Source organism: Sus scrofa, chromosome 15 (assembly GCF_000003025.6).
Source record: "Sus scrofa isolate TJ Tabasco breed Duroc chromosome 15, Sscrofa11.1, whole genome shotgun sequence".
Taxonomy (NCBI): Eukaryota; Metazoa; Chordata; class Mammalia; order Artiodactyla; family Suidae; genus Sus; species Sus scrofa.
Genome location: NC_010457.5, coordinates 138,218,787 through 138,288,784, shown reverse-complemented (window position 1 = coordinate 138,288,784; position 69,998 = coordinate 138,218,787). Strand labels below are relative to the sequence as shown.

Genomic DNA, 69,998 nt, shown 5'->3' with positions numbered 1-69,998 from the left:
GTTGTTTCCCCTGTGCTACAGCGGGAACTCCGGCCTCCTCTTCTTGATCCCGTGCAACGGCTCTTCTGCTGTCCGGTTCCATCATTTTGCCATTTCGAGAATGTTACGTGACTAGGACGACTTGGCTCGTGGTCTTTGGGAATTCGCTATTTTCCCGCTCCATCGCTCTCTGGAGGTGCATCCAGGCTGTTGTGTGTCTCAGGAGTTCATTCCTATTACTGCTGAGTGGTGTTCCCTGGTGTGGGTGCACCCTAGCTTGCATCGACTCACCTGTTGAAGAATTGCAGATTGCTGCCAGTTTGGGGCGATTGTAAATTAATCTGCTATAGACATCTGTGTATAGGTTTTTGTGCGAGCCTAAGTTTTCATTTTCTGGGACAAATGCCTGGGAGTGACATTGCTGGGTCATAGAGTAGCTGCATGTTTAGTGTTTGAAGAAACTTCCGAAGTCCTTTCCCAGAGCAGCTGTGTCATGTTACATGCCCACCAACCACACATAAATAATTGAATTTCTCCACATCCTCACCAGTGTTGGGTGTTATCCCTTATTCTTTTTCAGACATTTTGACAGATGTATCATTATGCCCCGTTTTGGTGTGAATTTGCATTTCTATGCTGGCCAATGAGGCGGAGCATGTTTCCTGTGCATATTTACACTCCGTGTGCCCTCTTTGGAGAAATGTCTGTCGATATCTTTTGCCCATTTCCTAATGGAATTGTTCAATGTTTTTTCTTACTCAATATTTGGAAGTTCTTTTCATATTCTAGATACTAGTCCTTTGTCAGGTATGTGCTTTGTAAATTTTTTTCCCCTGTATTATTTTGTTTAACATAAATGGATGTTGAATACTATCAGAACGTTTTCATACATCAAATGATTTAACAGTTTCATTTTTCTCCGTAGCCTTTTAATATGATGGATTTTATGGGTTAATTTCCAAATCTGGAATCAGCTCTCACGCCCAGAATAGGTCCTCCTTGGTCATGTTGTATAGTTATTTTTATGTGTTGGGGAACTTTTTTGCCAGGATTTTGCTGAGGATTTCTGTGTCTGTATTTATGACAGAGACTACTCTCTCGTTTTGCGTTTTTGGTACTTTCTTTGTCTGGTTTTGGTGTCAGGATGATGCTCACTTCATAGAAATGGATCAGGAAGTCTTCCTCTTCTGTTTTCTGAGGGAGATTGTGTAAAATTCGTGTTAATCCTTTTTAAACATTTAGTAGAATTTTTCAGTGAAACCACCGAGGCCCAGAGAGTTCTTTTTTGTTTATTTGTCTTGTTTTTTTTTTTTTAAATTGTGAAGTAATTTCCTTAATACTCATAGGTTATTCAAATGATCCACTTCCTATTAGGTGAGTTCTGCTATTTTTTTTTTTTCTGAGGAATTGATCCATTTCTTCTAATTTGACAAATGGGGAATATTTGCTTACTATCCTTTCAAGGTCTAAAGAATCTACAGTGACATCTTTTGTTTCATTATTCATCATTTTTGTCTTTTCTTTGTCAGTATTGCTAGAGGTTTGCCAACTGTATCAATTATTTCAGAGTACTATCCCTTATTTTATGATTTTCTCTATTGCTGTGTTTTCAATATTATTGATTTCTGTTCTTTATCAATTTCTTCCATTTGTTATGAATTCTTTTGTTCTTTTTATGGGTTCTTCAGATGGGAGCCCAGATGCTGATTTGAGACTTTTTCTCTTCCCTAATGTAAACACCCAGTGCTATAAATTTTCCTCTCAGCACAGCTTTAGCTTTAACTCTGCATTTTAAGGGGTTTTCTGTTTGTTCTCTCTGTTTTCCCCTTCCTCTCTTGTCTTTTTTCCTGTCTTCTTGTGGGTTACATTTTTCTAGAATTCCATTTCCATTTCTGGGGCAGCAATTGTCCTCTGGGGGTCTCAGATCCATATGGAGAGGGTCTTTCATTCAACCCCCATCTAGAGAGGTTTCTGAATCATGAAAATAGACAAGGCCACAGCCCAGGTTTGCCTGAGTCTTCAAATACCCTCAGGCCACTAGCAGCTGACATGCTCTATTTGTCTCCCTGGATCCCATTTTCTTCTGTATTTTATGCTGTTGATTTCTTATTATTTTGTTAGTTCCTCATTGCTTTTAAGGAGATTTCAAAATGTTTTTTTCCCCCAGCATATTTGTTTTCAGGAGGAATTTGTTGTGTGTAACTTACTGTGTCGTGTTCCCAGAAGTAGACGTTCAAACTGCCTTTTAAAGAACCTCTGGATTGAGTTGTCTTGGTTGCCAGCAAGAGAGATTCATGTCTGTCATCTCAAGAAAAGAGGTGTCTTCTCTTGGCTTCCCCTTCAAAGTAGAGTCTGAGACAAGACTTCAGTACAGGTGGCTTCTTGTGTAAAGTTTCCAGGGAGCAAGGGACTGGGGATTGGGGAATGGAGCCAGAGAGGAGGAAAGCTGGTCCACGGGGTGCTGCTGAGCAGGTCACACTGTGGTTGATGGGGCTCCACTCTGCGGGGGGCCCTCTGAGCAGAATTGTCTTCCTGAGCCCACGAAGGGGACGGTTTCTCCTCCAGCTCCTGCCCTTTGGGTGGAGAGTTGCCCTGGGTGTGTGACCAGCACTTGAGCGCACGGAACAGAATGGACCAGAGGCTTGGGCAGACAGAAATACCCGAGGGCCCGTGAAGTCGTCAGGACCTGGTGACATGCAGCTCATTCCTCAGAAGGGTCGGGAGGAGGTGGCAGGGGCCCTAAGGGAGGTCAGCACGCAGTTGTGACCCCAGAACGTGTGGTCTGGACTTGAGGGCATCGAGGATCAGGCGGCCCTTCTCCCGGGGCAGTGTGGTTATCTCTGCTCTCTGCCAGCTCTCTCTTCTCCAGAAGAGTTCGGCCCCTCTCTCTCTACCGCGTGTTTGGGGGCCCAGTGTCGCTGCGTCTCCATCCCTGCCATCCCTCCAGGTGCACGTGCTTGTGGCTTCAGCTCCCACCGCCGTGAGCCTGGTCCCTCTGTTTTCCATGTCCCAGGAGGACTCTGCCTGGTCCTGCCCATCTTTTGCTTGAGGCCACCCATACCCCTTGCTCTTGGCCGCCTCGCAGTTGGCAGCTGCTGGTCCAACATCCGTCCTGCTCTGCAAGTTGGAGGGTGGGGGTGGGGGGATGAGGGGTGGAAAGAACGGGGGAGGGGGAGTGGTGGGGGAGGGGCGGCTGCTCAGAGACCCCTCTGTTTACACAGAAGAGCGGTGGATAAGAAGACACTCACAACACAAGAGAGAGAGGGACGTGGAAAGGAAGACAGGACGCTTCTGTTTTGTTTCTTATTAGTCCTTACGACTCTCCAAATGGACAGTGGGAGGAACTGGGCCTGGGGGGGGTCACTGGGATCATCCGAGGAACAAAATGCACAATTTTCCAGCTTGATGAGCTTTTTTTTTTAAATCTGTGAATTGTTGGGTCAATTCCCAACATCATAAAGAGCCAGGTTTTGTTAATCTTGGCATCCAAACGATGTGTTTTCAAAATCTCAACTCAAATAAAGGAGTAACAAGACTAAAGAAGTAACATACTGTTTTATGGAAAGTCTGTTAAGAAACAAATGAGAAAAAACGCTCTGTGCAGAGGACATATTTAACCCCCCATGGCTGAGAGGGGCGCGCTTTCCCCAGACCTGGACGTGAGAAGACGCGCTGCTCAGGGCGACGCCCGGCCCGAGGCTGGCTGGGCTCACTGCGTGGGGACCGTGCAGTCCCCAGCTCGGGAGGACGATGGTGGCAGTGGGACTGTCACCCCAGATCCAGGAGCGCTGGAGCACGGGATTCGGGGACTTGGCCCCAGAGGGTGTTTACTTCCAGGGTGTCAGTCGGGCCCCAGGTTGCACGCCTGAGCCCGGGTGTGGTCAATGGGGAACCCAGAACCTGGACTCAGCTGCTGACACTCGTCCTTCCCGTCTGTGCTCGGAGAAAGTGGGGCATCAATCAGCCCCCGAGGGAGGGCACCGCGCAGGGCAGCCCTTCCCAGGAGCCTCGCTCCCGTGTGCTCGCAGTTGTGGCGCCTGAGGGTTACCCTCGGTTTCCAGGACCGCTTCCTCACGGCTGGGCCAGTTCGGAAAACAGGTTATATCTGCTGTTGTTTGTTGTGTTGCCTTTTGTCCAAGCAGAGGACCGTTTCCTGGTTCTTTCACCTTCTGAGGATGGGATCCGTCTGCACGTGGGCCTTTGCTGGCCTGGCAGGTGTGAGGGGACCCTCTCACGCACCTGGATTCCCAGGCGTGAGGGCACCTGGGCGGGTGTGAGGGGACCTGGGCAGATGCGAGGGGCCCCTCTCCCTCACCTGAATTCCAGGTCTTCACACCTTGCAGCCATTCGGGTTCCCCATTACGCAGGCTACTCTCTGGATGTGGGTTACTATGACACCAATGTGTCAAAAAGGCTTCTTTTTTTCCCCTCATAAAATTCTGCAAGCATTACAGTTGTTAGCAAATGGTGATCTAACTTCATTTAGGTGGAAGTTTTGAGCACTCTGTTAGGACTTTTGGCATCGTAAGCTGACAGGGATGTGAACAGCTCAAATGGATGTAAACAAAATGGACCATATGCTGGTCACCTCAGGGGAGAGAACATGGTTCAGAGGCCTTCAGGAGAGGTTTGATCCAGCATTCAGGCATCCTGGTCCCCTCTCATAGCTGGCAGCTCCACAGAGGGGCACCCTACCCTAGAAAAGAGCTGTCGTCCCCAGCATGAGTCCCGAGGTCCCCTGAGCCACCTCCTGGGTCCTTAGTCATTTTCCTCAAGCCCCTAGTTGGTGGGGAAGGCATTGTGTTGGGCGGGGGGGGGGGAGGGGATGGGATGAGGGCACTTGCTGAAGGGCTCCCCTTAGAAGCCTGAGGCTCAAAACCCCATGGGGCAGAGTGGCTCAGAGGAGCCCACATCCTGCTGGCATCTGCTCTGAGAGCCGCCCCAGCACCTGCTCTAATCACCAGCACTCAGGCCAGGTGAGACAAGAGTCACAGCACTCTTCTCCCGGCGCCCGTTCCTGGGACCTGAGACTAACGCCGGGACCTGACCCTCCCTGGGCACAGCACAGTTTCTGGCGACATTCTTCTGTGGTTCCTTGACCTTGACCAGGGCGCCCCCAGGAGAGCCCTGGAGCATCAGACATCCCTCTGGCAAAGCATCTACTTCTAGCCCCTTCGCTTTTCTTTGCTCACCTGCATGTCTGACTAAGCCGAGGGCCTCGGCCTCTGCTGGCACCTGACACTAGTCACTCTGCACAGTCTGCTGGCCTCTTCCTGGATAAGGGACAGAGAGGGTGGGAGGAGGGGCGGGTGTGGGACAGAGGTGCCTGCTGGCCCTTCCTCTCCGGCTAAAAATACACTCTCAGTGGGTTCGAGGTCCGAGGACTGGGCACGGTGGCTTAGCTAAGCTTCTGCTAACACTGTGCCCCTTCCCTGCTTTGAAACAGAAACTACAGCTCACTTGGGACTGGGTGTGTGCAGAGAGAACCTTTCCCTCGACCTCTTCTACCGAACAGGTGGAAGGGCCTGTGCGAACGGAGGCTGGGCTCCCCTGCATAGTCCCTGTGCCCTGAGATCAACCATCTGGGTGAAAAACAAACCAGAGAAACAAAGGTAACGGCCAGCCTGGTGTTCCCGGAGGGCGGTGTCACGTGTCTATTCATGCCAGGAGGTCCCCTGACCGCCAGGTGATGTACCTGGGAGTGCAGGCCGGTCCCAGGGCGCTTCTGCAGAGGGTCCTGCTGAGAACCTACTGGTTCTGAGTCAGATCACCAGATGCTTCATTCAGATGACCTTGCTGGTTGTCACAAATGCCCATGAGAAAGGTTTGCTCCCCGTGTGGGGTTTTGTCCCCATTTTGCAGCTGAGGAAGCTGAGACCCCAAGTAAGTTGCCAGCAGTGACTCTGCTCTGCTTGTTCTGGGAACACAGTGACACGCTGCAAACCGCATCTGTGGAACCACCAAGCGGAGACAGAGAAAACAGAACCCAAACCGTCCGTGTGTCTGGAACGATCGGGCCAGACAGGTCAGGGCTGGGCGTGCAGAGTCTGAGGCTCCCAGGGAGGTCCCATCCAGGGCAGGGTGGCAGGGAGGCCCCCCCGGGGGAGTTTGTGTCGCTTGCTCTCCTCCTCCCCTCTGAGCAGCCCTGGAGCACCAGGGCTAAGACAGTGACGCTCTGCAGCTCCCGGTCGGCCACCCCCTGCCCTGGGCCTGGCTGTTGCACCTGATGGATACACAAGCATCCAGCATCCTGCCCTGGGCCAGCGCATCCACCTGCCTGGCAGCAGCCCCCAACCTGGAGTGGCCGCTCAAGACTCCGGCCACTTCTCCCTCCACCTGCGGCCTTTCCAGCAGGGGTGGGGGGCTGCTCGGCGATGCTGAGAAAAGACCCCAATCCCTGGACGAAGCACATACATTGATGCTGCCAGGGGCAGGAGGCAGGGGCAGTGTGCAGCCGGGCAACGTGCCCAGGCTCCAGAGCCCAGCACGGAGCTCAGGACAGGCCCCCGTCCACCCAGGTGTAGACACTGTCCCCCGGGCCACACTAAGTGTCACTCTGGCTGGAGGCTGCGCCCCCCGCCACCGCCCCTAGAGCTCAGGTGAAAAGGGGGCCAGAAGTTGTGTTTGCGGGGACGGGGTGCGGTGTCGGCCACCCCCTCCTCGGGAACACCTGTTGGCGATTTTTCCCTCTCTGAGGAGGTTCCCAGCCCAGGCCCCTCTTGCACCCCACTCGGAGCCTCTCTGTGAACGCTGTCTGGAGACCTCTGGCCTAGAGTCTTGGACTTAGAAGAGCTGGCCCACGACACAGGAAGCAAGGCGCATCCAGCAGCCAGGCCAGAGAGGAGGCTCGTGATGCTGGCAGCTCACCCCTTCCTGCAAAACTCAGGAGTCGGCATTCCTGGAGCTGCTGCGGGCAGAGAAAACCATCAGCCACGAGTGCGGCTCGAACACACGGAGGAGCGAGTTACTGTGAGAGGGCACGTGTTTCCCGTCAAAATCTGAAACAGTGGAGATGTCAGCCTCTCCAGTCTCTACCTTCTTCCTCCTCTGGGATGGCATCTTGGGATTTCACCAAGTTAATCTTTTTTTCCCCCTGTTTTAGGGCCGCACCTGCAGCATATGGAGGTTCCCAAGCTAAGGAACCAGAGCTCAGGTGCCGGCCTACACCACAGCCACAGCCATGCTAGATCCGAGCCACATCTGCCACCCCACCTACACCACAGCTCATGGCAACGCCGGATCCTTAACCCACAGAGCGAGCCCAGGAATCGAACCTGAGTCCTCATGGATATCAGTCAGGTTTGGTACCTCAGCAAGCTGATCTTTAAATGCCCCTCGATTTTGTTATTGCCCAAGAAGATGGACCCAAATGCCACATTCCAGCTAGAAACATTTTCACGTGTACAAATACCTGAAGACGGTTTCAGGTCTGAGGAAGCAGGGACGGCGGTTGAAGCCGGCGCCTGCCCCCTGGATGGCACAACGTGCCGGCCTTTGGGGAACATGGTGTTTCTGTGGCTCCCATGATGGCGCTCCCGTCCAACCTTGACTTTGAAGCCCTGCGTTTAGGGAATTTAAATGGACCCGAAGGCCCCAGGAAATTGCTTGGAAACCTGAGTCTCCCCCAGGAGCTCTGAGCCCGGCAGGGATGGATGGAACTGCTCAGGCCACGGGCCGCCCCAGGAAGGGAGCCCCCAGACAGTGGGGATGCGGCAAAAATTGTGACGCTGGAAAACCTGCAGGGTGGGCACGGCGGGGGCAGGGCGGCCGCATCTGCCCCCGTGGTGCCTTTTTAAGCAGAAGCTCAGCTTGTGAAGGATTTAGGCCCACATTCGGGGTGGTTTTGCTCTAAGCTGGATGTTTTGCTTCCAGGGGAGAGAGGACCAAGGAGCAGGTGGCTCATGGGGCTGGACAACCTCTGAAGGGCAGTGGAGACTCACAGAGAGAGGGTGTCTCCTTCAGGCCTTAATTCCGGGATCAGTCCAGCACCCTGGTGGCTCAGCATCATCAGGTCTCCATGGAAGACAGCTGTCTGTGGGCTGATGTGCTCAAAGCAAGGGTGCAAAGGCGTCGCCCCCACACCCCCAGGCAGGGGAGGGGCGGGGCAGCCCTTCTTGTGTCCACACACGCTTCCCTCTTGGGTCAGTGCCACCAGCAGGAAGACCAGGAAATGACACCTCTGTCCCCGACATCACCAGACCCCTTCGTCCTCTGCACCTCCTCCTCCCTCCCCACATCCTGAGATGCCCGCCCGGGGCTGTGATGGGCGGGAACCTGCCGCACCCCCACCAGGCACCCGCAATCTGGGCAGGAAGGCAGCCACGTGAGCTCCTTTGAGTTCTGTTTCCATTTCTCTCATTTCATTCTCAACAAAAGTGAGCACAGGCGCAGGGAGCTTGGCAGCTTTGACCAGGCCTGGGACCGTAGGGGACCCCACACGGGCAGCTCCATCCGCAGAAACGCACTGTCTCCGCGCCAGAGGCTGCGCGCCCGAGCTCAGGGTGGGCAGTGTGGTCCCTCCGAGGCCCCGCAGAGCGTCGGGCCCTGCCTCTCTCTTTGGCTCGCGGAAGGCGGGCCCCTGTTCGCTCCCAGTCGCTCTCTGTCCCTGTCGGCGTCCTCTCCTCTAAGGACACCCATCCTGTCGGCTGAAGCCCAGCCTAAGGACCCCACTTGAACTCGACGGCCTCCCTAAGACCCGCTTCATATAGGTCCACCGTCCAGGGTCCTGGAGGTTAGAGCTCCAGCACGGGAGTCCAGGGACACCACTGAACTCCGGACAAAGTGGGGTGTGGAGGGAGGAATGGGGGTGGGTGGGAGGGGCAGTGTGGCTGAGACTCACCACACAGCAGCTCCCCCTGCACCCTCACAGGGCACCAGGACCGGAGCAGCGTGCCGTTCACCTGCGGCTCACCCGATGCTGGTGGCCACCGGGGGAGGCACTGCTGTACCCCAAGAAAGATGGGGAGCAGAAATTGACCCTCTACTACCGTGAGTGCTTGTCTTCTTCTTTTTGTCATTTTAGAGCCACACCTGTCGCACATGGAGGTTCCCAGGCTAGGGGTTGAATCGGAGCTACAGCTGCTGGCCTACACCACAGCCATAGCAATGCCAGATCCGAGCTGCATCTGTGACCTACGCCACAGCTCATGGTAACACAGGATCCTTAACCCACTGAGCGAGACCAGGGATTGAACCTGTGTCCTCATGGATCCTAGTCAGGTTCATTCCCGCTGAGTCATGATGGGAGCTCCTTTTTGTCTTTTATGTTAAGTCTCTGTCCTTGGACGTTTCTTACCACTTCTTTGTCTTTTCATTGGTTGTTTCCCTGAAAAGTCTTCCCGGGGTCCAGCCTGGCATGTCCTTTCCTCTGTGCCCCAGAGTCTCCAGCAGACGCCCATCACATCCCCGTGGGACCCCCAGGACGTCGCCCACGTGACCTCCATCCCATCCCATGTGTGTCCCTACAGCTTAGCACCTGCCCGTGCCTCCAGGACTGGCAGATGGGCATTACCCCCTAATAAGAAACCAGCCAATTCTGAAATAACCCAACGCTTCCCTGGGGGCCTGAGCAACTTACGGGGGGGCAGGCATGCTCTTGCTGTGGGGCACCTGTCTCAACACCTCTGTCCCAGCCACTTCCAGCACCCGCAGCACCTACCCCACACTCTGGTTCCCCGGAGGTCCCATTCTTCCCTCCCCGCGGGGGCCCCATCCTCCTTTCCATCTGCACCCATGTCTCTCCAGCTGCCCTCCAGTCTCCACCAGGAAGCCCTGGCAGTCAGGCCGCAGAGGCCGAGTCCCCTCGGGCTGGGAGAGGAGCTGAGAACGCCCAGGGCCCTGCCCCTCACGTCTCTACATCTCAGGGGGGTCCCGGGGGGGTCCCAGTGGGGGTCCCAGGTGCGGCAGAGAGGGAGCAACACCCTTCTAAGCTTGGCCCGCAGTGGACGTGGAGTCAAGACAAGCCGAGATCCTTCGAGAACCCAAGTCAGGCCTCCCACCTCCCCACCAGGCCTGGAAGGAAAGGGGCAGGTGGCAGTTCTGGTTCTTGGGGGCCACGGTCCCGGGCGGAGGCATGTCAGCAGAGGGGATGTTTAAGCCAATGGACCAGGAGCAGAGCGTCAGCAGCTAAAACCCGAATGGGAGGCGTGGGCAGCCTCTAAGGTAAAGGCAGAGAATACCAAGGTGAGTGCCATCTGGGATGTGAATCCTTGGCCGCGTTACTTCTGGAAGGGGGTTCTCAACTATTCCTGAGGACACACACCTCCGGTTGGGGAGGCGTTGGTCCTGTGGGCTCCCATCCTTAGCGGTGGGAGGCCGGGAGGCCTTGACGCCCGCATCCAGCTGTTTTAAATGGAACCTAGAAGCGTCCGTGTTTCGGTTGGTGCCTTTTCTGTGGGGCGAGTTCAGGTCACCCCTGGAATCGTCGTCTTGGCTTGTCCAGCCCGGAGACCCCGCGGGACGGGGCCGGAGCCTTTTGGAAAATGCTCCTGGTGATTTATGTATTGTTACCCCTTTCCGTATTTCCAGGTAATCGTTTTGGAGGCCGGGTACGACGTCTACTAAGGAAAATCCTCCTGATTGGGTAGAGGGAGGGAGACAGGTATGAGAACGCGAAGACGGCACAGCACGGAGAGAGCTGATAAAAACCCGCTGAGCGGGGTCTGGCTACTCCCATCAGCAGGCCTGGGTCCTGGGGAAGTGGGGCCCTCTGAGGGTGCTGGTGTCTGGACGGGGAAGGGACCCAGAGGCAAAGAGGGGGGCCTCCAGGTCCCAAGATACGACCTTGGACTTGGGCCTATGGTCCCCTGACTCCCCGAGTTGTGGCCGTGTGTCCTCACCTGCTTGGGCAGCCCTAGTTCCTTGTCCCCCGCTGCGGTCAGCCCTGGCCAAACCCTCTGCTTTGGGCTCAGGGTGGGGGTGCTGCCAGGGCCTGGTCGCCCACAGCAGAGACCCAGGGGCTGGTCACTCTGCACACAGATAAGGTGTCAGCTCCAGCGGGGCGGTGGGGGGGGAGCATGGATTTTGCAATCCAGACACAAGAGGGAGGCTCTGTAAGGCACCCGGTCTGCTAGTTCTACGTGATGTGATTTGGGGATTTTGCAATCACTTCATGGAGAGGGGCCGTGACCTCTGCAGTCTTCATGGCCCTCGAAGTCCTCCGTAGGACCCCGAAGGACAGCGCAGGATAGGGCGGGACACTCATTGCCAGGACCCCAGCTGCCAGCGCTGCCTTCCCAAAGTCTCAGCCTGGAGTTGAGGGTGTGTGTGTGTGTGTGTGTGTGTGTGTGTGCACGTGTGCAGTGGACACAGGGGCTTGTGTTGCAGGAACCAGGCTCCCAAACAGGATGCCTCCAGGTGGTGTCAGCCCCCAGGGAAGCTGGTGCTGTGTCCAGGTCACTTCTAGGAGCCAACCAGGCAGTGGAAGCTGAGGATGGCCTGGCATTTCTGCAGCTCCTGGCTTTCTGGTGAGCCCGAGAACAGGACCAAGAGTGGGGAAAGAGGGTGCACAGGCCCCCACAGCCCTGCCTGGGACCCCCACTCTTCAGAACCCTTTCTGGGAGCTGGCGGGGGGAGGGGGTCCGTACGGCTCTCATCCATGGACAGCCCCATCCAGCAGGCCCTCGTATCAGCTGTCCCTCAGGAGACCTGTTGGCTAAAGGGGTGACCTGGCGACTCAGAGGTCCCCAGCTGGAAGCCCTTAACCCTGGGAGCCACCTCCACCCCCACAGATGCCGCTGACACAGTAAGGAGGCTGGCAGGTGAGGAGTGGGACGTCTTGTCCCCATGGAGCTGAGGCTGCACCGCCTCTCTGCCCGCCTGGACCACCCCCAGCCAGCTTCTCCTTTTGGCTTCAGAGCGTGGTCTTTCTGGAATTTAGGCTCCCGAGCTCCGTGCTTACCTGCACGTACGTACAGGTGCTGCATCCTTAACCTGGCCCAGCTGCAGACACGGGGCTACAAGGGCTGGACAGGTGCCTGTGGAGCTTCTGTTGCTGGGGGCACCGGATGTATTCAGAACAGACTATGAGCCACTTGGGGAAGCGTGAAGGAGGGCAGGAAGGTCACATCTGGGGTGAGGAAGGGATTCCGCCCGGGAAGGCTCTGAGGACCAGGGACAGGGCAGCAGGGACAGGACACAGGCTGTCCGCGCTGTGACCTGAAGCACAGCAAATGGCCTGGAGAACTCGCCTCTAGCAGCTGAGGCTGTGCACGGGGAGGCCGGTTGAGAAGACGGGCACACAGAGGGGCCGAGGCCAACCTCACCCGCTCCTCCAGGCCTGGTTCCATGGGCAACTCCACCGCATCGGAGCTGGTGCTTTCTAGAAAGTTCTACAATCACGTACGGCATAAAAGGTCCCACTTCTTATCTTCTCCCCTTCAGGGTGAAATGGTAGTTATTTTTGCAACTTTCTCAGGCCATTTCTCGAGCTGCAAAGGAGAGAAAAGAAGAGGCCGAGCCAGGGCTGCAGGGACGTCTTTATTGTTCCTGGGCGGGGAGCAGGACACACAGCCGCACTGCAGTCACTGAGCTTGTTAAAAACATCTCAATAAATAAGACAAATAAGCAACATATACACTGAAATGGGAAAATTTTTTTTTAAAAAAAAGGGGGGGTTAGCTGAGCAAATCACGGAGAAAGAAAAAGAGCAGAGCTGTGCGAAGGGCTCCAGGCTTACTAGAAACGACCATGCAGAGGCTGGAGGGCGGGAAGGGAATACGAGGTTCTTTGTCCAAGAGCCTTGGTCCAGTTTAAACAGAACGGAACAGGAATGCATTTCTGTTTTATTTTGAAAACTATACATTAAGAAGGCACTTAGAGGAAAATACAAATCCCAAATCCAAACCCTCGTAAATGTGTTCCTGAATGTACCGATTTTCAGAAAGAATAAATCCCCTCCCCCGGAAAGAATAAAAAAAATAAGACCCAGGCCTGGGGCTGTGGACACACCCCAGCAGTGGAGACGATGGCAAAAGACATGTCACCGGCAAGAAGGACCGCGAGTGCGCGCCGCTGCCTCTGGGGGCGTCTCTGAGGGGTGGGGGGCCGAGGTCCGGGCTCTGCCGCTGTCCCCTTGTCTAACGCTTCCTGGAGCACGGGACGGGCGGTGTCCTGGAGGCCCTCTGGGTTTCAGAAGTTACAGACGCGGATGCCGATGTGCCCCAGTTCCACTTGCGCTCAGCCCCGCGGGACAGCCTGGAAGACAAGGCAGAGGGAGGCTGAGAAGCCGCTGCGGACCTTGGGGTCCTGGGGAGCACGCGGCTGCTCTGCACAGGGGGCCCCTGGATGGGGTGGAACAGGTGCAAGCCCCTCTGACCCCGGCCTCCTCCCCCCCCGCCCCGGCAGAAGCTGGACAGGGGACTGCGAGTCGGGGCCACAGGGCACTTGCACCCCGCTGCCCCCAGGAGCCCAGACCAGGCCGGGAGCTCCTACCTGCCTCCCCACCTCCACCCTCTCCTGCCACTCAGATCCCGAGGGCTGGATCCCCTGCCTCCTGTGCAGCAGAGGCCTGATGCCGTGGTGCCCCACAGGCTGGTGCTGGCCTCATGGGTGAGCCACCCCCAGCAGGGCGCCTGTGGAGAAGAGCCGTCCCACCAGGCCCAACACCGGGAGGGGAAGGGGTGTCAGGTGAGGTGACTGCTGGGGCTTCGGGGACCGCGCAGGGGCAGGAGTCGAGGACGCAGAGAGACGGGAGGCCATTGGGGGAGGAGCCTGTCAAGGGAGGGGTGACTTTCTAAACTCGTGCTTTGGATGTAATTATAGAGTCACAGAAAGTTGCAAAAAAAAAAAAAAAAAGGACATGGAGGCCCCACATGGTCTCCCCTGGCCTCCCCGTCTGGTGTCATCTTGCACAAGCTTCCTGCAGCATCGCAGCCAGAGGTGGACCTCAGGACAGTCTGGGGCTTATGCACATGTCCCTCGTGGGTGTGTGGGTGTGTGTGTGTGTGTGTGTGTGTGTGCACACGGTGCCAGGCGGTTCCATCACGTGCGGACCCTGGCACCCCCCGCTGCCCTCAAGATACACAGCTGTGGTCTCGCCATCCCCAGGAAGCCCCTGGAGCTCACGCCACTGATCCGTATAGCGTATGCGGCTCCATCACAGTGGAGCCGAGGGGCCAGGCTTGCCCTCCAGCTGCCAGCCCATGGTCCCTGGACCGCCATCCCCCCACCTCCCACAGGACCCCACCAGTAAGGCACCAGGAACCAATTCAAAAGACAAAGGCCACACGCCACCAGAAAGCCCTGCCTCCCCACAGAGAAGGTCTGGTCTGGTCGGGGGAGTGAAGCGCTGTCCAAAGGGAGGAGGAGGGTGGTGTCACAGTGGGTGGGAGTCGGGGGCTCATGCTGGCGGGGTCTGGCGGAGGGTCAGGGGGCGGTGGCTGGACCTCGTGGGCTGCTGTCCTCGCCCACAAGCTTGCTGGAGAGGAAGCTCTGGGCCAGGGTGTCTGATCATCAGACTTCAGAGTGAGTGCCATGGCTGCTGTAAGTGGGCACAGGGACAGTGGGGTTGGAGGTGGCAGGGGGCTATCACTGGGCACCAGCTCCTGGCCCAGGACCCCTGCATGTGCTGACAGGCCCCACATGTGGGTGCTGGAGGTACAGGGGGTGAGAACGGTGGGCCCCCCCCACCTCACTCTGAGGTGGCAGCTCCTGACTTGGGCAGCTGCTGGCCTGTCGCCTGCTGCTCTTGGGCTACGGGCTGCTTGCTGCCTGCCCAGTCCCGCAGGGCCCAGTCGAATGGCATGCCCAGCCTGTAGCCAACCCCAAACTTACAGTACCATCCCTCCCAGGGGAGCTGAACTTCCCCGGGGGCTTTTCAGATTGGCCTGGGAGCCCTTGGGTCCCACTTCCCTGGGGTCTGAGTGTCTGACTGAGGACCTGAAGCACACAGCACTTGTGTCCATGTCTGGAGAACAAACGCCAATAGCCAGACGACCTTCAAAACCCACGGGAGGCCAGTCCATCCCTGAGAGCCCTCTGTGCGTGGGGAGGCCACGCTGGCATGGGGGGGATGGGAAGAGAACATGCCCTCCCCCTCCAGAAACACAGGGTTGCTGGCGGTGGCGGGGAGAGGGTGGCTGGAAAGGCGCTGCTGGCTATGGACCTGAGTGCTGCAATGACAGGAGGCCTGTCAGCATCTGCAACAGGGGCTGGGGGTGGGGCTTGGGGAGAGAGGTGGGAAGCAGGAATGGCTCCATCAAGGAGGAGGCTTTGAGACGGGTCTGAGAAGAATGTCCGCCTGGGGGAGAGAGTCAAGGAGAGGCACCCAAGTCCTGGGAACACAGGAGGGCTTTTGATACAGGGATGGGCCATGTCCGGGGGGCGGGGGATGGCAGTGAGAGAGAAACCTGGTCCCACTCAGCAGTGGGCAGCAGAGGCAGGAGTCTCGTCCTCCCAAGGGCCGCCCCTGCCCCCCACCACAGAACTCTGAGCTGGAGCCCAGCTCTTCAGGGAACTCTAGAAACTTTACTGAATCAAGACAGAGCTCTGAAAAGGTAAAGACACATTTCCCCTAAAACTCCAGTGCATGGAAACACACACACACGTCTTTTTTTTTTTTTTTTTTCCTTTAAGTTCAGAGCACTCCAAATATGTAAGCCTTTTTAAGTGGTCCTGGGCAGAAAGTCAAAGGCTGCTCTCTCCGAGAATGTGGTTGTAATTAGATAATTAATAAGGGGGGCAGCTAAAGAAAGCTAAATGGAAGCCTTCCTCAGTGGAGGAAATAATTACAACAGTTTTTGATATACGAGCTGCCCCAGCGCTCCAAGGGGAAAAGCAGCGTACCATCCATGGAAAAGCCAGAAGTGACAGGGCCCGCCCCCGGCAGCACGGGCTCCAGGGTTTGCTCCGCAGGCCCGGGGACCCGGGGCTCAGGCGGGAGTGAGCAGCAGATTCATTCGTCTTCTTGACCAAGCGTCTCCTTGATGTCACCCCCGGCCCCCTCCATGTCACCCCGACCCCAGCCGTGACTGCTGACGTGGGCGGCGCTCTGCGCGGCAGATGGGAAACATCTGGGGCCCTGGCCCGCCTCTCGCGTGTGGGATCCACCTGAGCTGTGTGTCTCGTGCACAGGTCACTCTCTGCATTGGCCGGCCGGCTAAGGAGGGGGTGGCAGCTGGACGGAGGGTGGCCGTCCTGCTCTCTGCCGCACACCAGACCATCGGGCTGAACCAGCAAAGGGTCTTACTCAACTCCGCGTCCCGAGAACCTAACTCACGGAGGGAAACCTCAACCAGAGACCTTCAGAAAGTGGGGCAGGGCTGAGCTTGAGGGGGAAGGTTCATTCTGAGGCCTCCCATCGAGTCACTGAGTCACCCACCCGGCCATCCCCCCATCTCCCCTCCCCTCCGTCCCTTTCATCCATCCATCATCCGTATCCAGCCCCCTCTTCTTCCTTCTACGCTTCCTTCCTCTCTCCTTCCATCCACCCGCCAGCCAGCCACCTCCCATTCACCCCTCCCTCCTCCCTCCCTCCATTCCCTTCACCCCACTGTTCATCCACCCCATCCATTGTCCACAAGCACCCTCCACCCTTCCTTCCTTCTTTCCTCCCTCTCCCTCCTTTCTTTCCCTCCTTCCTTCCCTCCCCTCTTTCTTCCCACCCACCCACCGATCTTTCCAATGTGCATCAAGCATCGTTCGTGTGGCAGGAAGGCTTCCAGTGTTAAACGCCCAGAGATGAATCAGGGAGGACAAACGTGTCTGCAAACCGCCAGAGCGCGGGGTAAACAGCGACAGCTTTTCAGAGAAAGTGCCGCTCACATTCTGCAGCCAGAAGGGAAGCGACAAAGAACCCTGGACGTGGTTGAGCTGTCCCTCCAAAATGGAGGGAGGCTGGGAGACAGTGGGGGGACGAGCAGAGAGGCGAACACCTGAGATGTGGAGACTAGAGGGCAGAGGGGGCACCAGGAGGCCAGGAACTGCCCACAGAAGCCCAGGGCCTGGCCAGGGTCCACAGCACAGGGCAGACATCCAGCTCCCATTGCCCCTTCAGCATGCACAGAGGAGGCATCTTCGCTTCCAAGGGGCCCTGGCCTGGCCCAGGTCCCTGCCAGGGGCTCTCCCTTGCTGCTACCTGTTGCTTCTCTCCGCCCACTCACTGTGCCTCAAACAAAGACCCCCACTCCTGGGCCGCCGGGCCTGCTGGGGTGGGGGCACGTGCCAGCTGGAGAGGAACCGCAACAGCCCAGCGGTAGAGAAGCTGACAGCTGCCACCCTGGGGCCTCGCCCATTCTTTACTGGCCAGCCCCTCCCTCTTAGGCACTTGTCCAGAACTGTTCTCCAACTGGGGCCTCTGTCCCCTCGCCAAGCCTGGACACGGCCTTCTGACAGTTTAAGCACAGCTCACAGAGGCGGTTGGGGGAGTAGGAACCACTGCATTCCATCGACAAGTTGTGTCCTAAATATGAACAGAAAACAAAGGATGACACCCATCAGGCAGCTGAGGGCCACACAGGGGAAACGGCCAGGCCAAGCACCAAGCTGTCCCGGGGGACACGGATGGAGCTCTCAGAACAGCAGAATTGATCATTTCAGGAGAAGCCAGAGGAGGGTGCGTGGATAAAATAAGAGTCTACTCTGAAAAGAGACCAGGGAAAGAGCTCTTGGAAATCACAGAGAAGAACAGAGACTTTTTTAAAAATAATGGAAGCAAAACAGACACGGAGGCAAAACTGTGAATAAACCAGAGACTGACTCATGGAGGTGACCTGGCACTGGAGCGAAAGGACCGAGTCGGTGGGCGGCGGGGGGGAGCCGCAGGCACAGACCGGCTGCAGAGGGACGTGTCCCACGCCTGAGCGAGAGCGAGGGTTTCAGATTAAAAGGAACAATGAGTCCTGCAAAGGAAACGCAACATGACAGCGCAAAGAAACGTGTGGCTTCGGAGTGGAGAAAACCTTCCAGCGGCTTCCAGACATGAGCAGCCAGACTGGGGTGGTTTGCGTGCGCTCATACCCACCCCCAGGACACCCAGCGTTTCTCCCCTCGGGCTCTGTTCCCCGAACATCCCGGGGCCCTGCGGGGAGAGGGAGACACATTAAGCATTTAAGACCCCGGGCAATGCACCTCTAGGTGGGCACCACTCTTTGCAAGTCTTCCATCTGGACGGAAGGTGCCCGGGCTCTGTCTCTGCAGGTGTGGAACCAATGACCTAACAAAGCAGACAAGCAGATAAGATGCTTATGTCAACCCTCTTGTGGCCCCGAGAAGGCAGGATGCTGTTTCTTCTCCCGTCAGGTCCCTAGGGTCTGGGGCAGGGCACGTACACAGCAGGTGCTCCATAAATACCTGCTGAAAGGGGAGCCACAATGAGGAGATCAGACAGACGCCCAGGGGTGAAGCGCCAGGCTCCCAGCAGGACCCTCCCTCTGTAACGATTCTGGACTCACGGCCCTCAAGGCTTCTGCTACTCAAGACCAGCAGCATCAGAGTCACATGGAAGCTTGTGAGAAATGCCAAGTGCAGGGCTTGCCCAGAGCCAGGATGCAGCCTCTGTGCTGTGGCCACGCCCCGGCTCTTCAGAGATGCTTCTTGGGCAGAAGGAGGGGGGTGAGAGCGCCCAGCCTGTGCTATCTGGGTCCCTGTCTAGAAGCTGAGACAGGCTGTGACCGCCAATGCCACCGTCTGGATGGAGACAAGGCCAGAACAAGAATCGACCTCCCTGAGGCTGTGCCAGCGGCTTCAGTTCACACACAGAGAACACAGGTCTGGCTGCATCTGGAAGACCCCCCACTTGAACGGGCAGGCAGCAGGGGTGCCAGTGGGTCTGGGAAGGGTCACCTGCCAGCTGGACGAGCTTTCTTCTTCCCCCGGGTAAGGGCTTTGAAGAGACTGTGGGGCACTAAGTGCAGCATGCTCTGCACCCCTCACCCCCCCGCCCACCCCTGCTGCTGGCCCCTCTGCCCGCCACTGGCCCGGCCGGACAGGCAGAGACAGGGGGGCCGCGGGCACAAAGCTCACTGCCCCAGAGCGGCTCACCCCAAGACAGAGGTGACGAATGCTTGCCCAGGGACGGGAGGAAATTGGGATTTTGTTTCACGGGAGAGAACGGGAAGGCACATCTCTGGGCGGCGAAAGCCCGGCAGGCCTAGATAACAGAAGAGCTGGAGGCTGTAAGCAGGGCCATCCCTTATGGGGCAGGCGCCAGGCTCACCCATCCAACCTGGGAGCCCCTGCTGGGCACTGGGCAGGACTCTGTGGGACATTGGCAGGCATCTTGCAGCTCAGGCCCCCCCCTCCCTGCGACCTCACCTCTCCAGGCTCAGAGCTGGGCCTGGAAGCCCGGAGGGACTGAAGGGGAGAGAATGGGAAGTGCCAATGACAAAACAGAGCCCGCAGCAGTGACACTTTGGACCTGGAAGGGTGGGAGGGAGCCCGGAGCCCCTTACCCGCATGTCAGACTCATTAACTGCCACTGGATTTCAAAGGAGAAGCTTGAGGACACGTCCTCCGGGGTGACGGTGGGGCTGAGCCAAGGGCGAAGGCGAGGTGGTTCTCCACCCCGCCCCCCGACCCCCCACCCCCCACCGCAGGCAGATTTCAGCCAAGAAGCACTGGGTTTGAGGGCTCGTAGCACGGTTACAAGGCTGCTCTGGACGGCTGACTGGGCCACCTCTTTCCCCCGCCCAGGTCCATCTCTCCCCTGGGGTCTCTAGGCTTTAAGGGGCTGTAAGTGGATCCTGAACCAAGCAGTGGCTATTGCAGGCAAGACACGCTGGTCTCTTTGCTGGCCCCTGGGCCCTTTGTCAAGGACGGGACAGAAGCCGTGGCCAGTGAGTCTCACTAGGCCAGCGAGAGGCAAGGACACTGCTGGGTGGGTGGGTGGGAGGCTACTGGGTTGGGGGGTGGGGGAGACTGGCCCACCCCTCTGGACCGTCCTACCCTCCAGGGAGTGGCTGGGGGACAGGATCCCCCGTCACACCTCAAAGCTCCTAGGACCCCCATTGGGTGGAGGGGCCTGTGCTGCCCTGCAGGGAAGCCCGAAGCACTGCCTGCCCTCCCCGGCTCTGCAGGGACCTTAGAGATGCCAGGACCCGCGCCTTCAGCTCTGAGAGTGACATTCAGAAAGGCTGCTCTGACACCGGCGCAGGCTGCGGGTTCCGGAGGGACCGTGCCGGGGTGATGGGTGCCTCCTGTGCATCCTGTCCCCTCTCTGTGCCCCGGACAAGCACCGTGCCTGCCGAGGCCATGCGCCCGGGTCCCCTGCCCCACTCAGGGTCTGGGGGCAGCGGGAGGGTGCAGGCGGGTGAGGACAGTCCGGCGGCCCCTGTCCATGCTCCAGATGTCTGAGCCCAGCCTGCCCACGGTGCCTGAAGAAGAGGAATGTGCCCCCTGGAGAGGCCGCATTTACCAGCCAGGGCTTTGCTGTGGCTCCCTGTGGCCCGCGGGGGAGCTGTTGGCCCTGCCCTCCAGGGCATGGAGAAATTCACGCCCACTCAGAAGTGTACTGGGAGTTTCCACTGTGGTTCAGCGGGTTATGAACCCAACTGGTATCCATGAGGACGCAGGTTCAATCCCCGGCCTCACTCAGTGGATCAAGGACCTAGTGTTGCTAGGTCACAGAGCGGCTTGGATCCAGTGTGGCCGTGGCTGTGGTGTAGGCCGGCAGCTACCACTCCGATTCAATCCCTAGCCTGGGATCTTCCATAGGCTGCATGTGTAGCCCTAAAAGGCACAAAAAATAAAAATAAAAAAAAAAAGAAAGAAAGAAAAAGAAATGAAACACTCTCTGTCTCTCTCCCCCCAGCCCCCCTCCTTGGCTCGGCTTCAGTGACTCAGGCTGACTGTGTCTGGAGTGGCCTGTGTGCCAAGGAGAGCAGCCTGGGGAGGGGCAAGCTTGCCTCCAGGCCACCAGGCGGGTCCCTTCCACTTGATGCCTCGGGTGGCACTGCCTGGACAGACCCACCCTGCAGAACCCACCCCCGCAGCCCGAGGCTCCCCAGGGCCAGCCCCTCAGTCCCCGGAGGAGCTTCGGCAGAAGGCCCGAGTCCCACGGACCCAGCCTCAGCCCTGCCCCGTGCAGCCCGCCTCTGAGCGGGGCTGTCCCATTTCTTCTCCATGAGTCACGAGACGCTGTAAAGGATACTCCCACGTTCCAGAGAGGGGGGAGCCAGCCGTGCCGAGTAACCGGAGGAGAGGAAGATGCAGCCTCTTCCTGGCACGCGGGCCTGCAAACCCAGGAGCTATTTTAACCAGTGAATTACGATTTCTCCAGATGTCATTACATTCGGCTTCCAAATAAAACTCATGAGTGGAAGGTGGGGGGCGGGGGGCGACAAGCCGTCACCCTGCAGGGCCCCTCGTCGGGCTGGAGGGGCAGGAAGGCCCATCTGATGATGTCAGAGATACCGAGAGGGCCTGAGGTCAGCCTCCTGGGTCACCAAGCAGGCGCAGAGCCACCGCCACAATCAGGCCAGTGGAGCCCCAGACCAGGGACCCTCCTCCCCCATGACTGACTTCGCTCTCACACCTGTCACCTGGGTCCCATCCCAGGGGCACCAGCCCGATCCATGTCTTTACATATTTGACAGGTGACACCTGAAGACATGAGGGGGCGTTCCCGCGGTGGCTCAGCAGGTTAAGAACCCGACTAGCATCCATGAGGATGCAGGTTTGATCCCTGGCATTCGCTCAGTGGGTTAAGGATCCAGCACTGCCGTGAGCTGTGGTGTGTAGGTCGCAGACATGGCTCAGATCTGATGTGGCTGTGGCTGTGGCGGAGGCCGGCAGCTGCAGCTCTGATCGGACCCCTAGCCTGGGAACCTCCATGTGCCATAGCTGTGGCCCTAAAAAGACAAAAAAAGAGAGCGAGAGACACTATGGGCCTAGGAGCAGCAGCATCTTCTTGAGAGAATGTTAATCAAGGGTTTTCTGCTGATGCCAGTGTGTCCTGATGAGGGGGACTTGGTCCCTGTCCTCGACCAGCTCACAGTTCCCTCGGGGACAGACAACAAATTATTACACCAAAAATATAATGTGTCCTACAGAAGGTATAATACAGGAACCTAAGGGTCTACAATCATTCCACTTTAAAATACAAATGTATATGACACACACAAATGATTACAGCGAAATATTAAAAAAAAAGTTTAGTATTAAAGACACATAATAAAAGCCCAGAGAAAGGCAGCAATTAAGTCTCCAGGGCTTCGGGGAACTCCTCACAGAATGGGGTTGGTTCTGGGTCTTCCAGGAGGCTGGTCCTGGGCGGGAAGGGGGAGGGCCAGGGCCGGGTTGGAGGGAGGTGAGGGTTTGAGCACAGGTGACCCTGGAGGGCAGAGAGTGGCAGGGGAACGGGGAGGCAGCGAGAAGGGTGAGGAGGGCCCTGCAGGAGGAGCTGGGCTCTTCGGAGATGAGGACGGGACGGCCCGAGGGTGGCCAGAGGGGAGGATCCTGGCGGGGGCCCTGGTGGGGCGGCCCCTGCTGTGGTTCAGGAAGAGGGGACCCGGGGGCACAAGAAGACACAGCAGTGCTGGAGAACCAGCGAGAAGTGAGCGAGTGGTGAGCGGTGACCACGGCATCCAGCTGGGGCAGCAGGAGGCATCGCGACCCCAGGGACTAACTGAGATGGCCCTTTGGGGAGAAAAAAGACGAGCTGTCGGACTTGGTGCTTTCAGGACTCGCGAGGGTCACGCTGACTCAGCAGAACATCCAGCTTCGAGCCCCAGGAGCAGGTGGGGGGCTCCCGACTTTGGAACAAGACCCCCCCTTTGAAGGGATGAAGAAAAGGGTAGCTTGCTTTGCTAGGATTTGAACCCAGACCTCTGGATCCCAAACCTGCGCCTCATTCTCCATCTCCGTGCCTCCTGTGGGTGAGGGCACCAGGGGATGCAGTCCGTCAGGGGCACGGGTTTGGGGGAAGTGGGGAGGCTGAGTTTGGACAGTCTCTTAGGGGCGCGTGGCGCTGGCCAGCAGCGCCCCCTGCTGGAGGGAGGACCACATCACGGGGAGAACCCCACTGGCACTTGGCAGTCGGGGGTCACCAGGGGATCTTGAGGAGGGCAGGTCCAGGGCCCTGCGGCTGGGATGCTAAGGCCAGTCTTCTGCAGGTTTACAGTGACAGGAGCGTGCCAGGAACTGGCTTTCTCTGTGGGATTCTGCCCTCCTCTGCCACGTCTTCAACAGAAACACACTGCGGCCTGAAGAGGCTGCAGACCCCGTCACCCAACAGAGGAGCCAGGGCCGGAATTAAACCCAAACTCCCACTGTCTGAGGGGCGTGCCACCCCATCTCCTGTGGGGAGCAGAGTCTGGAAAATGTGACAGAAACGATGGAAAATGGGGGACAAGAGTTCCCATCATGGCTCAGTGGAAACGAATCTGCCTCGTATCCGTGAGGACGCAGGTTCAATCCCTGGCCTCACTCAGTGGGTTAAGGATCCGGCATTGCCGTGAGCTGTGGTGCAGGTCGCAGATGTAGCTTGGATCCCGTGTTGCTGTGACTGTGGTGTAGGCTGGTGGCTACAGCTCCAATTCGACCCCTAGCCTGGGAACCTCCATATGTTGCAGGTATAGCCCTGAAAACAGCAACAAAAACAACAACAACAAAGGGAGGGGGGACATAAAACTGTTTCCTGCAGCAAATCAGCTGGGATGGTGGCCTCTCCCTAACTACTGCCAGCTCTCAGCTCCCAAACTAATCTCAGTGAAGTGGGCAACTTTTCGAATGCACGCTGGCCGACAGAAATCACTGCACCCATAGCTGCTCTACAGGGCGCTCTTTCTGTCCAACAGCCCAGAAATCTGTTACTTTCGCAACATGACGCGTGTACGGATACTCATGCAGAAAAAGGCAAATGCCGTCCTAAGCCACAGCAAGAAACCTATTAGGAACCTGGTTTTGGCAGACTGCGGAGACACACACCTGACCTGGAAAAACCAGCAGCACTCAGGGGCCCTGGAGGGAAGGGTGGACTTCTGGGAACGAGGACTCCCCAGAGGGCAGGCAGCCTGCAGCTTCGCTCGCCCACCCTCTGCCCGAGGCCCTTTGCCTCCCAAGCTCTGGATTCAGCCACTTTCAGGGCATCTCAGCTTCTCAAACTTCAGCACCACACAAACAGCACACCTAGAAATTGCCCTGCTTGGAGTTCCCGTCGTGGTGCAGCAGAAACAAATCCGACTAGGAACCATGAGGTTGTGGGTTCGTTCCCTGGCCTCACTCAGTGGGTCAAGGAGCGGCGCTGCTGTGAGCTGTGGTGTAGGTCACAGATGTGGCTCGGATCCCATGTTGCTGTGGCTGTGGTGGTGGCCGGCGGCTACAGCTCTGATTGAGCCCCTAGCCTGGGAACCTCCATATGCCATGGGTGCCTAAAAAGACACACACACACAAAATTATAGCTTATTAAACATCTCTAAGGGAGATATCTTTAAAAGAAATTGCCCCGCTCTGCCGGCCTCCAGAAGGGCCCCGGGTATTCAGGCAAACTCCGCTCAGAGAAGCAGGATGGGGTGAGTGACCGAGCCCGTGGACAGATGGGTGGTGTGGCTGTGAGCGCTCAGGGCTAAAGTGGGAAAGCAGTGACCCTCCCGGTGGAGGCCAGGCCCCAGGGTCCGAGGGCAGCACGCAGGCTCCGTCGGCCCGCTCCCGGATCCTGCGCCGTCATCCAAACCCCGCCCCGGAAAGATGTCTTAGATGTTTCCTTCCCTGAAAGAGGCCGCTCAGTCTCTTTCTAAAAAAGAGCTTAATTCCCAACAGTTCCTATTTAAACTTCTCATCATGAGACGCAAATCTAAGAGCTCCTCTGTCCGCACTGAACCTGGAAGGACCTGTGAGGGTGGGCGAGAGACTCTTCTTGTAAATTCACGTAGAGCTGGTTTACAAGGCTGTGTTAGTTTCTCGTGTACAGCAAAGTGCCTCCTGGTGTATTTGCGTGTGTACACACATGCCATCTCATTCCAGATGCCTGTGTGTGTGGCACACATGCAAATGCCACAAACAGGCACACAGACACACGCCACCAGCGCATGTTCTCTAAGAAGGGTCACCTCCGTCCCAAGTTCACTGCAGTCATTACCCACCGAATCCACGGTTTGGGGGCAGAGTTTGTACCCTCACGTTGTTCCCAATGGGCCCGTCACATAGACGTCAGTGTGAATTCAGGGCAGAGTGGAATCAGACCCCACTACTCCCCGGTGTGACTGCTCAGTCTGCCTCCAAAGGCCACCGCTCCTTATCAGCCTTCCATGACCTGCCCATTTTTAATGCCCTTTTTTTTTTTTTTTTTTGTCTTTTTGTCTTTTCTAGGGCTGCACCCACAGCATATGGAGGTTCCCAAGCTGAGGGTCTAATTGGAGCTGTAGCCACCGGCCTAAGCCAGAGCCACAGCAACGCCAGATCCGAGTCGGGTCTGTGACCTACACCACAGCTCACAGCAACACCAGTCCTTAACCTGCTGAGCGAGGCCAGGGATCGAACCCGCAACCTCATGGTTTCCTGTAGGATTTGTTAACCACTGCGCCACGACGGGATCTCCTTTAATGCCTTTATTTCCCATTTGGATGCCAGCTTAACATTCTACAGCAATGTCTTTTGCCAAGACAGACCCACGAATACGGAGAGCAGCGTCGACAACCGTGTGTTTGAGGGACTCAGCATCTCCTTCAAATCTCAGATCCACAACCCACCTTGCCCTCGAGACTCGCTTTCATCAAAGCTTTGTCTCTAAAACGGAGGGGTGCAGGACTTCCACACAGTTTTTAAAGAATTCAGGGTGACTCCACATTGACATAAAACACTGCCCTTGCGAGCAATTACGGAAGAGAAAAATTAAGACAGCTTTAACAAAACCCAAAACGGAAGCAGGACGCCGAAAATAAGCCACTACAACTTGAACCAGAGACGAGAGTGTGACTAATGCTTAGGGAAAGTGCAAAATGACACGGAAGAGGAGTTATCTCAGGGAAATCTGGGGTCTAGAGATCCACATTTAATAAACAGAGAAACGAAGCCACGGCTACTCTCTGAAAAAGTTTCACCACGTATTCAAAACTTCAGTGAACTGTGCCTTTAGAAACCGAGCTTCTATCCAGATGAATCAGAAAGGACTATGTTTAGACCATCCTTCCAGGCACAAACCCATGTCGCAGAGCAGAGACGCCTCACGCTTCAGGACACGAGACAGACCCCTGGGTTACCAGACGGGCTCAGAGCTCCCACTGTGGTGCAGAGGGTTAAGGATCTGGCATTGTCTCTGCAGCAGCTCAGGTCACTGCTGAGGCATGCGTTCAATCCTCAGCCCACACACTTCCACACAACGCAGGGGCAGCCATTAAAAAAATAAAACATAAAAAAACCACTGTCTTTCCTCTCCCCGCAGGGCTGCACGGCGGGTTCAGTCACCACCACAAATGAGGACCTGCCTCTCCCGGGATGGTGTGGTTCCCACTTGTCCAGGCTGGCTGGGGCTCGGCTCCACACGGTCACTCAGGACTCAGGCTGGTGCTCCACTGCCTTGAAGCAGCACCTCTGGGGACACATGGCCTTCCAGCCACTGGGGGCACTGGACGACTGAGCTGAGCGCCCCACGCTTCTGCCTGGAGATGCTGCCCCTTCCTCCTGAAGCCCATTGGCCAGAACCGGTCACGTGGCCCTGCCTCTCCTCAGGGTCCGGGGGGGGGGGCCAAGCTCTGGATATACCTCTCAGTCTGCCTCTAGGGCCAAGGCAAGGTCTTTAAAGGAAGGCTGGTCCAAAACACAAAAAGTACTTTGCAGACGGTCCCTTGGGACACCATTGGATAAGTTAGTATCACTTCTCTCTCCCGAAGGTGGGCATCTGACCCCAAAAGATGCCCTGGAAGCAGATCGTGGCTGGAGGAGTTCAGTACGATGGGGGGAAAGGCAGAAAGCCAGACTCTACATGAACGTGCAAAAGAACTTAATTTTTGAAGAACAGTCCTGAAGGTCAACCACAAGGACAAATCGCCAAGACGACCCCAGTGACGCGAATCCCCCCGAACCTGTAACCACAGGGTTGTCCTCACCACCTCCGCCTGCTCTACCGAGGTGACGAGGGGACCGCAGGGAGGCGAGATGGGTTATTGTGGGCTTCGAGGTACCACGCCGGCTCTCCTCTCCTCCCTCCGAGTGACAGGCCACCTGGTTCTCAGGACGGGGGCCATGTCCTTGGTGCCTTGGTGGGAAGCCGCCCCTGGGACGGTGACGCCAGGAGGCCGGTCATGGTGGAGGGGTCTTGGTGCTCAGTGGATGCCCCTGGGTTTGTGCAGGCTCCTTGCTGAGCTCGGAACAAAGCCCCAGGTGCTCGCCCGGACCGGCCTTTCACTCGAGGCCTCCGGGCCCCGCTGTCCTGGGGGCTGCACCTGTCCAGGCGTCTGCTTGGACATGGCCAAGGCGTTTACTCCAAAGTCAGTCTTTCGGCACCGCCTGGACAAGCGCCTCTCCTTTCGCCCAGGCACTCACCTTGGTCACCTCACTTCCACCACGACCAGGAGGTGTGACAAGGGGAGGCCTGCTTGGAATGTCCCTTAACGAGGAAGCATCTCTGGCTACTGGGCTCTGCGCTGAAGACAGGGCTTCCATCCACAGACGCAAGACCCTTCCACCTCCCCCGCCTCCCCTCCCGGCCCTGCTCAGCTCACGGGCTGCCCCCTGGGCTGCACACTAGGTGGTGGCCTGGATGCCGCCCTCGCCCAGCACCCCGCTTGCCCCAGAGGACAGTTTGGCAGTCTGCTCGCCCACCTTCTGAGCGAGGTGCCCTCTGGGCTGCAGGCAGGGTGCCCATGTACACGCACGCCTCTTCAAAGCACCAGCAAGCCCAGGGCATCTTCCAAGGGGAATTCAGATTCTCCCTCGCATCCCGCACTGGGCTCGAGAGAAGCATAAAGGAAAGGTATTTTAAGTGACCCAAAGGGTGTGGAAAGAAACCACTTTCCCCCCAGCAGAGGGTAGCTCGAGTTTCAGGAATTTTAGCTGTTGAGTTGAAGCCATAATTAGCACTAAGTAAGGCTGTGACCTTGGATATCCACGGGGGTTCAGAGGTTGATGCCGTGTCATTAGAAGCCGGGGGACTCTGATCCCAGCAGAGGGAAGGCGTGGGAGCGGCTCCCCGTGCTATGTGCTTTCTGTCCCAGTGGGGAACCACCAGCATGTGTGAGATCGTAGGATTACAAACATGAAAAATGTAAAACCACCTTTCTCCCTTTAGGAAACGATCCTGCCCTGTGCCAATAATGCTCCCTCCACCTCCCCACGGCTACGCAGCAGGGCATTCGACATGGTTTGCAGGATCCTTGGAGACCTCGATGGTGAATTCGTATCACCCTCAATAGCATCAAACTGGAACGGCCCCTGCTGACTGGCACCAACCCACAGGACAGCGCGAAGGCAGTCCCCGGAGCTGGACACCTTCTGCTGGCCTGGGAGCTGACCCAGCAGACCCCGAGGGCACCGGACAGCCGTAAGAGGGGCCCAAACAAGACTCCTGGGCTGAATTCTTCCCTTGGTCAATTGTGTACAAAAAATCCACAAGAGGCCAGTTTTTGGTCTGGCCCCACTTCGCCTGCATGAAAGAAAGCTGGGAGCGTGTATGGGCCTCGGCGGGCACTCCGTGGGCACTGGGAGGGAGGTGGGGGGGCGTGTACCACAGCAGGGGAGGGGACCCTCTAGCCCCAAGGACAGCCCAAGAGCGGGGCGGGGCTCTGGGGACCAGGCAGCAGAGAGGAAGCACAGGTACCCCCCATCTCCCCTGTCGGGAGGGGTCTGAGCAGAGGGCACCTGAAGCCGACCTCCGACAGCTCTGAGCAGCTCAGGGACGTGTCTCCGTGCGTCTTCTACACCGTGAGGTCTTCTTTCACGGAGGGAGCTCGGCTGGTGAACCTCTGGCCCCTGTGCCTCCTCAGCCGTGCTGCCCAGGGGAGCTGGGGCGGCGGTGATGGGTGGATTTGGGAGGGGAAACTGAGCATGCTCAGTGCAGGCTCTGGAATCTTCCTCCTAGAGCAGGATCTGGCTGGGAGGAAGGCATTTCTCCCCCACCCTCCAGCAGCTCCCTGTCGCCCTGCCCTGTCGGAGGCCCACCTTGGTCCTGTCCGACCCTGAGACCCTTCATCCCCGCTGCCATCTGTGAAAAGGGGGCACAGCCTACGCCCCAAGAGGAGTGACAGAGCCTCTGTGCAGGACTTGCCCTCAGGGGTCAGGCTGCCCCCAAAGGAAGGTTCCATCAGGCCCAGCTAAGCCCTCCCCTTGGCCACCTGCTACCTGAATGACCTGGTCATGCCTTGTCCCCAAGCCGGACCTCGTTTCTTCCAGGCGGAAGTGAGGATCTGGCTCTAGGTGGCCGTGGCCCTGGAGGGGGTGAGGCCTAGCGATTTTTGAGAATTTAAAGGGAATTTGTGTCCCCTGGGGGCACAGCTAGCCTCTGACACACCAGTTTCAAGACCTGGTGAAAGACGTGAAATCCTCCACCTTCCTGGGGAGGAGGCCAGTGTGACGAGAGGTTCCTGCAGGGAGGAAGGAGGCTGGAAGGAACTCAGCTAAACAGGGGCGCGGGGAGGGGGGCGGCCCTCTGCGCTTGACGCTGCGGGTCCAGAAGGACTGAAGACTGAGGTGCCGCCCCCGCCCCCAGGTCTTCACAGAGAGACTCTTCTGAGCCACGAACGACTGAGTCTTGCAGACGCAAAAGGAGAGAAAAGCCAGAGGCGCAGCCGCCCCCCATCCACAAGCCGCGGAGCCCCCACCCTCTCTGCTTGCCCGGAGCAAGCAGGGGTGCTCGTGACCCCACCCCCGCCCCTGGGGTCAGGGTTCCTTCCTGGCCAGGCTTCTAGAAAACTCTCTGCTCCTTTGCTGAACGATTTCCCTGGCCCATCTTCCAAATTCCAATCCTTCTCTTTCTGTTGGAATTAAAGGGTGATGCGCCATGAGGGATGGGCTGGCTGTCCCTCCTCCTGTGTCTCCTGTCCCCCCCCACACCCCACTTCTGGTTTTTCTCCCCTTATTTCTCCTAAATAGGAGAAACGTCGGGAACGCCAGCCCGGCTCCTCCGAGAGAAGCAGCTGCAGGAGAAACGCAAGAGGATTTTTGAATCCGCAGAGGATTTAGAGAGTGACATGGCAGCTCGAGGGACACTGGCCACAGCGTGACTCCAGGGGTCGGGGAAGCAGTCCCCAGCCCACCCCTCATAGGGAAACAGGACTGTCACCAACACCACATCCCCCAAGGGACACTGGGCACCACAGGCGTCCACGGCGGCCCAGGACCACCAAGCTTTGCTGAGGCCCCTGGAAGTAGCAGAAAAGCCTGTGCTGGAAGGAAGAAGTCATCAAGGAAATATTCGCGGCCATCTCCCCTGCGTCCGAGGGCCGCGCTGACCAGAGGGTGTCCAGCCCCGTGTCAACACCCTCAGGCTTGAGATCTGGGCCCTCGGGGCTGCTCTGACGGGCGAACACCCACCTCCCACTGTCTCAGGTTCGATCCTTGGGCCACCCTGACAATGCCTTTGGCCCGTCACGTGTTGTTGAGACGTGGCCGTTAAACCCCGAGTCCTCAGACAGGCCTTCCCTGGAGCCTGGCTCTCCCTGGACACAGGCCTGGACCAGCTCACCTGTCCCCCTCGGCCGTCACCTGCCCTGGCTCTCAGCAGCTGGGACGGCCCCGGGCTGCTGACGATCTCAGGAAGCATCCTTCTATTTGGTTAAAAGAAACTGTCCTTGGAGAACCCTTAAAACGCACTTCTCACTTCTCTGGGATCCCAACAGACGGCTGCCAGAAAGTTCCCTCATGGAACAAAATGAGTCTGTGAGCTACAAACAAATTTGCTCCTCCCAAGGAGTCTTCCTCCCGAACCTAAGCGCTTTTACAGATCATTAACTCCTTGGCCGGCAGGCCGGCGTGGGCAGGAAGCGGAGCTGGGGTGTCGGCGGCTGCGGCCTCGAAGGCCAATCAGCGCCGGACAAAGAGGCGCTGCAATAATCAGGAGTCGACGTTCGCCCAAATGAAATTTACACATGCTTCTGCACGCCGTCTGCTCGCTGAGGCCGGGCACCCTGGCACCGCGAGGGACGCACGGTTTCTGCACTTAGGTTTGGGCCACGGCACCAAGTGGAAAAAAGCCCTGATCTGTCTTCCAGCCGCCGTCTTGCTTGAGGTCCCAGGAGTCTGGAGAAGGCCGCTCAGCGCAGGTGGGCTGTGGCACCGCACACACTGGCCAGGCTCCCAGGAGGACTCAGAGCTGGCCGGTGTGTCCCACATGGTGCCCGGGGTCGGGGGCCTGGCTGCTGCTGGGAGAGGCAGGCGAGAGCTCTTGGGAGGAGGAGGGCCTGTGGTGTGGACGGGTACTCAGAGCCAAAGGGGACTGGCCTTGGATCCTGCCCCTGTGCACCCCTGAGCGAGACTGTGTGCCTGTGAGTGAGTGTGTATGTGAGAGACAGACACACAGGGGTACCTGCCTTCTGCAGCCGCTGCGAGGCGCATGGCGCACATGGGCGGAAGCCCAGGCTGGCTCGGTGGGCACCTTCTCCTCCCTCCTGCCCTGCGCTGCCCAGCGTCCCCATCGGAAGGCCGAGTGGCTCTCCAGGAGGCACCCTTCACGTAGATCTGGGGGGACGCAGAACTCCCCCTGGAACTTGCACAGAACTGCAGGCACGGAGACACCCAGGATGCGCCTGCTGCACGGAGCTGAGCCACCAGGAATGCGAGCCCAGCCCAGCTCAGGAGCAGCCACCCTGGCAGGTGCGGCGGGGCCTCTGGGCCTGGGCTCCTCCCTGTGTGGAGGCAGGTGAAGGGCACAAGTGGGGGAAGCGAGCAAAGAGCCAGGGGCACCGACCACACCACGCAGAGGGCTCACCGGCTACAGTGGGCAACCCACTCATTCGGCAGTGACAACAGCAGCCGTAGCAATGCCCCCTACATGACAGTGATCCTGGGGCTCTACCCCAGGCCCTCCTCTGTCCACGGGGCAGATGGGGGATGCCCTCCCCCCGGCCTTGAGTCACCTCCCACCTGCTGACCATCCCTCGTCCCGTCTTTATCTCCAACATGGAGAGCTGGGCCGCCACACGCAGGTGAGCCGCGAACAAGAACCCCAAGAAAGACCACTGCTCCTCGCACGAGGGAGCGGCCTGGGCTCTGGTCTCGGGATGCATGGTCCAGGGCTGGCTGCCTAGGAACCCTTCCCGTCCCTTCTCCCCTCCTCATGTCCAGCCTACTGCCCGCTGATGCAGCATGCCCAGGAGCCAAGGACAGCACAGCTGTGATGCCCGCAGCCCAGGGATCTCCCAGAGCTTGACTCGAGGTGAGGTTCTGCTGACCCCCGGCTTGGCGCCAGGCCCCTGGTCTCTGGGAGGGGGCAGCACATCAGAATCACGGAGTAGTGATTTTCTGCACACACCTCCCTAGCTGGGCGTGTTGGAATAGGGAGGGGGTGGTGGGGCCAAGAGGGGGAGGGGCATTAGAAAACCACGGAGGTGACACAAAGGCACAGCCCTCGCCAGGTGGCAGTGGATGCTGAGAAAGGGCTGCGCTGCCTGGAGGCTGTGCGCGTGCAGGTCGTGTGTGTGCTCGTGTGTGTGTGTACACGTGTGTGCCGGACAGGAAGAGCACAGGGCGCATCGGCCAGGCTGGGCGCTTCTGAGAGTGACAGGGCACTGCTGTGATCAGGCTCAGATGACGGGGCTGAACCGGGATGGTCCTGCGCAGACCGGCGGGTCGGTCGCCCCATGAACGAGGATCCACTTCGGTGCCCCGCCCCCTGCACTCGGGCCCTGGCCCTCGGCCTCATCAGGAGGGCACTAACCCCACGCCTCTTCAAGACGCTGGGGTCCAGGCAAGACACACAGGCTGGGGGTCGGGGGGAGCCGGGTGCCCCCCAACGGCGACCCCTCCCTGCCTCTTGTGCTGGATTCCTTCTCTGCGGAAAGCACACAGTTGGACGTGATACTGGACAGCTAGAGTTCTCGTAAAAAGCAGGCTCGCACGTTCGGCGACTTCGGTGTGCCAGCCCTTCCACACGAGGACATGCCCTCGCTTGGTATGTTTAACAGACAGATTCTAGCTGCAGCCTCCGAGAGTCGGTGAGACATTAAAAAGTGGCCTCTTACAGGTGCTGGGCAGGTGGGGTTTCCAGCTCAGCACCGAGCCCCCCGCTGCCGGAGCCGCGAACTCTCCTCCCACCAGATCAGCCCCCACGGCCTCAATGAAAACGGAACGCGCACGGTCCTGGGGAGACGCCCCCACTCTTGTTATCTCCGGAAGGAACAGACTCCACGTTACACTGAGAACGGAGACGTCACCTGGAAAACAGATCAAGCCAGCGCTGCCACGAGACAAGCGCCCGCGTCCCTGGAGCGGGTCTCCGGGTCACTGATGATGGCCAGGGCGGGGAAGGCGCCCCCGGGTTGGGGCGGGGGAGGCCCTTGGGGCTGCAGCGGGGGGGCCTGCCACCTCTTTTTTTCTCAGGGTGCCCTGGAGTGTGCAGTCTTCGGCTGCCGTTTAACTCCAGAGCACTGCAGGGAACAGCAAAGTGTAACAATAACTCTGAAACCCAAGAGCAGGCTGTCTGCAGGTGCTCCAGGCGGGCTGGGATGAAAGGCCAGCTGTGGGGCCCACGTCCTGCAGAGATCCAGGCGTTAACTGTGGAACCGCTGGCTCATGGGCCAGGCGGGGCACAGCCGGGGCGCAGGGCACCTCCAGAGCTGGGGGCCGCGGCTCTTTGCAGAGGTCATCGGCCTTCCGTCCCCCGTGGCTGCTCCTGTGTACTCCTGGGAACCAGCCTGTTTGGAATTACACTCTGAATACCCACCCCGACGGGTGCCCGGGGATGGCCGACACGGGGGTGGGGGGTGATGCCTGAGCACCCTGCCCCCTGCTCGAATCCGTTTTCCTCTGGTCCTCGCCGGAGCCCTGAAAGCCCTGTCTGGCCACGCCAGCCCTTCCTCACGTTACCTTAAATTTGCATAAATTTCGGGGCTGCGTCTGCTCTTTCCTTCCACGTGTACCTGATAATGACGACCTTGAATGAAGAATGGTATCAAGACACGGATTAGGGAGTTCCCACCTTGGCTCAGCGGCAACGAACCTGTCTGTATCCATGAGCACACAGCCCCCTCGGTGGGTGGAAGGATCCAGCACTGCCGTGAGCTGTGGTGTAGGCCCCAGAGCCTCAGATCCTGCGCGGCTGTGGCTGTGGTGCAGGCCGGCAGCTGTAGCTCCAATTGGACCCCTAGCCTGGGAACTTCTGTATGCCGGAGATGCAGCCCTAACAATACAGACAGACATGCAGACTTGCGGACGTGAACTACACCGGGAAGAAATGGCACTTTTACAACAACATGCTTTTCCAAACAGCCTCAAGGTAAGCGGAGCCCCGCATTCAAAAAAATACTGGGTTGGATTCCAGCTGAGAGATTTTCCGTCTCAAAAGTCCTTCACTTTTCTCACTGAGGCTATAGGAGGTATGGTCTCTTTTTTGTTTTTCTGAATATGGAGTCTCACTTCACTCTATCATCTCATCGGTTACTGCTAGCGTGCAGGAGGGTGTTTTTTTGTTTGTTTGTTTGCTTTTTGTCTTTTTGCCTTTTCTAGGGCCGCTCCCGTGGCATATGGAGGCTCCCAGGCTAGGGGTTGAATCGGAGCTGTAGCCGCCGGCCTACGCCAGAGCCACAGCAACTCGGGATCCGAGCTGCGTCTGCAACCTACACCACAGCTCACAGCAATGCCGGATCCTTAACCCACTGAGCAAGGCCGGGGATCGAACCCGCAACCTCACGGTTCCTAGTCGGATTTGTTAACCACTGCGCCATGACGGGAACTCCCAGGAGGGTGTTTTTAAAATTTATCTTCCCTCAATAACTGGCCTCCATCGTGAGTGGTTACTTTGGCTCGAATGGTTCTGAATTGATTTCTTTTTTTGGTGATGGGGGGTGGGGGCAAGGTGCCAGGTAGATAATCGGAAAAATATTACTGGCGTTCTCCTTTTAGTGGTCCTGTTTCTTCTTGAAAAATTTTTACTGGGGTTGATTTACAAGGGTCTGTCAGTTTCTGCTTGTACAGCAAAGTGACCCAGGCATATATACGTGTGTGTGTACAGAGATACACACATTCTTTTTCTCATGTTCTTTTCCATCGTGGCCTCTCCCAAGAGACTGGGTATGTCCTCTGTGCTGGACAGCAGGACCTTTCGGCGCATCCATTCTCCGTGTCGTGGTTTGTATCTACCAACCCCAAACTCCCCGTCCAGCCCACTCCCTCCCCCTCCCCCAACAGTCCTATTTCTGTGTCCCTTTCTGTTTGAGCGAATGGAATCATTTGAATGTTGCCGGCGGCGCTGCCACAGAGATGACAGGTGAGATGCTCTTGCGGTTCCTGAAAAGGTCGTGACGTCACATCAGCTTTTAAAACAGGTTCTCGGCCAAGGCGAGGATGGCCCTTGGTCGTAGCTTCTGGAGATTTTCAACGCCGGGAAATGAGGTTTTCCTATCAGAGACGCATTACGTTTTCTCTGATGCGTTTTCCGCATCTATGGAGATGACCACGTTTCTTTTCTTTGTGGACTCCGGATGTGCCGACCTGCCTGACTCGGAAGGACGAGGGACCGTTTCAGTGCTTCTGACACGTGTTGACAGGGTGTCCAAAAGCCTGGCCACGGTCCCTGAATATTCAGCTGGCCTCCCGGTCCATAAATAAAACCTCGTGACTCATGCTTTATGCGTCTGAAACATGGCCGAATATATTTTCCTTGCACTTTACGTAGAACTGGATCTCAGTTCCTAATGAGACAGGTCTATGTGGGCTCTTGAAAAAATCTTCAACAGGTTTTGGTTATACAAACAGGTCATAGTTACACAAACACTGAGAAGTCTTCTTTTTGCTGAACTAGTGTCCGTGTGATGAAGACGGTCCCCAGAGCAGGGCTCTTTCCACAGTCCCCAGGGGCACAGGGGTACCTACCTCCTCCCTGGAGGCCCCTCCAGAGTAGAAGGGAGGCCCCCAGACCGAAGCCCCCTCGAGCCCCACCTCTCTTCTGGAAGCACCTCATGAGCCACAGGCTATTCTTTCCTAGGTGCTGCTCCTCCACTTTCTAGACTCTTAGGCGAAAGGAAAGTCATGAGCCACTGAGAGCCCCAGGTCCCCAGGGCAGCCCCTGCCTGGGCGCTCGGCTGCCACTACCTCCGAGTGGCCCCGGTCACCCTCCTACGGCCACCCAGGGGGCCAAGACAGGGACTTGATTCCGCTGGCCCCTCACCCATAGGCAGTAAGTGGTTGGGGACTCGAACCCTGGCCCTCGGGCGTCGGGCCCTCCACCCCTCCCAGCATCCATGCCGAGGCGGGGGGAGCCCCATAGGAAACTGGCTCCCTTGTCTTTCATTTACTTTTCCCTCTATTGCATCAGAATCTTCTGAAGCAAGCTTCCACTTGGGACCAAGCGCCACGATTCCAGGGGTCTCTGCCAAGGATCTGGGAGGCAACCCCTCCATCTACTCATTTAGTGTGCAGTGCTCAGGGACAGCGGAGGGAAGTGCAGAGACCCGTGACCCCCAGAAACCGGGCCGAGCGAGTGTCCCTGCGGGAACGGCCTGGCCTGATTTACAGCCTTCCCGTGACCCGGGTCAGGGAGCTGAAGTTCACCGCATTCTCTTGGCGCCCACAGCTACCCCTAAACTTCCAGCTCGCAGCAAGCCAGCCCTGGTCTGAAGGTGATGGGCAATTCCGCAGTTTCCTAACAAGCAGCGCGTGCCAGCCCAGGAGACAGAGCAACGGAGAGGCACCCTGTAGAGACACGCTTGGCACCGCCACGCAGACGTTGCATTTTCTCTTCTTTGGTCTTTAGGGGTCGGTTCGTCCCTACCCACCCCCACCCCCCACCCCCCACCCCCCACCAAGGAGGCTGCTGAAGGAACAGCAGGGAGTCTGTCCCAGTGGGTCGCACTGTTGCAGGAGTCTTGGAAGTGGCCTTCCTCTCCTTGGCTCAGCCCGGCAGCTGGGCCTTCCCTCCCATCTGTCATCAAGGCTCCTCGAAGGGCCACGTGTCCACCATGGTCCCCGCAGAACGAAGAGACAGAGCTGGGTCCGCTGGGGCCTGGGACAGCGACGACCGTCACCTGGGACAGTGACAGCCTCCTCCCCCGTCAGGTCTGCCTGCTCGAGTCCAACCATGAAGAGGTGGGAAAGCCCAAGAAAGTATTTCAGATTTTCTGCATTGTTTCCAGAACCTCCTGGTCCTAAGAAAATAAATCATGCGACGCTGCACAGGCCCGGCTGACCGACATTCATTTCGGTGCCTTACGCGTTCTACATCCCACTGTGGACAGAGCGTACGTGGGACGGGCGCTCCGACGGGAGGGGTCCAGTGTGACAGCGGGAGAGAGAGAACACACCCCGGCAACACAGGTCCACTCACACCTGGAAGGCTCAGGTGCAGGGGAGCCCACTCTACCTGGATCACAGGGCAGCCACAAAAGATGCTCACCTCCACCTTGTCAGGGAGGAAGCCTCGGTAGCTTTTCCGGAAGAGGAGCAAAGCGCCAACCATGTGTCTTTAGAAAAATACCTGCCGGCAGTTGGAAATGGACCAGGTGGTTGGCGGGGGGGGGGGGGGGGGGGTTGGTGCAGCCTGACGTCCAGCAGGGAGAAAGTCAGTGGGCCAGGGTCCAGCCATGACCCAAGTCATTGCACAAGTCCAGCCTTTTGTGTGGAGGTGCAGGGGCAGTGCAATGTCGCATTGGGCTGCATCCGTACATTTTTTTTCCATTCTTTTGCAAAAGAAGGCTAAATGGCGAAATTGGATATTTTGAGCCCCAAGAACGTGGGGCTGAAGAGGAACGCTGCGCTTGCAAACATGACGACTGCAACAGGAGACTCGAGAGCTTTGGGCGAACGAGCAGTGACGCAGGAGGGGTTAAGGAATGTCCTGGAGACAATTGTGTCCCCACACTATCTCTCCCTGGGACCACGGTGGCCGCTCACACACCCCGTCCTCCAGCCTCGGTCCACCACTCTCCGGGACGCTTGTCAACGGGGAAATGGCCCTGCCCGTCACCATCCTGCCAGGCCAAGTCCTCCAAAAGGGCACCTAACTTCTCCAAGACAAGAACCATGTCTCCATGACAGGAGGAGCAGCAGGTGAACTGTGGTTTCTTTTCTTGAAGGAATATGATTGGCAAGCTTGGAGCCCGTCACCGACATGGTTTTGAGCCAATGCACAACAGAGTGTCCCCGTTTTCAGGCCAGGTTTGGGGTTGGGTCCAGTGGACAGAGAAGCACAGGCTTCCAGGGTCTCCCAAGTGAGATCTGAAATAGCACACTTGGTTATTTTGCGGTTTGGCCCTGAGATGTTCCAGAACATTCCTTGCAGGCTCACTTATCAAATCTTTCAAAGACAAATGGGACTTTTGGTCAAGTTTGGCCTCTATCCTCCTGGCAGGGTGACCTGGTAGCATGTAAGCTGTGCTGGGGGAGGTGCAGGTGTGGACCCCAGCTGCCTTTCCAGCCTCCCCCCTCCCCGCCCTCTGGCTGCTCTCATGCCCCACATCTGCGTGAGGCTACGCCTGGGGCTCCTTCAGCCACTCCCTACGAACCCTTGATCTTGGCAGCACCTGTTCCACTTAGCGGTCTGGTCGGGTCGCCTCTCAGAGCAGACCTACGTGCCTGCATGACACCAGCCCCTCATCCTTGCCTCGGCTTTCCTTTCTTTTATGGCACCTGTGACACGGACCTGCCGTCTGCACCTTGGTGTTTCCGGAGGGCCACCCCCTCCTCACCCAGGCCAGGCTCCATGACGACAGGACCACCCTCTCGTCCCTGAATCCCAGCTACTAACTGGGAGCCCTGCACACAGACGGACCTTGGCAAATTTTTGCCATGGAAGGAGCGAGTCCACCAAAGCACTGCACCTTTGTGCAGCTTTTGTCCAAGAGACGAACCCACTGCTTGTTTGTTTGCAAATCACCACCACACCACGCTGACATCAGCACTGTAACGGGTCCTTTACACCTGCCTCCCTGACTGGGTGGCCGATCTTCCACAGCCTCCAGCCCCCAGTACAAGGGATGCAAACCGTCGGCACTCAATAAACGTGTGTACAGCATGAGACAGCGCTCTGAAGAAGTTACTCCGTCACGTAATGAACCCCAGCTACACAACTCCCATTAAACAACTCCCATTGCCCCTCTGCCCAGCCCGTCTCTAGGAATGCGACCACACCAGGGACCCCCACCTAAGTGCGATCATATGATATTCATCTTTTTGTGAGTGGCTCATTTCACGTGGCCTCATGTCCCCAAGGTTCACCCGTACTGGAGCATGGGTCAGAATGCCCTTCCTCTTCCAGGCTGAGTAGTATTCCATCTCACGGACAAGCCACATTTTGTTGATCCACTCAGCTCTCAGTGGACACTCAGGTTGCTTCCACCTTCTGGCTGTTGATGCTGTGAATGTGGGGTACAAGCATCTCTTGAAAGACCCTGCTTTCAATCCTATTGGGTGTATACCCCAAAGAGGTGTTGTCGGATCACCAGGTAGTCCTGCCTCTAAGTTTCTGATGCTGTTGCCAGCGGCAGTGCCATCTTATGTTCCCGCATGTGCACAAAGGTCCCAGTGCCTCCGTGTCCTCGCCGGCACTGCCGCTTTCTGCATCGTGGCAGCAGCCGACCTAAGGGGTGGGAAGTGGTGTATCTTCCTGTGGGTCTGATCTGCATGTAGCTAATGACAGCGACATCAAGCATCTTCCCACGTGCTTGCTGGCGTCCGCATATCATCTTTGGAGAAACGTTACTCGGGGATGTTGCTCGTTTTTAAATCAGACCCTTCTCGTTAAGTTTAGAGGCTCTGCATACGTTCTGGAGGCTCACCCCCCTCGGATGTTGCATTTGCACCTCTTTGCACCTCTTCTCTCCCGTCCACAGCAGCCTTTTCACTCTGGTCATTGTGTCCTTTCAGGCACAGAAGTTTTTAAGTTGAGGGGGTTGCATTTGTCTGTTTTGCTTGCATTGGCTGCCTCCTAAAAGTTTCACTGAGACCCCAGACTGTTCTTTCTGGAAGGCTGAAATTCCATCTCCACGAGGTAAAGAAGCCACGGCGGTAGCCCGTGCCAGATTTCTCGTGAAATCCCTTCCTTCAGGGAGCTCCTCTCGACGCGACTGCTTCCCCCCTCTGTCCATTGTCCACACAGCCCGCTCCTCAAGTGAGCTGGACACACGCTGCCGTCTCCCCAGGACGGCTCTCCTGGCTGCTTCCTCTGAAGGAAACAACTGGACCTTCACCTGCACCCCCACACTGCTCCAGATGACCTGCCTGCCCATGAACATCGCAGTCCATGCCCACCAGACCACACGGAGCGCCTCCCTATCACCGGGGTCGGCACCTGCAGCCACTGCTCCAGCTGCGGCCGTGCTGCACCATCGAATGTGTTCCTTCTTTGTGCCCCCACACCTCTGCCAGTGCTGGACCATCTGGGGATTCAGTGGGTTCAAGCCCCTGCCCTGGGCTCCCCTGCACTCACCGAGCCATCAGACTATGTGCTGTCCACGCAGGCCCCGCTAGCCGTGTCCGTGTGTGTGTAGGCAGCAGACCTCAGTCTGGGGGCCCTGGTCCCAGAACCACCCAGCTCAGATCCCGGCTTGGCGCACAGACAGAGCCACGGCCGGAGCTACGTGGCCGCCCGCCCTGGAGAGAGGGCCTTCTGCCCTGTGGGGGCAGCTAGGGTTCCTGTGGCCCGGCTGGAGGAAGGCGTGATGGTGACGCGGAGGGTGGAGACCCTGGTCGGGGCTGGCCCTGCCCCCGAGCGCCGTGACTGAGCCCCCCGCCCCCCGCCCCCCGCTGAGTCTCACGGTCTCACCCCTGAGCCCAAACCTACTGACAGTTTTGCCCAACACGTAACAGGCCCAGGGGTCCGCTCTGAGCAGATGACAGTCTTGAGGCTCAGAGCCCACCAGCCTCAGGCCCCACCCCAGACGAGGCCCACGGAGCCCTGTCCTCAGGGGCTGTACCAGATGCTGCTCGAGGGCCTCTGAATCCTCCGGCCCCCAGGCTGGTGCGCCGGGAAACTGGGGCACCCGGGCGCAGGTCTGAGGGACGTGGCCTACCTTGGGCCCTGTCGGTCAGGGGAGGTGCTCCAGGAGTGCCAGGCTCCTCCCGGGGCTCCCGCTACCTCTACTCCTCCAGGCAGCCTCTCTGGTGCCCGGGGAGGGGGAAAGCCTGCCGCGTGCCTGCTCCTGCCGCCCGCGTCACCGGCTCCTCCCCCGCCTCCACCGGGCACATCCCGACCCTTCGGTCTCCGTGTGCCCCTCCCACATCACCCAGGTCCCGGGGGTGCGCCTGCGACCCCCAGGAGGGCCGCCCCACCCCCGGCCTCCCAGCCCATCTCCTGCATTTCAGCCCTGGGGGCGAGGCACACCCTGGGTGCGTGGATTACGTGGGGTGCACGCCTGCCCTCGGCGGCCGGCCCTCAGCGTCCGGCTGCCCTTGGCCCCACACGCCTGGGCACAGGGCAGGCAGGCTGGGCCTTCTCAGCCCCACCCATAAAGGCTTTCTTCCAGGTTACGGAAGGGCACCCAGCCTCCCTCTCCCACTGCAGCCCTCCCAGCCCAGAACCCGGGCTGGGATTCTCCTTAGGGGCCCCATCCAAAAAAAAGCCACTGCAAAAAGCCTGGTGAGAAAGAGGTTTTACTGACGCGTGTGTGTGTGGGTGCGGAGGGCAGAGACAGTCAGGTCACTCAGGGCACAGCATCGGGTCCCCCAGATCACAATCCCCCCGGCTGGATACCTGGTCCCCTAAATAGCTCCCCTGCTCAGGTGCACTGCGGCTGCCCTCTCCCTCTCCCCCCACATCGTCCTCCCTTCTCTCTTTCTCACTCCCTCTCCCCGGCTCCCTCTGCCCCCTCCCTCCCTCTCCCCTCCCTTCAGCAGAGAGCTGTGCGGGGCTGTGTCCCCTCCAAGATCCAGCCCCGCTCCTGCAAGCTGGCACTGCCTTCAAGCACAGAGGGGCTCTTACGGGACGAAGGTGACCCTTTGTTCTCCAGGAACCCCAGCCCAAGCTGCCAGGAGCCTTCTCCTCAGAAGACAGCCAGGGACCCATACATCTCAAACACTTTCCTGTCCCAGGAGAAAATGTGCTTTTGCACGAGAGACACACCATCGTTTCTCCGTGCGGGCGGGAGGGAAGCAGAGGGTCCCCCCCCCCACCGCTTCTCTTGCACTTCTGCATCATACGAACACGTCCTGTGTACAAACCACACACCTGGCCTTGGGCTGCGCCAGGCGGGAGGCGGGATGACCCAGACACGGCGCTGAAGGCTCTGAGGGAGTCGGGTGTGCCTGAGGACAGTTAGAGCAACAGGGCCGCCGTGAGGGGATGGGGTCACCACGCCGCCACAGGCCCCCAGAGGAGGGGGGGCGGGACCGCTAGCAGAGGGAGCACAGGCGCAGAGCGCGAGGGCAGAGCTTTCCCGGGGCAGTGTCACTCCCGTGACCTGCTCCCACGGAGCACCCTCCACGCCAGCCCCTCTGCATGAGCCAAGCTCAGCGTGGAAGAGACAGACCCGCCCCAGCCCGGCCCTGGAGGATGCCCAGGCTCCGAAGTGGGGCTCAGGAAGAAGGGCCAGCAGAGGTGCCGCCACAAAGGGACCAGGGGCGGCGCCAAGGTGGGGATGGCTAAACGAGCGTTCCTCGGGCCCAGGGGATGCGGGGACCATGTGAGGTACGTGGCAGCTGTTACTCCATCGACCTTGGATCAGATCTGCCGCTGGGAACATTGCCCGGGGTGGCCCGAACCATGAGGACGGCCGCCAGGGCTGTGAGGACGGGGCGCCACAGGAGGGCCCAGGCCTGGTGCGGGGGCAGCACGTGCGGCCAGTGCGGAAGCCCGTTTGCTGGTTTCTTACAAAACTAGAGGTACTCTCACCACGGGATCCAGCAAACGCCCCCCCTCCCACCCCCGGCATTTACCCCCGTGAACACGCACATGCGGATGGTATAGTTGTGCTCACGATTTGCCAAAACCTGGAGGCAACCAAAAGGTCCTCCGGCAGGTGGAGGAATGAGTAAATGGGGGTGCCTCCCGACGGTGGAACACGCCTGAGCACATGCCACCAAGAAATGAGCCCTCGCGCCCTGAAGAGAGGCGGAGGGACCACAGGCGCACACTAATGACTGGGAGGGAGAAGCCAGCTACGATTCCAACTGCGTGACGTTCTGGAAAAGACACAACGGTGGACACAGGGTTGCCAGGGGCAGGGGAGGGAGGGTGAACAGGTGACACGGAGGATGTGGGTGGCAGTGAACCTACTCTCCACGACCCCACAGGGGTGGACACGCATCATTCTATGTTTGTCCGGCCCCACATGACGACGTCCAGCCCCGGGAGTGAAGTCGGCGACGAGGACACGTCTGCAGGCCCGCCCGCTGTAACGGAGGCACTGTCGGGTGGCAGTGGGGGCAGGGTGGTAACAGGGCAGCTGAGCAGGAGTGGGGGCAGGGCGTCTTCAGGAAATCTCTCTCTCCGCCCCCTCAGTTTTGCTGTGCAACTTAAACTGCTCTTAAAAAGTAGTCTAATAACAAGGACAAATTAAATAAACAAAAACGTTTAAAAGAACGACCCCGAGAGAGGGGACTACAGGTCCCAAGAGACAGACCCGGAAGAAGGGCCCCATCTGTCCCTTGCTGGACAGGGGACCAAGGGACAGGAAATGCTCCCTCGTTGGGAATCCCGTCATATCCCCTCAGGCTCCCTGCAGACGGTGGGGAGTCTTCCCTCCTGACAGCAGAAAACCTGCTTATTTATCTACACCACACAGCGGTGGGGGGGGGGGGAGTTTCTGTCGTGGCTCAGCGGTAACAAATCTGACTAGGATCCTGAGGAAGTGGGTTCGATCCCTGGCCTCGCTCAGTGGGTTACGGATCCGGCGTTGCTGTGGCTGTGATGCAAGCCAGCGGCTACAGCTCCCATTCGACCCCTAGCCTGGGAACTTCTATATGCCGCTGGTGCAGCCAAAAAGCAAAAAATAAAAAATAAAAACAAAATAAAAAGGTGGTGAGATGTTCTGGTTAGAAGGAACATGTTTCTAAAAGCACAGCAGCAGCAGCACAAGCTCCACACCGGCCACTCTAAATGCTCCACAACTCAAGGCCCATCCATCCGCGGCTCTGCGCGCTCAGAGGCTTCGTCTTTGGCCTGGGGGTGACCACCAGGAGCCAAGAGATGCCCAGGAGGGGACCTGGGGGTGGGCGTGTTTCGTCTGTCCCCTCCTGGCCCCAGGGTTCCAGTGTCCAGGCTGATGTGGGGGCTCAGGTGTGTGGGGGGGGGCAGAAGCAGGGAGCGCCTGGGCCCCGCAGGCCATGGGCAGGTGCCCAGCCAGCATCCAGGCCCACCTCTGTCCTCTGTCCAGGGACCTGCCCACTGCCCTGGGGACCACTAAGGTGTCTGAGGTAGAGACCTCCAGTGTGACAACAAGTGCCAGGAATAGGAGTGGCATCTGACACGAGAGGAAGTCTCACGTTTCAGACAATCCGCTGCCGAGGGCACAGACGCCAGGGCACAGACGCTGGGGGCAACTCCTGGCTCTGCCTGCTGCCAGCCCGGCCCCTGCTAAGGCCCCTCAGCTTCCCCACCTGGGAGTCAGAGCACGCACCGCCTTGGGCCCGTCGCAGGATAACAATAACCCTACCTGCCACATGCTGGGACCACAGAAGCCCGGTGTCACAGCCTTGGCACTCAGGGCCCCCGAGGGCTTCCTCCCTTCATGCACCCCTCCCGGCCCCCCAGCACCCAGGCTCTGCCCACTTTCCACCTCCCCCACGTCCTGGTCTCACCCGCTCCACCCCTCACAGACCCCGAGGCCCGGCCCCACCCCAGGCCTTGCTCTGTGGGCCTGAGGTGGGCCCCCCTTCCTAGTGGACAGGGGCTCTCGGAAGGGCACCACTGGAGGGGAGGTGCCGACAGGGGTTGGGTGAGGGCATGGGGGAGTCCCACCACTGCCCGTGCGCCCAGGGCCAGGTGGACCCCAGGCAGGGTGGCCCCCAGCCCAGCATCCCTGCAAAGCAGCCAAGGCCTGCACCCCCCTCCCCTCCCCCAGATCCTCACGGCCCTGCTGTGCCCCAGGGCCCCAGCCCCTCTACCCAGCCACCCCCAAGTCCTGGCCGGGCCTGGGTTCCCACCTCGACCTCCGGCGCCCCTGCTCCCCTGCCCAGGCTGACCCGCAGGAGCTGAGGGCCGGCCCCTGCCCTGTGCTCCTGGCGTCCCATTCAAGCCTTCCTGCTCTGTTTATTTGCACAGCCAGAAGACAAAAAGCCATCGCTCTGAGTCACTCCTGCTCCCCAGTCGGCTCTGATTCATGCAGGAGGCCCACGGCGGGGACTAGCCTGGCCATTAACCGCTTGGTTTCTTTACGTCTCTACAGTGAAGGCCTCGCGGATGGAGAACTCGAGTGCCACCCGCTGCACCCCTGAGCTCACGGGCGTCCTGCAGGGGACGGACAGCCCAGGGCACAGGACAGGGCCCGCCCGGGGCTCCCCCTCGGGCAAAGCTCAGAGCCACTTCAGCCGGTGGTGACGGAAGCAGACACACAGTCCCCTCATCTTTCTGAGAAAGGTCTAGTCATCTGGCAAGTGCGGTCCCAGAATCTGCCAGACGTCCGCATCCAGGGCGTGAAGGAAGACAGGCCCAGCGCACGTCGGGCAGCAGTCAAGAAACGGAAGGGAAGCGTTGGTCTCGGCCGGGGAGACTCCAAGAGGGTGCAGCCTCCAGGGTGCAAGGGAACCTGGGAAGGGGTGCACTCCCCCTGCCGTGGCGACCGCCCCTTCGGTCCTGAACGTGCGAGGGGCATCAGGAGCGAGGGGTGAGGGGCGGCCACTTTGGATCCCAGGGACAGTGACCACAGGCGCCTCCGGGAGGGAACGGGGCTTCTTCCCTGCGGGGCTGGGCAGGAGGCCGTTCCCTGCACGCAAATCTAAGTGGCTGATGATCAGCAGCACAGAGGCCCACGGACACGGAGCATGAGAACAGAGACGAGGCCGCTGAAACCAAACCGAGGGGACGGGGGCCGAGGGGAGAAGGACGGCCTGTAACTGAGGGCCTCCTGCTGACCCTCGTCGGGGCGGGGAGGAGGGCCCGACGGGGAGGACCCAGGCCAGCTCGGCGCACTTTCGGGAAGAAGGCGTCCACGGATCCCACCTTAAAGACCCTGGGCGGAAACGGCGGGCAGAGCCCGGAGGGGTGGACTGCAGGCGATTCGGAGATCCATCGGGGAGGCCCTTTCTGCGTGTCACCCCGGCAGAATCAAAACCGTCACGCTGAGCGGAGGTTCCAGGCCAGAGGGGGCGGCGGTGGGGGGAAGGCTGTCTCGGGGGAGCCCTGCCTCAGCAAGGTGGGGCTGGGACTGGAAGGGTTAACCAGAGCCCAGAGGAAGGGGTGCTGGCGTGAGCCCTCCACGCTGCCTTTCCCAAGCACCGTGGTTTCCTCAAAGTGCGGAAGGGACACATACCCGGCACAACTCGGAAAAGAGACGCGTAGGAATCAGGAAGAAAAGTTCTTCCACCAACACTCTGGTCTCCCTCCACCCCCCTTCTCTTTCTCTCTCCCGAACCCACCCATGCAAGCACACACACCGAATGTTCAACCTGGGATCACAGGCTCTCTTCTGCCGTACAGCCACCCCCCCATCATTAAATATTCGCTTTCGACACCAGATTTGCTGACCGTCTAGTGTTCCAGCACATGGTTAAACCACAACTTATTCGACCAACGTCTCAGGATGTTTCCCACATTTCACGAATATTAGCAAAGCTGATATGAATTTCTTTGCTGCCGGGCAAAGCTTCCATGATGCACTCAAGTTCACTCCCAAAAGCGGATGTGCTCCATCAAGCCTGTTTCCAAGTGTTACCTCTATTTTTTTTTTTTAAACCTACCGTCAAAACCTCTTTAGAAAGAGTTTACAATTTATCTTCTCACTGCCAAGAATGAGAGCTCCTTCCTCACCCCTTGCTCAGTCGTGAAAATTATCATTATGTATTTTTTTCCACTTGGATAAAAACTAATATCCTCCTGTTTTGTTCTGAATTTCTTGGCCACTGACGCTCAGCACTTCTCACATGCGGATGGGCCCAACCGAATTTATTCTTTTGTCAATTGATATTTTTTGCCTTTAATTTCCACCAGGTAATTGTCTTTTTCCATATGGTCTTTTAGGGGCCTGCTGTCTCGTAAGAATATCGAGTTTATAAAACTACTTCCTTCCCAGTTCATTCGAAAATTCTGCCTACCCCAGGTTGTTTGTTTGTTCTGTAATTAGAAGTTTGATTTTTAAAGACGTGAGGTTGTTTTCTTTCCAACCTGTGTTTGCTATTCTTCGAATGACCCGCTCTCGGGGCCAGGGCCGTGCCGGGTCCACAGCAGCAAAGTCACTTCAATTCCCTCTGCGTGTCCTCCGTCAGGTTCCAGGCTGAACCCTGCCTGGAGTGGGGGCCGGGGGTGGTGCCACATCCGTGCCCGAGGGAGCCACGGGTTTTGACAGGAGAAAATGACAAAATGACACTCCTTTATCCTCCGGGACTCACCAGGAGGCCTGATTTTCAATGCGCTTTGGCAGCAGAGGTTTTCAGGGGGAAGCTGACTGCGTGACCACTGACCGATGGTGACATGAATGGGGCGTGTGCGAGCCACTCTCCTGCCCGTTTGTCCCAGTGGGTCCTGGGGACATGGCGGCTCAGGACGCAGACCCGGCAATTAAAATTAGAATAATAGCGGGCAGGATTGTTCAGATTTTCTCCAACAATCAGTGGAAGCAGGAGAGAAAAGCACCCCACTGGCCCCGAGTGAGGTCCTGCCACCCTCCTGCCCAGGCCCCTTGCTCTGGGGCGGCCTCCGCAGTGCTGATCACATGCCCGCTCTGCCCTTGGCTGGGGTCCCGGCCCTGGACAGGCGGCCCTGGAGAAATAGAGGGATTCACTCAGAAGGGCAGCCCAGGGCCTGAGCCCCGCTTTCCAGGCATCACCAGGTCCCAGCACCCCTGCGAGGGTCTCTGAGCCTGCGAACCCCACTGAAGAGGCGGGATTAAAGGGCAGGCCCTGGGCTTTGGGGACCTGCTGCTGGACATGGTGGGTTGAGATGCTCCTGGCCCCCCACCCAGGGCCTAAGGCGCTCCTGCTCTGGTCGGCTGGGCTGATGCCTGCAGGGCCCACCCTGAGGTCCCGTCCTCTGCCGCCCCTGCCTCCCAGGCTACCACGCAGGGGTTTCCAGAGGTTTAACCAACCAGCCGCGAAGTGTGTTATCACTATTGCTTAAGGAGCTTTTTTAATGAACACATTAGGGAATCGATTTCAAAAGGAAAATGCTTTCAGGCAGCACAAGCGGATCAGAGAAGCATCGCATCAGCACTGGATCGTGTGGGTAAGCTGGACAACGTCTCCGAAGGTGGACAAAAGCTGATGGCCTAGCACGCCGCCCCCCCGCCCCCCACTGCCGCGTCCCATCAGCAGCCACAGAGGCCCACCGCCTGACTCAGGGCTCTTTAGTTTTTTGCCTGGTGGTGAAATACACATAATATACAACTGGTCACTTTAACCTTTTTTAAGTACACAATTCAATAGAATTTCACATTGTTGTGCAAACATCATCACTACTGCATTCCAGAGCTCTTTCAGCACCCGAGCAGAAATCCCACACCCATTAGGCAATATTGGCCCGTCCGCCCTCCCCCCAGCCCCTGGCCACCACCCCGTCGACGTTAGCCTATTCGGGAGAGCTCACATAAGTGGGATCACCATGCTTTGGTCTTTGGCGCCTGACTTCTTTAACTCCGTGTACTGTTTTCACGTTCCCCCCCACGGTGGCGAGAACCAGAACTTCATTCCGGCTGAGTAATATTCCGCTGCAGGGAGAGACCACACGGCCCTGGTCCCTTCCCGGCTGATGAACACAGCACCGCTCTGAGCACGAGGGCACACTTCCGTTTGCACGCCTGCGTTCAATTCCTGGCGGAGGACATGCTAGGCAAGGCTGGGTCCTACCGCCTCTCGGAACTTCGCTACCTGGAGGACCATGAGAAAGTTACGCATCCTTTTGCAGAGAGGGCCACTGAGTTCCAGGCAGGCGATGCCCCGTCTCAGCCCACGTGGACCTGCAGGGCTGAGAGCAGGAACGTGAGGTCCGCTGCATGTTCAAGGTCAGGAAAATCCCCTTGGGACTCCAGCCCTTAGACACAAGACAGGGGGTTTGGTCCCACAGATCCACTTGGGGACGTAGTCTGTCCCCACAAAAGCGGCAGCCTCTGCTTTCTGTCCAATTAAAACTGCCCCCAGTGGAAAAACATCTTGTCAGAGAAGCTTATTGAGAAGAAAGAATTACACATGATTTAATCTAGAAACAGTGGTTTCACTGATGAGCAAAAGCCACGATGGAGACGAGGGTGGACCGACCACAGGCAGTCGGGAACACTGACGAGCCCCCGGAAGTCATGAATTACTGTCTCGTGTTGGGAAGACACAGACAGGCAGAGCACAGTGGGCGCCGGGAGCCAGGCACGCACCAGCCGTGCTTTCTGCATCTGCTCGTCCCCTTTGCCTCCTTCTACTTGGAGCAAAAGCAGACTTAACACTGACCCACGCGTGCAGTACCTTGACACATAAAAATACACCACGCAAGCGGACTGTCCAGCAGCTTGGGTCTCGGAACCTGCAGGCTGATCACTTCCGAGGAAGAGTGAGGTCTGCCGTCGGCGACAAGGATGCCTCCACCCCATTCGGAGAGCGCCGCTGCTCCTGCAGAACGCGCCACGCACTGGACCAGAAGGACGCTCCAGTGCTGGACGTCACAGTCATTTGGTTTCTCTCCGCAGAGCCCAGCACGTTCTGTTCCCCTGCAGACCTCGGAGGTGGACGGGCGGGGTCCCCTGGAAGTCCACTGGCTTTACATGAGCAGAAGCTTTTAAGGCGGAACTGGACAGTGGGGTTCCAGCTACAGGAGGAGGGCGTGAATCTGAGTTCCTGCTGCCTCTCGGTACCCTTGGCCAATGCCAAGCCGCCCTGGGCCCGCACGCGTCCATGTGACCTGAGGACAGACAGGCAGTAGCTCCAAGGCCTGGCCAGCCCTGCGAGCCCTGTCCTCCTAGGTTCCCACCCCTGGGCAGAGCGGATGACGTCCGGCCGCGACTTGCTTTCTCTGGCACCTGAAGCACCTGGAGAGAGCAGCAGGCCCCTCAGAAGCAGGGGCCACGTCTGGGCCTTCTCCGATGCCCCCAGTAGGGTGACACGGATCCCAGGAGCACTCAGGGGGCAAAGGGGCCACAGGTCCTGTTCAGTCACATGGCCCAGCAGCCTCCCACCTGTGGCATCAGGACAGCAACCTTGAGGTGGCCCCCCTGATTCTACAAAGTGTCGCTTCTCTGGGAAGGCTGGGAGGATGCTGGTTCTGATCAACCACTGAGGGGCCCTGAGGGGGAGGGGACTGGTCTGCAGGGACCAGCAAAGGAAGGTCTGGCCGCACAGGCTTGACCCTCCTGTGCCCTTAGGAAGGGGCCCCGGCCCTCCACCACCCCGCTCCGTGGGAAGTTCTCCACCCGTCACTTTTCTCTTCAGAGCCTCACTTTCTCTTTTACTTTGCCATTCCTGAAAACATTCCTGTTTTTTGAACGATAAATCATTGATGCTGGAGCTATGTCTACAGAGTTGCCGGAGCTGCGTGAGGAGATTAAATAACCCAGCAATGAAATGGTGTGAAATTGCTCGTTGTTGACATGTAATAAAATGAAAGTGGAGGTAGCGTAACAGCGCTCTTGGAAATGAGCAGATAAATATAGTCCATGCTTTCTGCTTACGTTTAATTAAAAGAAAGTCTCGGCAAAACTCTACTTAAAACAGACACGTGCACCCGCATGTTCATTGCAGCACTATTCACAATAGCCAGGACATGGAAACAACCCAAGTGTCCATCGACAGATGATTGGATTCGGAAGATGGAATACTACTCAGCCATAAAAAAGGATGTCATAATGCCATTTGCAGCAACATGGATGGAACTAGAGAATCTCATACTGAGTGAAATGAGCCAGAAAGACAAAGACAAATACCATATGATATCACTTATAACTGGAATCTAATAGCCAGCACAAATGAACATCTCCTAAGAAAAGAAAATCATGGACTTGGAGAAGAGACTTGTGGCTGCCTGATGGGAGGGGGAGAGAGTGGGAGGGATCGGGAGCTTGGGCTTATCAGACACAACTTAGAATAGATGTACAAGGAGATCCTGCTGAACAGCATTGAGAACTTTGTCTAGATACTCATGTTGCAGCAGAAGAAAGGGTGGGAGAAAAAATATAATTGTAATGTATACATGTAAGGATAACCTGACCCCCTTGCTGTACAGTGGGAAAAGAAAAAGAAAAAGAAAAAAAAAGAGAAAAAAAAGAAAAGAAAGTCTCGGGAGTTCCCGTCACGGTGCAGCAGAAACAAATCCGACTGGGAACCATGAGGTTGTGGGTTCGATCCCTGGCCTTGCTCAGTGGGTTAAGGATCCGGCGTTGCCGTGAGCTGTGGTGTAGGCCAGTGGCTACAGCTCCGATTCGACCCCTAGCCTGGGAACCTCCATATGCCGTGGGAGTAGCCCAAGAAATGGCAAAAAGACAAAAAAAAAAAAAAGAAGAAGAAGAAGAAGAAGAAGAAAGTATCTGTCCTCAAAAAATAGTCTAAGAGAGAATTCTGGAACTGGTGATAGTCGAACTCCCAGCACAAGGGCTTCAAGTGCATTCTGCCCTTGGACCCTTTAGCCGGAGGGACGGTGCCGTGTAGGTGGAGACCTCATTCAGCCCCACCAAGGACACCAGGAAACTCCGGCTCCTGGAGCCACCACACGGTCTCCTGCCGTCTGGGTGGTGGAAGCAGGTCATTTTGCACCAGAAAAAAACAACAAAACGGGGCATGTCTGGCTTCCCAGGGAACAGCTATCCATTTGGGGCACTTCTGTTCAAGTATCGGTGGAATAATTTCCTTAGAAAATAGTTACGACAGCCAGCTAAAGAGAGGAAGGGACTGAGCCCGCGAGGGGCGGGGGTCTGGCTGCCCCCCTACACCAGGTGGCACCCAATGTCCAGAACACCCAGGGCCGTGGCGAGACCCTGAAATGGGGTGTTTATCCTCTGCGTGTCTTTGTGCTGTTCCTGGGCCCTGCTGAGGGGCTTCTGGTTCATCCTGTTACTGACTGTGCTCTGAAAACTTACACAGAACTAAAGAACTGGGAGTTGCCTAGTGGCTCAGTGGCTGGATTCGGTGCTTTCACCTCTGCGGCCGTGGTTCGATCCCTGGTCTGGAAACTGAGGGCCCACGTCAAGCTGCTCGACAGCATGCACAAAAAAAAAAAAAAAAAAAAAAAGACAGAGAGAGAGAGAGAGAGAAAGAAAGAAAGAAAGAAAGAACGAAAAGGAAGAAAAAACAAGAGAGCACTCGGGGTGGAGGGCCAGGGTCAGGGCTGGGGAGGAGAGGGCAAGGAAATGCTTACCAGGCAGAAAAAACACGCAAGGGATCCAGGCTTCCTCTCAGGTTCCCACCTACGTACACAGGTATCGTGCGAGGGGACCACTAGCTGGCTGTGCAGGTTGGGAAGGTTTTGAATAGTTACGACCCAACATCCACGTGGGGCACAGTTTGGGATGATTTAGATTGAGGAGCTCACAGCTTTCGTGAGATGTTTTTATCAATCGAACCCAATTGTGTGGATGGAGACAAGCTGACAAAATAGTGACAATCCCACATAGAGAGCATTTGACCAAATGCTCAATTTGAGAAAGAAAATAAAACCTTTCCTCCTCCAATTTGCGGTAATTTAGGCTTTTCCCAAGGAAACGATAAGCACCTCCCTGTCGTCATCAAGGAAATCTCACGAAGGACGAGATCTGAAATTTACACGGCCTCCCGGAAGGGACCCCGTAGGTTCAGGTCCCGCCGACCCCAGAGGCTGGCCTGCCTGGCTATTCCTCCTCCGAGTCAAAAGTCTGAGTCCTGGAAGCAGAGGACTCGGCAACAGGCATTTTGCACCCACAGGGCCAGAAAGGCAACCACGGCGAATGGCTTTTGACTTCTGATCTCACGGCACTCCTTGCAAACAAACCCACTCAAAGAACTGAAATTAACGAAAGGAAAGAGCAGCTCAACATCCACTTCTGATCCCGCGATTGAAGAGCGTGCCGCCTTGCTCGCGTCCTGCCTTAGAGAAGGTTAAATCAAAGCTGAACGCGCCAGGAAATCCAGCGGGAGAAGCAGCACAGGCACAGACTGTTAACTATCGGCCGGGGTTTCCTTTTAGAGAGTTTGCTTAGTTCACAAGCGGCCCCTCACGAAGCCCCCACTTGCTTCCGGAGCAGCAAAACTCTCCCGAATCTCTGAAAAGAGGAAAGTCATAGAGAATTTAACAGCAAGGCCCTTGCGGCATTTATTTGTAGAGCCACGGAAAAACAGCATGAGCAGCATTTGTTTTCCATAAGGAGTCGGGCTTCTGCTCATGCTGTTCTTTGTTTCAGAGGCAGAAGGAACCAGCTCTCACTAATTATACATATAGGAAAAATGAGACTCCCCGATCATCTGAGAAGTGCGACGATGCCGATGACAGCGGGGGGGACGAAGTGCAAAGCACGTTCTTTAGTTTATTTCGCTGAGATGGGCGTGGTAATTCCTTGTCATTTGCTCCTTTGAAATAGAGACATTTTCAAAATTCTTGCGGACTTTCTCTGCTCTCAAACTTTTTATTTCAGGGTACCCGGAGATTCGCACCAAGTTGTAAGAAATAATCCACAGAGATTCACAGAGATTCTCGTAGAGGCTTCACTCGGTTTCCCCTAATGGTTGTAGAAACGGTTCCATGCAAAGCCCCCCCGCCCCCGCCCCCGAAATCCTGCCCTCACTTCCCTCTGAGCTCTTCTGCCTGCTCTTCTGAACAGACTCTGGCTGTGCCCCCACCGCAAACCTCAGCCGGGGAGTGAGGGGCGGGATGTTTGGTTGCCATCAAAGGGTTAATAAAAATTAAGCTTTTTGGACCCAAATCTTTCCTGTCAATCACACACCAGATCTACACGCCCAGAAAAACAAATCCTCAAACTAAACAGCAATGAACCTGAGCCTCGCGGCCAACCACGTAACTACACTCACACTTTGCCCCCAAAGACGCAGGTGGCTATTTTTAAGGCTGCATAAGAGCCGAAAAGAAAGGGGGAGTTTTCAGAATAACGGAATCTGACACCTTGAAGCTCACTGGGCGCAAGCTTTTTCATTCAACTCACGGGGAAATCTGGTGTGGGTCTAAACAAAGGCGAGAGGTGTCCAGCTTCACAGGCGCCGCCCTTCGGGTGCGAGAAGTAAAATTGCGAGTATACGGGAGACGCCTCAAGAAGCTGGGTCACGGAGCAGCAGAGGGCATCCCCAAGACGGGGAGAAATGGAGCGATAACCAGCAGCCTCAGCAGACGGCACACCTCGGCCCTCTCAGTCACCGTCTTTCCTACACGTGATCACAGGATCATATTATTCTAAACAAGGGAGCTGTGCATGAAGTAACCCAGAGATGCAAAACTCAGCAAACTCTGCTTTGATTCAAAACGACTCTGTTTCCAACGAGCCACGAAAAATTTCTCTTACGACGGACTCAAGTGACGTGCCGGCTCTTCCAGTTTCTGATACGAGTCTCCTTGGCGCGTGATGACTGTGAGTGATCAATGAGGCAAAATGCCACTGTGCCTCAGTTGAATTCAGCATGAAAGTCACAGTGGCAGGGCCGATGTTTCTCACTCCGAGATAAACATTAAAGAAGGCACATTTACTATAACGAAGTGGCACTCAAAGACTTGCTACTGAACCCAAGGACCAAAGACGTTTCCAGCAAAAACACACACACATGAATTTAAAATAACCAATGCAACTTGAAATCACTGGGTTTGGGATTTGATCTCTCTCTGTGTCTCTCAGCGTCTCTGTCTCTCCCTCTCCGCATCCCCCAACTGCATATGATTCTCAATACTAAGACTTCAATCTCTACTCCTGTGAAGATAACCTCACACTCTGTCCCTCCACTTGACGGATAATTTTGATAAATCGTTGGCTTTAGAATAGCGTGTGTCTGGTGTAAGTCAGTTCAGACTTAATATCGTAAAGCCAAGTGTTGTGTCAGTTTCAGATGAGTAATTCCTAAAATTCCTTCAAAAAATGATATATCTTATGTACACCAATCAATACCTTTATAGGAATAAATGTATCAGTTTGTATAATCTCTCCTCTCAGATTTCTGGGATTCTACTCTTTGTTTCAGAATTATAAGGAACTGTCTCTAATTAATTATATATTGGAAACATAAGAAATCCCTAACAGTCTGAAAAATGCAATAATGCAAAAGACATCCGGGAAAATAGTGAATTTCTGCACAGAGTTTATTACTCTGAGCTGGGCATAATTATTCCTTATGTACTTTGCTCATCGGAATACAGACATCTTAAAAATTCTTGGGGACTGGCTTTTCTTTCAAACTTTTTATTTTGAGATAATTGTAGATGCACAGACCATTGTGAGAAATAATACACAGAGGTTCCTATATGCTCCTCACTTGGTTTCCGCCAGGGGTAACATCTCAAAAAACTCTAACACAACATCACCACCAGAAAACTGAGGTTGATACCCTCTGCAGACCTTACTCAGACCTCGCCAGTTTTACACACGCCACGTGCGGCCAAGGGGGGGAGTTGGGGGGGAGGCACTCGTGCAGGCATGTTTCAGTCCATGCAGTTTGATCCCACGTGTGACCACTCGAAATACCATCTCAAGCAGTTTCCGGTTTTAGCGTTTCATCCTGGCTTCACTCTGAACGCATCCATGTCTGTATCTCTTAGATTCCATGCCTTTTTTATGGTTTTCTGGGTTTTGGCGACCCTAACGTATTCATCTCTTCTTTGAATTTTATGGCCTCATCCATGAACTCTTTTCTAGCAGAAAGCTTTTATTTGGTTTGCTTTTTTCCAGCCCATTTATCCTTTCCCAGGACAAGACACAAACATAAACAGACATTCCAGCATATATGTGCAGGGTTTTTAAAGACATCAGTGAGAAGAGATTAATATAAATACTCAGCTTAAAAACTGCCATAAAAGTTCAGCCTTTAAAATTGGCTTATTAAAATATTTGTTTTTTTAAAAAGCCCCGATTTACACTAAAGTTATGAGTTATAGGGCTCTGCTCAGCGAGAGTTTACCTTATGATCTTTTTGCCAGGCGAAAGGAACCTGGCATCTGTGCTGTCTATTCAAAATATAGCAAAGCAAGAATGATGAAAATTCAGTTCTCTCAGGCTCGAGACTTGTCTGAAAATTGTACAGCTTTCAGAAAACCTCAATAAAGTCCGACATTTCGAATGACCTCAAACAGCCACTCTTACAATCCCAGGCCTCCGGCCCCTACTCTGGCCAGATGGGCAGCAAGACCTGCCTCCTGCAAGGCTGAGAGAATAACCACAGATATTTCAGGGAACAGTATCCACGTAACGGAGGGCAGCAGCAACGCTGGATCTTTCCAGTGGCTGTTGTGCAAGGAAACATGACTTACACTTCAGGTGGCGGCTGGGTCATTCATTCTGCTTCTTCCCTGACCAATCAAAAGCTCTCCCAGGATTCTGCACGGCCACTCTCCACTGGGAATTCACTCTCTTTGAGACCCGCCAGCATTCGGAATGAGGCCGGGGCCAGCACCTCCGAGAAGTCCATTTTCGGGAGGGAGGAAATGGACTCACTCAGAGGGTCACACTCTGTTCTTCAAAGTAACTAAAAGTTCTCAGGGGGGAAAAGTCAGTTTGTCGAGGAAAGGAACTGCACTGCAAATCTGGGCATTTTGCAGAAGTTGCAGAGATGTCTTCTTTAGCCACAAAACAGAGGACAGGAAAAATGTCCCATAAGTGACTGTCACCTGGCCACACTCTCCTTGCCAGGCGCCTCGGCCCCCCGGCTCCTAAGACTCAGGCATTTAATGAGAATACTGAAAACGCCCCGTCGAGATGGTCCGATGAGCTGAACCCAGCTGACTGTCCAAAGACACCTGATTTATCGTGCCTTTGTATTTTAAATACCAGGCCAAAGAGGAAAGTCAGGCTAAACATTAGCACCAGCCACAGGCCAGCAGTTCCTGTGTTTCGCTTTATACCAAAGGATACTTTCCGCATTGAAAAGTATGGCGTTGCCATTCGACACAGCGCTTCTCAGATACCCCACAACACATGTGAAAACCACATCCAACTTTCAGAAAGGTCTAGAAATTCTTCACTAATACATATCACCCATGCTTCTTTAAAATGGTACCAGTAAATAACAAACGCCCGGGAGCAACCTTTTCAGGAAATCAAACCAATTGTGACTATTTATACTCCTGCGGCCCAGGGGGTTAAAACCAAGCGAGTGTAAACGGCGGACTCACATGCTGGGTAAGTAAAATCAAGCTGTATCAACAGCTGCCACCTTTCCCCTCTCCTCCCATACAGAGTGGGCGTCTACCAGACAGACAGAGAGACAGACAGACCAAAAAAGCCCTGGTGTATCACAACTCATCAGTTATATTCAAGCACCTAAAAAGACACATAGATGGGCTCCACAGACATCATTTAGTCTCCAGTGACTGTTTCTTCCTTCTGCATTTTAAGGCATTTTCCCCCAAGAAAACTCTTTAACACTTTCATTTATGTCAAGCTATGCCTTTTAGTTTATGTAACCGTTACCGGTACTCTATAGCTGATTCTCTAAATTTTAGGAATGGGATTCTTTTTAAATGATCCTACTCAATTCTTGCATGAAGGGAATACCGCTTGCTTTGGTTTCCAATGATTTTCTGGAGGGACATCTCCACGATAATTCTGTTGACATTTTCGTTAAACAAAGCTGTATATGTGTACGTTTTAAAAAGATGACATTCTCGACTGTTTGTTATTTCAAATGTGCTGTAAGCTCTGCACGGTATAAAGAGAAAGTGGAATTAACTAATGGGCGCTCATAATTTAGGCGGCAAACCCCAGAATGAATGTATGAACCCACGGCAGCAATTCACCCCTCGGCCAATCCAAACTTTCCTTCCTGGAGCGGTACGTGGTGGAGACACTTTCCATCTGCTTTGCACAAAGACAGGAGGAGAGTCCCATGAGTTAGTCTTTGCTAAAAAGTCTTTGTTCAAAGCTTACAGGATGATTAGGAGCTTAGGGGGCTATTGCACCCAAAGAATTTTCAGCAGCGCGGTGATGAGCACGTTTGAAAAGAAAATAAACTCCACCTGTGCTCCATCAGCCTTTTGTATCCACAGCAAAAACATGTGCAGATATTACAGAACACAGAGAAAAGAAATGGATACTTTGGGGAGAATGGGCGGCTGCACGCTCTTGATTAATCTAAATTCCTTCTGTGTGAAGTAGAGACGAGAATAAAAACAGTGCAAGATGAGCAAGAAACTAAAACATACTAAGTAGGAAGGATTATGAACGCGGCCCTTTCCCCTCTGCACCCTTTATTCCGTGGCCGGAGAGAGCCATTCAAAGGCGAATGCTCACAGAGCCTTCTGGAAAGAGCAGGGTGGCCCCTCCGTAGTTAGAGCTCATCTACGGGACTTGCAAGGGGTCCGGTACAAAGGGCCGGTGCCCGCCGCCCCGAGCGCTCCACGGGAGGCATCCAGGACTTGCCGCGCTCTCGGCGGCTGTATCCCTTGGCTTCTCCAGCGCAGGCCCCGCCGGCACCGCCTCTCTTCCCCCGCGAACCTGTTTCCCAGCCTGGACCCCTCGCGCTCTCCCGCGGGCCCAACGCCGGGACGCAGCGCGCGCAGAGCCCCCTCCCAGAATCTCCAGGTTCAAGGCTGGGGCCAGAGACTCCAGCTCCGAGGTCAAGTTCACCTGCCTGCGGGCAGTCGGCGTTCCCAGCGGGGTTCGGGTCTCTGCGCCTCAGCCTCGGCCCGGTCTCCCGCGCTCCGGCGCGGAGGGTCCCGGGCTCGAGGAGCCTCCAGCGCGGGACAGTGACCTCCTGCCTTCTCCAGGCAAACCTGGACGCCGCCGGTCTGCGCCTTTGCGCCCACTAGGAGAACTGGGTGTCCACACGATGAACGCGCTCGGTCGCTTACCGGGAAGAGGGCGAAGCCACAGCCCCGCGCAGCTCAGCTCGGGCAGCTTCCCGAGAGGCCTCCGCTCCGAGGGACCCGTAGGGCAGCTGGTCCCCAGATCCCTGCCCCTGGCCGGCTCTGAGAAGTTCTTCTGATGCTCACTCCCTCGACGGTCACCAACAACACCCTCCCTCCCCCCACCCCACCCCACCCCCCGCACCAAGGATGAAAAATACAACTGTCACCGGTCCACCCGTTCCCGACTGACACAGCTTGCAAAAAACCTCAGGGGTGCTCTTCGAACCCAGGAGCTTCCCGATCGACCCCCATCTGCTGCTAGGAGAAAAAGCACACCCCATCCTCGTCCCCGCGGCCCTCGAGTCTCCGCCCGAGGGATGTGCAGGCCGGGTCGCCCGCCCCCCGCAGGGGAGGGCGCCCGCAGGGCGCGCGGCACCTACCCTGACGCGCCGGTCCGGACGTGGGTGGCGAGGCGCTAGTGGGAGGCGGACATGGACCACGCGCCCTCCATGCGCCACACGGAGAAGGCGTAGCTGAGACGCTCGTGGGCCACGTAGCTGCAGCTGGTCATCTTATTGTCCATCTCGTCGCTCTGCAGGACCTGGTAGAGGAAGTCTATGTACCTGGCGGCCAGCTTGAGCGTCTGGATCTTGCTGAGCTTGTCCGAGGGCAGCGTGGGGATGATCTTGCGTAGCGCGGCGAAGGCCTCGTTGAGCGACTGGGTGCGCTGGCGCTCGCGCACGTTGGCCAGGATGCGCTGGCTCTGCAGCTCCTCGAAGGACTGCGCGCTTGGGCTGCCCTTCTTGCCGCGCTTGCCGGGGGTCGGGCTGCCATCTTCGCTCGACTTCTTGCTGTAGCGCCGCTTCCGGCCGAAGCGCTTGGGCTGCCGCTCGAGTTCCTCCTCGCTGGTGCCCAGGCTGTCCACGGGGGACACGGGCGAGCTGGAGCCCTCCTCCATGGCGCCCGCCCGGCGCGCGTGGGGCTGGGGGCGCCGGGCGCCGAGCGCGCGCCGCTGGCCAAGCCCGCGGTCGCCGAGCACACGCTCTCGGAGTTGCTCGAAAGGCTCTGATTTCAAGGCCGGCTTGTGCAAAAACGAGGTCTCCGGGAGAGGAAGTTATTCTAACTTTTTTGGAAACTCTAGCCGGGCTGGGTTGCTAAATAGTTGTCAGGAGTGAGGGCGGCGCGCTGATTGGCCGCCGCGACCGGGGGCAGGACAAGTTCTGGGGCCTCCGCCGGCCGCCCCCGCCCCCCGGCGCGGCACTTTCAGTTTTGCCTCCCCCATCCGCCCCGGCCGTGGCGGGCACCCGAGAGGCCGGGCACCCGAGAGGCCGGGCCCTCGCGCGCCACCCGCGCCTCCACCCCGGGCTCTCACCGCTCCTGGCCGCCCCGCGCCCTGGGCTTAGCCGACCTGGCTTTGTCTGCTCCGTTAACTGGAGATCGGGCCCCGCCGGGCTGCGGGGTCTCTCCATCAGCGCGAGGGGTGCCGGTGGCGAGTCCTACCCTAGAGGCGCTGCCAGGAGGTGAGGACGCGGCGAGGAGTCCCCAGGGGCACCCTGGCCCTTGGGCGCCTGGCCTGCCCCGGGGCGCACAACGAATCCGCGCTCCGGCCCGCAAGTTCCGCCGGGGGTGGGGGGTGTGCGGGACTCTCGCCCCAGCGCCCCGCCCGCAGGCGTGCGGACGCTCCGGTGCCCTTGGAGACGCCGCTCCCCACGCAGGCGCCGCGGGCACCGGTGGAGGCGCGGCCGCCTCTGCCCAGGCGGTGTATGGGGGAGTTCCTCACCTGAATTTCTTGGGGAGCCCCTGCCTCGACGCCCTTCGCAGACCGCCCTTCCAAGTGCTTTAAACCTCAGCGCCACCGCGAGCCTCTGCGGGAGCGCCCGGTGCCCGCCGCGCCCACCTGACTGGCCCTGCCGGGGCGCCGGAGCGGGGCCAGGGCGCCCGCTAGGCCGCGGTGCCGGGCCCCAGCCTCGGCGCCCCCTCTCTGCCTCGCGAATCCGCCGTGGACGGAGGGCGGTCTGGGGCGCGGCGCGGCCTCCCCAGCGCTGGGTGCCCGCGGGCAGCCGGGCCAGGCAGGCGCACGGCGAACAGAGCGCGGGGCCCGGCCTCTGCGGGCGACACCGGGGACCCCGGCCCCGCGCCATCTGGACGCCGAGCGCGGGCGCGTTTGAAGTGGTTCGGGGGCTCTTTGTTCGCTAGGCCGCCCTGGCTCAGGGCCTGGAGGTGGTTTACGGCCTGGATGCCTTTGAACCTATTCCCAGGTGACCCGGGCTCAATTAGGCCCGGGCCTGAGCGGGCTGTCGGGCCAGCCGCGTGATCAAGGGCGGGCTGGGCCTTTTTATTGCAGTTGAACTCGGGGGCCGGGGGGGGAGCTCGGCCTTGGCTGCTCCTCGGGCCCCGCCGGGCCGCGACCACCTCGTTAGGAAACCCGAGGGCGGGTGGCGGGTGCTGCCCGGGCCGCTCAGAGGGACGTTTCCCCCCAGCAGTCGGCAGCGAGCAAAGGCAGAGCTGTGCGCAGAGGCCCTCGCCCAAAAGTGGCTGCGTAACAGCGCCCTGTGTTTGCAGTTTCTTCCTGACCCGCGGGCTTCGGGATCCTGAGACCGCAGAGCCCTGGGGTCGCGGCGCCCGGCCCGGCCCGGCCCGCCTGGCCGCCCCCGTCTGTCCTTTCTCTGGATGGCCCTGGGGTGAGCCAGCGCAGCGAAAGAGCCTTCCGTATCTCCTTTAAAATCTGAAATAAAAACGTCAGGGACAAAAGAGAGCGAGCAAGAGGGGCCTGGGGAGCGTCCTGTCCCTGCCGGGGCGCAGCCTCCCCGGGTTTTGCGAGGCTCATCTGCGGCTCCTTCCGCCCCATCTCACTGCAGCCTCCTCTCAGAGCAGAGCAGCCGCGACGTGCGGCTCCTCCCCAGCTCAGAGGGTCCCTCGGCCTGGGGAGACCCAGGGCCCAGACCCCCGTTTCCCGCCTGGCTTGAATGAACCCAGGGGACAGGAACCTGCCTTGGGCCTGCTCCAGCCCCCGCTGCCTCCCCCACTGCCCGTGGGTCTGAGAACAATGTCTGCAAGGCCGCGGAGAGCCTGAATTACAGCAGCAGGGTGGAGCTGCACTGACAAGGGGCTGACACTTGATGTCCGAGGCACACATCCCCTAAGGGTAAGATTTTTTTTTTTTTCCCTGAAAATCCCCTTTAAAAACTTCCCCCTTGAGAAACTGCTCAGGAGGCCATATGACAAGCCTTTATTATTACTTCACCGTTGCCTGTGGGCTGTCACCACAACAAGGCTCAAAAGCATCCTTCCTCCGGTAGGCCTGGTGTGTATGGTACCCTCTCCTCCTTCCATCCTTCTGCTGCCCTCCTGAGTGGCAGGAGACGGACAGCTAACCTGACCTTGCTTAGGCTTTGGCAGCCCCGTCTGCAAGATGCAGCCCTGGGGCTGGGGAAGGAAAGAGGGCCCCAGCTCTGCCTCGTCCTTGCTAATCCAGTGGCAGAGGGTTTGGTTGCTCTTGGCAGCAGTGTCTGGTCACTGAACCTCTTAGAGGTGGGGGGTTAGCATCCCTTTTCTAGAGTGGGGCAAGCAGGGGTGGCACGGCCTGGGAGCCTGCAGGGGCAGGGGGTTCCAGGATTCCTGTTTTCCTGGTGCAGCAAGGCAGTGGCTGCAGTTCTGCAGCATGGTTTGCATGTTCCCGAACCCTCTCTGGAGTCCGTTTACAGCTCCACTGCAGTTCTGAGGAACCCGGGCAGGGTGGGCCTGTTCTCTGCAAGGGAGCCCCGAGTCACCCCCACTGAGGACTGGGGCATCTGGGGTTCTCCCAGGGGGCCTGTCTCCTTGGCCTCACTCACTTGTCATGTGGGAATAACAGGGGCCTTTGCCACGCATTTCTCAGTGCCTTTAGGAGCAAACCGAAGTTGTTCTTGCAACAAATTCAGAGTGTGATATTTTATTTTTCACGTGGACTCTATACCACGTTTCAATTTCAGAACCACCCCAGAAAGATCAACTATGGCATCAAAAGCAGAAAAGAGAGAGAGAGCAGAGGCTCCTCTGCATACACCGTGTTTGGTGGATTTGACTTTGCAATCATAGAAATATTTTGCGTCATTTTTAAAAATTACACCTAAATGAGAACAACCCAGAAATTCCTAAAATGTCTAGGGCCAAATTGGACAAATGTACCTAATTTTGTATCATCCTGCGGCTTTAACCAAGCAGACAGGACTCATTTAAGATCACTGTGAACCCGGCGATTGAGCTCTCTTCATCCCTGGAGAGAGATACCATCTAGAGGAGAAAAAAGACCCTCGTAAAGCCTTAACCTGTCCTCAGGATTCACATTTCTAGTAACAACATTGCAGTTGTCATTCTGAAACTGTGAGCTAAAGCGAAGGAGTTATTATGTTTGTCTCTTTGGGGGGCACGGTTTCCAGCCCCAAAGAAAAGAGATACAAATATGAGACGAAAGAAGTTGGGTAAGACCTTGTCTTCCTAAATTTGTTGAAAATAGCCGTGTGAGCTCATGATGGCTTTTCTCTTAAATCATGTATTTCCTGACCCTGATCCCTGAAAAGACGCCAAGATGTTAGGGGGGCCTGGTGGCCGAGAGCGCCGCTTGGTGTCCCAGTCAGGATCTTTCCCCGCAGGAGTGGCTGACTTGAGGTCTGGGACAACATGCAAAATAATACAAGGTAAAAGCATCACATTCTGCCCGAGAGCAAGGACGCTTTCAGGGCCTCCTGGTCCTGCTGGGAACGTGTCACCACCCAGGAGCTTCGCCGCAGTGGATTGCGAGAGGCTCTCATCCAGCGTTGTTCTCAGAGGGGCTGGATTTAATTTAGCTTAACTTTAATTCATGAATCAGGAAGGCTTGTTTGCACAGACCCCCCCGCCGCCACCCCCACCTTCAGAGAGTTCCTTTAATTCTCACTGTCCTGTCTTGTTTGGTTTTAATCTTAAACTCTGTCACCTACGTCTCAGGCCCCCTCCTCCTCCCTCCCCCGTCCAACCCCTCCTCTTCAAGCCGTGCACCTCCCGCTGGAGCCCAGCAGATGCTGTGGGCTCTGACTGGCACAGAGCTCATAGGTACTCTGATAAAAACACCCACTTTATTGTACCCTGTAGGAAGAAGGGAACGGAAGGCAGACGTGTATCAGCCCCGTGCCTGCTAGTTATCGCTGGCTTCGTGCTCACTGCCGTGCTAACAAGTGGGGTGGGAGCCACCTGATACAAACTTCACACTCAGCACGCCACGGCGGCGCGCGGGGGGGGAGTTCGGAACCTGAACTGAGGGAAGGCTGAGGAAGGGGAGCCCAGCAGCTCTCCTTCCAGCAAAGATACCAGCAAAGGGCGAGGAAGCCCACCAGGACCCACAGGGCGAAAGAGGCATTGGTGTCCCCACCATGGCTGGGTCTCTGTGGCTGGGAGCTCAGGGGGCCAGCAGTCTCTTGGTTGCAGGTGATATACATGGAACTGGTACCTGCTTAACAGAAAAGGAATTTGTTGGCTCACTCTTGGGGAAGCTCAGGCTCCAGCTGGCTTCAGGCTTAGCTGGATCCAGGAGTGTCAGTGAAGTTGCATCGCTCTCTTCCCTTTCCGCCGTTCAGCTCTGCTTCCCTCTGAGTGGGAGCCACACTCTGTCCTGGTGCCCCTTGTGCCCCAGGATGACAGATATGACACCCCAGGGTCGTACCCTCCCGGGACGGCAATGCTGATTAAACCCAGTTTTCTCCTCTTGCTCTAGCAGAGAAGGTGAGCATGGGACCCGGACCGGCTGGACGTCCACCACGTGACTGGGGGACTGGGGCTCCTGAAGGGGGAGATTCCCACTGGCAGAGATGCTGGGCCCATGAACGAGGCATGTGGCATACAGTGACACCTCAGAGGAAGGTTGGGGCCAGGCTCTCGAGAGCCTCGTGGGACCGGGTACCAAGTTTGGGTTTCCCTTTGAAAGCCATGGGAACCAAAAGAGGGTTCCAAAGAAATACGAGATGACTTTTTATTTATTTATTTGTCTTTTTGTCTCTCCTAGGGCCGCTTCTTGTGTCATATAGAGGTTGCCAGGCTAGGGGTTGAATCGGAGCCACGTCTGCGACCCACACCACAGCTCACAACAACGCTGGATCCTCAACCCACTGAGCAAGGCCAGGGATCGAACCTGCAACCCCATGGTTTCTAGTCGGATTCGTTAACCACTGCGCCACGATGGGAACTCTGATAACTGACTTTTATTTTCAGAAAAGTTGGAGCGTGACAGCAACTGAGGGGCTACTATAAATGCCCAGCCAGCTGCCCTAGGAACCAAGGAATGAAGGAACCAAGAAGGAACCAGGGGACCAGGGGGTGAAGGGCCCAGGGGACAAAGGGACGAGAGGCCAACAGACCAGGGAATCACGGGACCGAGAGACCAGGGGACAAAGGGACCAGGGGATTGGGGAAGGCACAGGGAGTTGGTCGGGGACGAGGAGGGGGCTTAAGGGCTGAGGCTGCAGGTTGGACTTCTCCTGGGTTGCCTGTGAACTCCCTGAGTTAGGCTTGGCATTGGCAGCGAGGTCGCATTCACGCACGTCTGCTTGGCTCTGTCTAGTTGTGGCTTCGCTCTCAGGCGTACCTGCCGGGGACAGGAAGACACGCAGTTTAGGCAGCGCTTTATCACGTAAGAAAGAAAGGTGAATCGCATCCCACCCAGTTTGTGCAGGAGCAGAGAAAGAGCAGGATGGGGGGCGGGGAGATGCTGTGTCCTGGCCCTGACCGAGGATGACCTTGGCCTCGCCCCTTCCTCTCGGGGGGACTCTGTCGCCCTTCTGTGAAATAATAGCTCGGGGTGAAAAAGTCCTCAGGTTCCTTTAACAGGACAAGGTCTGGGTTCTCTTTTCACGAACTGAAATCCCGGGTTTGGAAACTTGGGCTTCTTGTCACACGTGGAAGCGTTGTGGCGTTTTAGAAGGGTGGGGGCAGGGTGGCACTGCAGCCCCCTGGGGACTGGGATCTTTTTGACTCTAAGTAATGTGCAGGGCAGGGGGCCTTGGTGACCACACGCGCCCTGACCCTCACAAAATCCCTGCCCTGGGGTGGCCTGGTCGTAAACTCTCCTGCAAAGGTCATGTGAATTTATCGGCCCCGATGCTTTATAATGAGAGATTCCGGTCTCTCTTCCGCATGGCACTTTTGAGCTTCAGCAGATCTTAAGTGAACACTGTAGACATGTTTTAGAATGTTCTTCGGGAAACTTGAAAGGCTGGAGTCGCAAAATGGGACCTCAAGCGTCCTGAACACTCGTCTAAATAAACACACAGACTTGACCCCAGATGTTTTAGAGAATGAACTTGGAATTAAACCTGTGTGTTACAATTCTGATTATACCCTAAATGTAAGAACTCATCAAAGACGTCTTCCGGGGAAAGCCTTGAGGGTGTATGGCAAATTTCTCTTTTATAGAGGTCATCGGAGCAGCGGGGGGGCGGGCCGCAGGCCTTCCCCAGGGACCGGGGGAGAGAGCGATTGGCTGTCCTTGTTTAAAGAAGAAAATGTGTGTGCGTGTGTTTATGTAGGGATAAAGGCAAGATGTGTCTTCTCAAGGCTACACATTTTTGAAAAGATTTTGAATTATTTTACCCGACGCCATCTTCCTATTTCACGTCTTGATCTCCTTCTAGGGAAGATGGATGGGTAACCCCTGGGGGTCGCTGGGTTTCTCCTCCTCGTGGATGAAAATGAAGTGGTGGGGCAGGCGGCCTGCCGGCCCCAGGCGTCTCCCTCGAGTTCTGCCTCCCCAGCCTCCACGCTCCATCCCCGCCCAGCTGACGTTTCCTCCTCCTCTTCCAAAAGGCCCTCACACCCAGCTCCAAAGAGAGGCTATCTGAACTCTGGGCTATAAAGGGAAACTAGCTTTTAAAAAAAATTTTAAGTGATGTTTTTGGTATTTAATCAATTGCAGGGCAAGGAGGAGGAACTTTCAAACAACTGGGTGTTTTCTTTAGGGTCGATTGAAGGAAAACGGTCCACTCAGTGAAGGAGGAGGAGGAGAGACAGTGATGAAGGCGCCGGTTACGCGGAGTGAAAAACCCGAGAGGCGGAGAGGAGCGCTGGCACTCGCAGCTGGGGAGGCTGGACAGCGGGCCCAGCTCCCCCCATCGCGTCTCCCCGGGATCCTCAGCCAGCGGACTCGGAGGCTCCGTGGACCACAGCAGGGCGTGCATCTCTGTGTGTGGGGCGGAGCTCTTTCTCCCTTTGCAAAGGTGTAACAGTAAACATTGGTGTAACAGTAAACATAGGTGTAACAGTAACCATAGGCACAGTAAACCACACACCCCCTTTAAGTTTAAAATGTGATACCTCCTGACAAACGTGGGACCACCTCCTCCATCAAAACATGTCCATCGCTCTGGAAAGTTCCCTTCTGCCCTTTGCGGTCACTCCCCTCCCCCGCCCCAGCCACGAGCACCCACAGATCTAATTTATGTTCCTGTTTTGCGTTTTCCAGAAAGTCATAAAAACGAAGCTGTACAGGACATGGCCCTTTGTGTCTGGCTTTTTACACATAGAATAACACCTTTGAGACGGGCCCACGCTGTTGTATGCCTCTGTGCTTTGTGCCTCTTTATTGCCGAGTATTCTGGTGTATGCAGAGGCTGCAGTTTTGATCCCTCCACCCTTGATGGACTTGGTGATTATAAATGAAGCTCCATTTAAGTCATTGTTTAGATGTGTTTTCTTCTTTCAGGTAAATACCTAGGACTGGGGTTGCTGAGTCCTGTAACGTGTACGCCGAAAAAGAAACAGCCAGACTGTTTTTCAAAGTGGCTGAGCCATTTTGCATTCCCAGCAGGAATGCTTAAAGGTCAGCTGCAGGTGAGTATAATAAAAAACATCGGAAAATAACAAGTGTCGGCAAGGATGTGGAGAAACTGGAATTCTCACACGTTGCTAGTGGGCATAGGGAACATACAGTGGGCCGGCTACCCTGAAGGACGGTTTAGTGATTCCTCAGTAAATTAAATACAGAGTGATCGTGTGCCCCAGCAATTCCACACTTGGACACAGACCTCAAAGAATTGAAAGCAGATGTTCAATCAAGAGCTGTACACAGATGTTCATACCAGCATTATCCACAGTGGCCAAAATGTGGAAACAGAAGAATCCCCATCGATGGATGAACAGATCAACAAAATACGGCATATCCATACACTGGGATATTAGTCAGTCTTAAAAAGGAATGAATTTCTGATACATGCTGCCACACGGATGGGCCTGGACAACATTATGCAAAATGAAAAAAGCCAGAAGAAAAGGTCACACGTTGTGTGGCTGCATTGACAGGCAACATCCAGACTGAACAAATCCATAGCGGTGGGGAGAAGATTAGTAGTTACAGGGGTGAGGAGGGGGTGTATTGACCACGTTTTTTATTTTCTGTGTTTTATGATGCTCTGACATCTTGGGGTCTTGGACACCCAGAGAGGCCTCGCCCCTCCCAGAGTCAGCTCATTCCTGCAGATAGCAAACCATAGGCTTGAGGTCCTCCCTTTGATATGCAAACCAACCAACCCTGAGTCTACACTGCAGCCCAACTCATTTTATCAATGTGGAACTTAGTCCCCTGCCCTGAATCACCCCAGGACCAGTTCCCCACAACTAGGGACCTCCTACAGCCCAGGCCTGCTGATGGTGTTTAAAAGGTCTTACCCTGACCTGCTTGCCTTTCCCACCAAAACCACAACAAAGGCCCCGCCCACATTTCCCCTCCCTTCTTCTGCTCCCGACCACCCCTGGCACCTCCCCATGTGGCCTTGCCTCCTGATTCAGTGGATCTGTGAGTGTAAAAACATCTTCCGACAAGACAGCCGTATCTGTTTTTCTGTGTCTTTTCATACCTAATTAAAACAGATCCCAGGTATGTTTTAAATCGGCGGGGGCGGGGGGGGGGACAGGAATAGGAAGTGACGGTTTAATGTGTATAGGGTTGCCTTTTGGGGTGATTAAAAATATTCTGCAAAAGCTGCTAATTGTTCCATGGCCTGATTGTCTTCACCACTAGGCAGTTATTCTGTATTTCTGCATCCCGTCTTTCCGTATTTCTACACCGACCATCACTTTGTCTAACCGTAAAAAATGGTGCTCATCGTTTCCTATTGTGTGCCTTTTAATGATTTTTCTTGCCTTATTACCCTGGATAGGACCTCCAGGACAGTGCTGAAAAGAAAAAAAAAAAAAAATGGTGAGAGCAAAATCTCTGTCTTCTTCCCAATCATAGGAGAAAAGCATTCAGACTCTTGCCGTCATGATAGTGGATGTAGGTTTTTCGCAGATTTTCTTTACTAGGTTGAGGAAATTCCCTTCTATTTTTAGTTTTCTAAGGGCTTTTAGGATGAATTTTGCCAAAGGTCCCCCCCCCGCCGCAGCTATTAATCTGATCATATTTTTCCCTCTTTTTTTAGTGTATTGATATGGCAAATTCCATTCACTGATTTTTAGAGGTTGAACCAACCGTGCATCCCTGGGGTGAACTCTACTTACGAAGTTTCTGACAAAGTCTTCTGTAACTCTTATCTTTGCTCCTCTCTATACAGTGTGTATTTTTTTCTTCCAGTTTTTTTTCAAGATCTTATCTTTATCTTGTTTCTAACTGTTTAGCTATGGTATGTCTGGATGTGTCAAGATTTGTTTTTATTCTGCTTGAGATACTTTGAGCTTTTTTGATCTTTAGTTTGTCTTTTTTCTTTAATTTCATCTACTATCAACTACCGACACACAAATCTTTCTCCTGCTCAATTCTCTTGCTCCTTCCCTTCTCATTTTGTGACTAAACTTACATATGTTAGATTGCTTCCCTGCAGCTCATAAATGCTCTGTTCTGTTCTGTTTGTTTTTCTGCTTCTCTTTTTCTTCTTTGTGTCCCACCTTGGATAATTTCTATTGGCTTAACTTCAAGTTCAATGACATTTTTTTATCTGCTGTGTGCAAATTTCTGATAGGCTTGGGGTTTTTTGTTGTT

At 56.5% G+C, this 69,998-nt stretch overlaps 1 protein-coding gene and 1 long non-coding RNA gene across 3 annotated transcripts; one reads left to right on the top strand and one right to left on the bottom strand.

The window, feature by feature from the left end:
- On the bottom strand, positions 12,444-60,145 carry TWIST2 (twist family bHLH transcription factor 2). Its single transcript, XM_003133776.4, has 2 exons — positions 59,461-60,145; positions 12,444-13,173 (listed from the first exon to the last, which is right to left on the bottom strand). The coding sequence occupies exon 1, from the start codon at positions 59,976-59,978 to the stop codon at positions 59,496-59,498; it is 483 nt and encodes a 160-aa protein (XP_003133824.1). The 5' UTR covers positions 59,979-60,145; the 3' UTR covers positions 12,444-13,173; positions 59,461-59,495.
- Positions 60,259-69,004, top strand: LOC106505784. 2 transcript variants are annotated; one of them, XR_001300533.2, is made up of 2 exons: positions 60,259-60,540; positions 66,985-69,004. It is a non-coding gene; the product is annotated as an uncharacterized LOC106505784 (long non-coding RNA). The 2 variants fall into 2 exon arrangements; XR_002339091.1 differs by having other exon boundaries at positions 64,749-69,004.

Bases quoted from the DNA above. Each gene is read 5' to 3' on its own strand.
- TWIST2 (XM_003133776.4), bottom strand. From the start codon at position 59,978: ATGGAGGAGGGCTCCAGCTCGCCCGTGTCCCCCGTGGACAGCCTGGGC.